At 60.8% G+C, this 66,058-nt stretch overlaps 1 protein-coding gene across 3 annotated transcripts; it reads right to left on the bottom strand.

The window, feature by feature from the left end:
• Window positions 1–1,467: 1,467 nt before the first annotated feature.
• CTNNBIP1 (catenin beta interacting protein 1) lies at window positions 1,468–31,195 on the bottom strand. 3 transcript variants are annotated; one of them, XM_055139444.1, is made up of 6 exons: window positions 31,041–31,195; window positions 13,258–13,304; window positions 13,012–13,061; window positions 10,851–11,003; window positions 10,689–10,779; window positions 1,468–1,948 (listed from the first exon to the last, which is right to left on the bottom strand). In XM_055139444.1, exons 4-6 carry the CDS (start codon window positions 10,944–10,946, stop codon window positions 1,890–1,892), a joined length of 246 nt encoding a protein of 81 aa, XP_054995419.1. In that variant the 5' UTR covers window positions 10,947–11,003; window positions 13,012–13,061; window positions 13,258–13,304; window positions 31,041–31,195; the 3' UTR covers window positions 1,468–1,889. The 3 variants fall into 3 exon arrangements, with proteins under 3 accessions (XP_054995419.1, XP_054995417.1, XP_054995416.1); XM_055139442.1 differs by having other exon boundaries at window positions 10,851–10,968; window positions 31,041–31,194; XM_055139441.1 differs by lacking the exon at window positions 31,041–31,195 and adding an exon at window positions 21,375–21,599 and having other exon boundaries at window positions 10,851–10,968.
• Between the last annotated feature and the right edge of the window lie 34,863 nt (window positions 31,196–66,058).

Genomic DNA, 66,058 nt, shown 5'->3' on the forward strand with positions numbered 1-66,058 from the left:
CGCCCCCTGGAGAAGCTGACCTCAGCCCCAGTGGACAATGCTCAGAACCTGGGGGTCCTCGGGAGACTCGGGGCTGGAACGTGGTTGAGGGTTAAGCTGGCATAAGGTGAGGCCTGGGCTCCACCCCCAGACTGAAGCAAAAGGGGAAATGAGGGGGGGCCCTCCTCCCAGCCCCCCAGGTCTGCCATGGGGCGGGAGGGGATCTGGAGAGTCTTCGGGGGCCCGAGCTGCCGTCCTGGTCACGGGGTCAAAGGAGGGAACCTGGAGCTTTTCTGTTTGGCTTTTGGGTCACACCCGGCGATGCTCAGGGCTGACTCCTGGCTCTGCACTCAGGAATTACTCCTGGCAGTGCCCAGGGGACCATATGGGATGCTGGGGATCGTACCTGGGTCAGCTACGTGCAAGGCCAGCACCCTCCCCGCTGTGCCATGACCCTAACCCGACAGTTATCCCGTGGACCTGCAAAGCCCCAGACCCGCTTCCAGCACCAGATGAGACCAGGGACTGTCACCCTAGGAGAAGGTGGAGACGCTGAGTGGGCAGGAAGAGGGGGCAGGGGCTTCGGGCAGCAAGGGAGAGTGTGCGCATGTGTGTACATGTGTGTGTGCGCGCACATATGCACATGTGTATGTGTGCACGCATGTATGTGTACATACATGCATGTATGCATGTGTGCGTATGTGCATACATGTGTGCACATGTGCATACATGTGCATGTGTGCATGCGTGTGCTCCCCCCAGGATGAGGTGCTCACAGCTGCTGCCAGGTTCCCCCAGTTCGCACCCAGGGATGCACGACCTTTGTCGCAGGCCTGGCCGATCTGGCAGGTGGACATGGAGACTGGCGGGTCCTCCTGGGTCATCCTCAGGGCAGGGGCCTGGGTGCACCCCATGCCTACCAGGCTTTGGTACTGAGGGTGTTCTGGAGGGTCTGGAAGGGGGTTCGGCCACACCCTCGTCCTCCACGAGGCCTGTGTCTCTCTCTAGCTCCCACCCAGATCCTGTGAGAGGGTGGGGGGAGTGGGAAGACTTGGGGCCACCCCAGGGCTGAGGGCGACCCCGGGGCACCTCAGAAACAGCGAGGCTGACCTTCCAGGGGCGGGGAGGGGGCGAGCCGGTGGAGAGCAGGAGCCTTCTCTTTTCCTTGGTGTTTGGGCCACACGCGGCGATGCTCGGGGTAAGTCACACCTGGCGGGCTCAGGGGCCCCTACGGGATGCGGGGTGGGGCCGGGTCCGCGGTGTGCCCTGGCCGCTGTCCTGTGCGCTGGCCCCGACAGGGCCTTTCCGAGGCTGGTGCCCACCGTGGGAAAGCGCGAGCCCAGCTCCGGCTGCTCGGGGGTCCCCGTGCCGGGGGGGCCGGGCACGGTCAGTAGAGGCCAGGCCCCGCGGGCTGGACACTCGGGGCAGCCAGTGCGCCCCAACGCCCGCGGACAGCATCTCGGCGCAATGAACATGGCGAAGTGCACGTGGTTTCCTTCGTTTCTTTTTTTCACTCAAATATTACAACCAACGTCCCAGACCCTGTTTCCAGCCGAGCACCTGCAGCCAATCAGAGAAAACCGTTGCCACCAGCCATCCAATCAGAATCCTTCGCCCGCCCCGGCAGCCAATGGGACCTCTCCGCGTCCCTGCCTGAGCCCCGCCCCGCGGGCCGCGCCTGGGGCGGCCCTAGACCCAGGCGCACGGCTTTTATTTTTGTTTTTTTATTAAAAAGCAAGAGTCAGAAATAAAAATCAAAGGTTCCCGCTGGTCAAGATTTAAAAATAAAAAGGTTTCTTCCTGCAGCCAATCACGAGTCTGTCCCTGGGGGCCCATCGTCGGGGAGCCGGGGCCTCTCCGGGGCGCGGGTGGGGCGGGGTCCACGGGGCGGCGTGTCCACGCGTCCACGGCTACTGCCTGCGGTCCTCCGTCTCCGACCTGGAGAAGGCCATCACCACGTCCTCGGCGCCTGTAAGGGGAGACAGTGTCCATGGGCGGCACCTCTCTGGGCCTCCCGTCCAGCTCAGGGGTCCGCGGGTCGCAGGGGGCTGTGGGGAGGGGCTGTGCCAGGGCCCCAGGGATGCCCTTCTTGGGCCCCTGCCCTCCCTGGAGGCTCTTGCTCCTCCCGGTGCTCAGAGTCCTCTCCTTCGCCCCAACCCGGCATCTGCTCCGAGGCCGGCGCGAGGCCAGGCGGGGAACAGGCAGGAGCTGGCCATGGCTCTGTTGTGGTTATTTTTAATCCTGGATTGGAGATTCTGTCCAGGCACCCATGAGATCACTTCCTTTGTCTTGTTGTCCCTAAGACAGGCTGGGACGTGCAGCCAGCAGAGCTGGAGGGCGGGGAGCGGGTGCTGCTGACCTGCGTGCCCACCCATGGGCCTGCAGTCCCTGCGGGGGTGGCCGTGGGCAGCGCTGTGGTCTTCCTGGCATCCCTCCCTGCTGCCCCACGGGAGGAACTGGGGTGTGTGGGAGCAGACACAGGGAGGGCGGGGGGGCGGGTAGGCTGCGTGACGGAGCTTCTGGCATGTGGAAGTCGGGGTGAGTGAGGGCAAGCGTCCACCCCTGCGTCTGCTGCGTCGCAGACTGTGGAATCCCCCCCGCCCTGGCTGCCCCCCCCCGGCCACTAGCAGGAGGCAGCCGAGGCTCGGGCTTCGGGGGGCTTGGGAGGGCCGGGCACCCTGCCGCCTGCAGCCCCTCCGCGCCACACGCCTGCCCCCCGCGATGCGGCTTCCTCGTCTTCTCGGGAACATTCTGTTCTCGCCTCAGCCGGGACCACGCACTCGCACGGCGCGGAGTTTTCCTAGCAACGGCGGGATCCAGGGTGACGTCACGCCCGCACAGATGCCGCTCCTGCTTCCCGCTGGCCCCCTCTTGTCGGGTGACTGCTCGGGTGCGAGAACAGCATGGGGGCGGGGGGGGGGGAGGCTGGTCCCCGCAGGGACCACAGGACTCACACGTGTGAGGCAGGTGAGCTCCTCAAGGTCACACAGGGACAACTGCCGAACAGGAGGCCACAGGTTTTTTGGGTTTCTTTGGGGGGTATTTTTTGCTTTCTGGGTCACACCCAGCGATGCTCAGGGCTGACTCCTGGCTCTGCACTCGGGAATTACTCCTGGCGGTGCTCGGGGGAGTATATGAGATGCCAGGGATTGAACCCGGGTTGGCCGTGTGCAAGGCAAACGCCCTCCTTGCCGGACTATCACCCCAGCCCCGAGGTTGCCAGAGTTGAGGACTGACCTGCTGGGGTGCCCCGGCTGGCCAGGGAGGCTGGGACTGTCCAGGGGCCCCACTCGGCCCCTCACGGACTCGCTGTTTTCTGGCTCACCGGGCTCTGCCTTCGGGGGCCGTGAAGGCGCGGCCCCTCCCGCTCTGTGCTCCCGCCCCTGCCGGACTGCACCGGCCCTGGACAGGGCTGCCCCGGAACTGCACGGCCACCAGAAGTCGGCCTGCCCTTCCCTCCCCCCCCTGCAGCCAGGCCGGTCTTCACCCCTGCATGGTCCCCAGCCCTGCGTGGCTGCGAGTGGCCCCTGCGGTACCCGGTGCCAGGATGGCCCCTGCCTCACCCGTGGCACCACCTCTCGGACCCAAACTCCCGGTGTTTCTCCTGCCACTCGAACCCGCCCGCTCCAGACTGGGGAGCAGGGATGTCCTCACGGCTCCTCAGCACTGTGTTCCCGCCAGCGCAAAGGACGGCAAAGTTAGACCGAGGGAGACACAGAGCAGCAGGCGGGAGCTAAACCCCCGGGCGGCAGCGCACGGCCCGGCTGTGTGAGCCCAACTCTGGGCCAGGCACCTCGAGGCCCTGAGCACCCGGCCCTGAGGGTGTGGCCCCAAAACAAAAGCACAAACACAGGAGTGGCTCTTCAGTCCTGGGGTGAGGAAATGGCTTAGCCATGACACGGACACAAAAGGCAGGGAAACAAGGGCCGGGGATGGGCAGGGGCCAGGTTCAAACACGGGCACTGTATCGGGACCCCTGAGCCCCACCACGAGGGACCCCTGATCACACAGCCAGGAACAGCCCCTGAGCACGCTACTGTGATCCCACCACCTCCCAATGGGGAAAAAAATTGGTTTTGAATACTACAAAATTGTATTACTATTGTTTTGTTCGGAGGCCGTACCCTGCAGTACACAGGGCTTAGTCCCGGCCCTGCGCTCAGGGGTCATTACGGGCGCCCAGGGGACCACATGAGGTGTCAGGGAATCAAACCCAGTCGTGTGCGGGGCCAACCTGCTGTACTATCACTCTGACCCCGGAATAATAAAAAAATTAAATAATAAAAAATAAGCTGGAGGGGCTGGAGCGATAGCACAGCGGGGAGGGAGTTTGCCTTGCACGCGGCCAATCCGGGTTCAATTCCCAGCATCCCATAGGGTCCCCTGAGCACTGCCAGGAGTGATTCCTGAGTGCAGAGCCAGGAGTAAGCCCTGAGCATCACCGGGTGTGACCCAAAAAGCCAAAAAAGAGAAAGGAAAAAAGCCGGAGCGCTATTACAGTGGGTAGGGCATCTGCTTTGCATGCAGCTGACTCGGGTTCGATCCCTGGCGCCCCTTTTGGTCCCCTTTGAGCACTCCCAGGAATAATTCTTGAGTGCTGCCCCCTCACTCTCAGCGTCCCTCGGTGTGAGGCCCCGCAGCCCAGTGCTGGGTGCCTGTGGGGTCCCAGGGCTGATCTCTGACCACCCCCACCCCCTAAAGGGTCCGAGCTTCCTCTGGGGCTGAGGAGATGCTCAGAGAACAGGGCCCGGGCCTGGTGCCCTCAGTCTCCTGGGCCCCGCAGCTGCCCGCCCGCGCAGGAGGGGACAACTGGGCGCCTGGCCCAGGCCCCCGCGTTCCAGGGCTTCCTACTCCTACCAGGAAGGAAGCGGCTCCCAGGCCTGACGAGCGAAGCGGTCTGGGGCATCTGGATGCGCCGAGTCCAACCCGGCCAGAGTCCCGTGGGCGCCCCCCCCCACCCCGCTGACGGGCTGGGCTGGGCTCTCTGGTGGCCTTAGGGCTGGGTTTGCTTTCTGCGGTGCCGGGGATGGAACCTCGGTCCTGCGTGAGCCGGGAGTGTCTGCCGTGGGGCCCCTCGGCCGGCTCTGCCCCTTTAACAGAGCCAGGCGGGCAGGAGAGGGGGAGGGAAGAATGCCAAACACGCGGGTCAGAGGGGGGGGGCCCAGCGGCGGACAATGGGTGAGGGGGCAGTGGGCAGGCTCAGGGCACTAGCCGGCTCCAGGCCCCGCTTCCCGCTGGGGCTACGGTACAGGGTCAGTGGGCAGTGGGGGTCAGAGAAGGCCCCCGGGCACTGGGCGCCCTGATGGATGCCGGGTGCAAACAGGCCACCGCCCACCCCAGGGTCACTCGGGGCTCCAGAGGGCTGAGCCGTGTGGGGTGCTGGCCGGGGTGCTGACCGCGCACTGCCGCTGCCTCCCCCGCTCTGGGCACAGCTGGCCGTGGGGCCCTTCCGCCCAGCTCTGCCAAGTCCCCAGGGGCTGGGGCAGACCCTCCCCGAGACACCGGCGGGGGCGGGGGGCTTGCTGCCCCCTGGGCTGGGCCGGGTCACTCAGCGCCTTCCCAGGCAGGCAGCCCAGAACCACAGCGCCGGGGCCCAGGGTCATGCTGCCATGGTGGCAGTGCCAGCCCCCAAGTTGCCGGGCGCCAACCGTGCAGCCTAGGGGTGGAGGGGCCGCGAGCACCCTGCAAAGAGCCTCCTGGCCACCTCCAGGCCTCCAGCTTGGGTCCTTCCTCCTCCCCTCGCAGGCCGCGGGGAGTCCCAGTGCTCTCTGCGCCCTGACTCCCACCCGCACCCACTCAGCGGCCAGGGCTGCCACACGCCCGGCTTGACCCCGAGACAGAGCAGGGGCTGCCGAGGGACTCAGGAACAAGTGCTCTTGGAGACTCTGGCGGAGGCCGCCCCGGTGAGGCGAGAGAGTCTGGGTGAGACTAATGGGCTCGCTGCCCCTCTGTGACAGGCCGCTCGGCGGTTACGCCAATGGAGTCCCGGCTACCTCCTCACCCCCTGCAGTGCTCCTGGCCTGTGTCAAACCTCCCCTTGGTGCTGCGCGTCCCTGCCGTGTCCCAGGCTGTCACCGCCCACCCCCGGGGGCTGCGCTCCCCGTGCCTGCTCTGTGGAACTGGGAATGACGGTTGTTGACTATTGTCTGGTCTTGCGTCTGCAACCACCGGGGAACGTCTATGGGCCCGAACGCACCAGGGGCCCCCAGGGTCACCGCGGGACAGTGACTGAGTTTAGACACCCACTCAGCCCCGGGTACACCCCCGAGCCCACCGGCGCCCCTCCCCCACCACCCCGAGTCCAGCGCCCACTGGCCAGCTGTGTCTGCACTCCTACTCTTGGCCCAGAGAGACCTTCCTGAGGCCAGACACCAGGACAGAGCCGGGCCCCGCGCCTCTGCCCAGCGCCCACCGCACCCGGTCCTCTGAGGGACGCTTCTCTGCGCCACCCGGGGGCGTGGCCCGTCAGCGCTGCCCTCCCGGCCGCACCTGAGCCAGCGGCTGCCCGCGGGATGGGGTCTCTAGGTTAGTGACTGTCCGTGGTTACATCCGAGATGTCCCCTCGTCCCCTCCCGTCTCCGAGTGCCCCAGGGGATTTCATGCCAGTGTGTTATCTCCGAGAGGGAGGGACACCCAGCAGGCAGGGCCGTCCACACAGGACACGCCTCCCCCAGACAGGAGGCCCCAGCTCAGGGTACGCCTGGAGCAACAGATATGGAGCAACAGATACTTGGAACTGGGACACGGGCTGCCCTGGGACCTGACCCAGAGATAAGGGCAAGCCAGAGGTTAAAGGGCATGGGAGAAGGTTCTGGAAAATGGCACACACGAAGCAGAGACACGGAGCACACGGTGCTCTGCTGTGCGGGGTGAGGGAGGTGACGCCAGGGGAAGTGAGTGCAGGTCATGGGGGACAACTGTGCCATTGTGTGTGAGCATCGGCCTGAGCACACACGTGTCTCTGTACATGTGTGTCTGAGTTTTAGTATGTGAGTCTGAGTGTCTGTGTGGTAGTCTGGGAGTTTGAGTTTGTGCATGAGAACATGAGTTTGTGTACTTGTGTGTGTCTGTGCGTCTGTGGTGAGTCTATGAACATAGTTGAATGTCTGCGTTAGCATGTGTGTCTGTGTGTGAGTGCATGTCTGTGAGCATGTGAGCATATGTAAGACTATGTATGTGTAAGAGTGTGTGTCCTGTGGATCTGTACAAACATGTGAGACTGTGTACATGTCTTTAAGACTGTATGAATGTGTGAGAGCATGCAGTATGTGTGAGTCTGTGGGCATGCGTGTGAGTCTGCATCTATGTGGGAGCATGCAGTATGCCTGAGTCTGTGGGTGTGCATGTGAATCTGCATGTGTGGAAGCATGTAGCATGCATGAGTCTGTGGGCATGCTTGTGAATCTGCATCTGTGTAGAAACATGTAGCATGCGCGAGTGCGGGCGTGAGTGTGAATCTGAATGTGTGGAAGCATGTAGCATGTGTGGGTGTGAGTGTGAGTCTGTATCTGTGTGGAAACATGTAGCATGCGTGAGTGCGGGCGTGAGTGTGAGTCTGCATCTGTGTGGAAGCATGTAGCATGTGTGAGTGTGGGTGTGAGTGTGAGTCTGAATATGTGGAAGCATGTAGCATGCGTGAGTGTGGGCGTGACTGTGAGTCTGCATCTGTGTGGAAAAATGTAGCATGCGCGAGTGCGGGCGTGAGTGTGAATCTAAATGTGTGGAAGCATGTAGCATGTGTGGGTGTGAGTGTGAGTCTGTATCTGTGTGGAAACATGTAGCATGCGTGAGTGCGGGCGTGAGTGTGAGTCTGCATCTGTGTGGAAGCATGTAGCATGTGTGAGTGTGGGTGTGAGTGTGAGTCTGAATATGTGGAAACATGTAGCATGCGTGAGTGCGGGCATGAGTGTGTCTGCATCTGTGTGGAAACATGTAGCATACGTGAATGTGGGCGTGAGTGTGAGTCTGCGTCTGTGTGGGAGCATGTAGCATGAATGAGTTGGGTGTGCATGTGAATCTGCATCTGTGTGGGAGCATGCAGTATCTGTGAGTCTGTGGGCATGTGTCTCCATATGTATGGGAGCATGTAGCATGTGGAGTGGGGGCGGCTCTGCCCTGTCAGTTCCAGGTAGCCGGGAAGCAGGTCACCTGCCCAGCGGCCACCACAGCAGCCCGCCCTGAGCCCTGTGATCTGGCTTCCGGGGGTCCCGGCAGGTGGGAGCAAGGCCAGCTGGCCCACGTGCAGACGGGGACTGGGGGGATGAGGGCGGGAGGCAGGGCGTGCTGGCGGGGCCCAGGGCCCCTGAACTCACTGGGTGGAGCCTCCCGAAAGCAGAGTTTGGTGCCAGAGAGGGCTCGGTGGGTTTGATCCTGTCCCCGGGCACTGCAAGAGTGACCCCAGCACAGCCCCCCACGCGCCCCAGAGGGCACCGAGTGGGCGGTCAGAGGCCCCTCCACAGCGGCCTTGCTCTCCTGGCCCCCCAGTCCCGCGGGGAGCCCTGTGGCTCTCGGGTGACCGGGACCCGGCCTGCTCGGGGAGTGCTTTCCCACAGGTCCGCCGGCACCAACAGGGCAGAGAGGCCCAGCCAGAGGCGGCAGGCGGCACAGCGGCGTGATGCTGCACGGAAAGCGCCTGAGAACAGAGAGGTCACGGGAGAGAGATGCCCGTTAGTGCAGCCAGGAAGGAAAGGCCACGGGGCCTTGGCGGGAAGGGCCCGTGTCCACGCTCGAGGCCACGAGTCGACCTCCGATGTTGCCCACCTGGGCCAAGGGCTGTCCAGGAAACTGTCCTCTGGGCTCCGTCCCGGCCCCGTGACAATGCAGCCCCGGAGCCCGGGCAGGCGGGTGGGATGGGAGGAGGGAGGAAGGCGGCACAGGGCGGGTCTCGGGGACCCCACGGTCGCCTCCTTCCCACTCCCACAGACTCGGGTCTGCACATGGACACAGAGCACTGACCCCTGCGCGTCTCACACGTGCACTGAGCCCCCCGGCCGCTCGGGGAGGCCCTCGCACACCTGTCCTTACTGGGGTCCCGGCGACGTCGGGCCGCTCTGCTCTGTGCTGCTGGGGTGCTCAGGGGGCCAGACGGTGCCGGGGACTGACCCCTGGTCAGCTAGCCCCCGGCCCACCTCTCCGGCCCACACGTCTCACTCCAGGAGGAGAAACTGAGTGACCAGCACCGGGCCGAGGCTCCGTCCTCAGTGCTGCACGTGACCTCCCAGAGGGAGACACCGGCGATGCTCGGGGGCCACACAGGGTGCCTGTAAGGCCGGCCCTTTCAGCAGGTCAGATGCAGCCCCGGGGTCAGGCCTGAGCCGGGGCAAGCCCCCAGATGCCCTCTGGCCTCTCTGGTGTGGCACAGGAGAGGGGCTGGGAGGGGCCACACGTCGGGGTGGCACCAGCTCAGTGACCGAGGACAGAGGCGGAAGGACAGGTGGTGGGCGGTGTCACACCTGGGGCAAGGTGAGCACTAGCTCTGGGGGCCACACCTGGGGCGCCAGCCCATTCTGCTCCCTGGACCGCGGGGAGGCCAGTGGCCCCCTCCCCCCCCATCAGGCACTTCCGGCCTAAGAGGCAGCGTGTGCGCAGGTGTGAAGGGCCCAAGGGAGCGGCAGGGACCACACGTTTGCTGCGCGACAGCGCCACCTGCTGGCGACAGGCTATCACGGCAGGCGTCTGCGCCCCTTCCCAACTGGGGCTCTCCGGGGACAACTGCAATCCAGCCCTGCTGCTGACGGCAGCGAGTCCTGAGAGACGCCGGCAGCTCTGGGCAGACACCGGCAGTGAGGGGGCTGGGGGGGGGCCTGCTTGGAGGCCGGCGCTGGGCCTAGGCCAGCTGCAACCCAGGGTGGCTTGTCTGGGCACCTCTGGGCTCAGAGAGAAAGCTGCCGGCCGCTTGCAGATGCCCAGCAGGCCTCAGTGCCCAGCCCCCACGCAGAGAGCGCAGCACACTCCAGCTCTCGGGGGGCCCGGTCGGCCCTGGCCAGGAGGGAGCCTCGGGGGCCCACGGCGCAGGGCAGTTTCTGACCACGCACTTCTCGAGCACCGGCGGAGAGACCGGACACACGGTGAAGCCATGGGGCAGCGGGCAGGGACTCGCCTTGCACGTGGCTGAGCTGACACGGCTCCACTCCCCGGCATCCCAAAGGGTCCCCGAGCCCCGCCAGGAGAGATCCCTGAGCGCAGGGGAGGTGGCCCGGGCCTCACGTCCCCTGAAGTCCTGTCTGGGGCTGTGGACGGCTCAGTGGGCAGGGCGCTTGCCGTGCACACGGTCAGCCTGGGCTCAACCTCCAGACCCCGTCTGGTCCCGAGCCCTCGGAGTAACGCCCGCGAGCAGGGCGCAGACCCTGAGCACCGCCGGGTGTGGCCCAAATTCCACAAGAGAGGAGGTCACAGAAAGCGTGACTCAGAAGGCAGAAGTTCTCCGCCGTCACCATCGGGCTCCGAGAGTCATGTGGTCTGTGCGTACCGCACCCGAGGGGCTCACACGGACAGGGGCACCTGACACCGCGGCCTACACACGACACAGAAACTGGCTCCCCGCAGCGGACGGCAAGGCTGCACAGCGACTGACTCGGGCCCGGCCCGAGCACCCGGGAGAACGGGCTGCGCGTCCACCATGGACAGGAGCCCGGTACCGCCCGCTCCGTCGGCAGGAGCGACCATGCCTGGCCGGGCGCCCGCCCCCATCCCCCCTGCGGCAGACTCACCCTGGTCGATGGCGTGCGGCGGCAGCTGGCTCAGCTGGGTGCTCACGACGCCCGCGTACGTCCGCAGGAACTCCTCCTCGCTGGCCGTGAGCTGCGGGCAGACAGGGCGGTGAGGGCCAGCGGGCCTGGCCACAACCCCCCGCGCCCCGGCCCGGCACTCACGTTGGAGCCCATCTTCCTCAGCATGAGCAGGACGCGCACCTTCTGCTGGATGTACATCTCCTCGGGGCTCCGCCCGGGCGGCCCCTCGCGCTCCATCCCCCGGCCAGCGCAGGGCGCCCTGCGGAGGGGCAGCGGGAGGGGGACGGGAGCGGGCTTTGGGCGAGTCAGAAATACCGCAGCAGCTGGCGGGGCGGAGCCGCCGGGCGACCCGCCTGGGCCCGGCCTGGGAGCCGCGGGTCCCAACACGCCGCGGCCACCGTCGGCCCAGCCCTGGGGCCCGGCCAGTCCCGGCCCAGGCGGCAGGGCTGGGGTGGGCCCAGGGACACTGGGAGAGCCCGTCACACTGGTCCCCAGGGACTCGGGGGACCCGAGACACACTCGAGGATGAGCCGGGCCTCGGGGTGTACGGGCACCTCCTCCTGCAGGTCAGCACAGGGCACGGCCCGCACCCTGTTTCTGGGCCGTGAAGGCACCCTGTGCCCTATGACCAGGGTCCGGGCCCTGGGTCACTGGGGAAGGGCGGGGCGTTGGGACCACACCGGGGGATGCTCGGGGCCTACTCCCAGCTCAGTGCTCGGGGGCCCAGGTGCCGGGGCTGGAGCCTGGGCCTCCCACACACAGAGCCTGGCTCTGCCCGCTGGGCCATCTCCCCTGAGCCTCCGAACCTCATCCCCCACCCCTGCAGATGCCCCCGCCCCTACCCACCCCCTGCCGGCCTTTTCTGACCTGTGAGTCAAGCTGCTTCTGAGCCTCCAGTCAACTGGCGACTGGTCAGCCTGGCTGTCCCACGCGCTCAGAACTGACACACACACACTCTCACAGACCCTTACAAACTCACACACACACTCACTCATATACACGCACACACACCCCCTCTCACACACATACCCTCACAAACACACACACTCATATACACGCACATACACCCTCACACACTCATACATGCGCACTCTCACACCCTCACACACACACGCACACACATTCACAAACTCTCACATACACTCACTTATATACACGCACAAACTCACACAAATTCTTACATACAAACTTTCACACACACAAACTCACATACACACAAACTCATAGTCATATACACACTCTCCCACATGCACGCTCATATACACGCACACTCACAAAGTCATATACACACAAATCTTTACATACAAATTCACATATGCACACGCAAACTCACACACACATGCATGCACACACAAACTCACACATGCACATACAAACACACAAGTGCACACATGTAGATTCGCACGCATGCATGCAGTAACGTGCACCCACACACACCCTGTGCAGCCCTGTGCTGTCACCTCCCAGGTCCACGGCGGCCAGCGCCGGGCAGCAGAGCGCTCACAGGGCACAGGGGGTGGGCTGGGCGGCCCCTCTGAGCAGCGCCCTCGGGAACAAGGTGCCGGGCAGGGCAAGAAGTGCGCGGGCGGCCACTAGGTGTCGCCACACTCACGACTTGTGCTCCTGCGGGTGTCCCCCGGGACTGAGCCCAGAAACACACAGCCCAGTGCCGGCCTGAGCCGCGACTGACCCGTTCCGCCTGTGATCCCTGAACCCTGGGGTCCCGTCCCCTCCTCAGTCCCCTCCTCACCGTCCACCTGCTAACAGGGGAAGTGGAGGTGGAGATGGTTGGGGGAGGACAGGGGCTTGGAGCAGGCAGGAAGGAAGGCCGGAGGGGCTTAGCACGGGCCAGGGGCACGGCCTAGGAAGGCCAGAGTTACCGCCTTGGGGTCCCTCGGACACACGGGCCCCCAGTGCCCGCGGTCACCTCCCCTTGTCCCTCAGACACACGGCCTCCCCCACTGCTTGCAGATTCCAGCTCCTGCCTTTGGTCCATGCAGGGGTGAAGGCCCCGGCCTTGCACGCAGCTGACCTGGGGTTGCTTCCCACCACCACAGTCCCCCGAGCACCACCGGGCTCCCTGCACCCCAAGTGTGACCGTGCAATGCAGCACCCCCAGGCCCTGATGGATGGTGCAGGGCTAAGGCCCTCGCCTTGCTCGTGGCCAACTTGGCTCCATCCGTGCCAGAGTCCCCGCAGTACCACCGGGAGGGACCCCTGAGCACCCCGGCTTGGCCCCCGAACAAAACTAACCCCCAAGATTGTGCTGCATTTTAAAGACGGGAGGAAAATGTCCCCTTACCTGTGGACAGTGCACCAATCGTGCGACTCGGAGCCCAGAGAAAACGGAACCTAAGGGCCAAGGAGACAGTCCCGGGGTCAGACCGGAGGCCCTGTCCTGTCCCCAGCGGGAGCGACCTCCCCAGCACCACCAGTGTGACCCCACAACAGAAGGCGAAGCGGAGCGAACCCAGAGCCGCGGGCCCCGCAGCCGTCACCACACCCCCCGGGTCCCCCCACCAAGGGCACAGCCCACCCCGGCCCTTACCTGCTGCTGGACACGCACGGTGGGCCGCGAGCGCGTGCGGGCGGGCCCTGCGGGAGAGGCGGGTCAGGACCGGCCGGAAAGGCCTGCGCGTCTGTACCCGGAGCCGCGCCGAGCAGCTGTGCCGGGGCAACCGTGCGGCATCGCCCGTGTTCCCGGCCAAAGCAGGTCACACGCGTCCGCCTGGGCTTAGTCACCAGGAACGCTGGGCCCCGCCCGCCAGGTGACGTGTGCTGGCTCGGGGTCCCGACTGCGTGACACACGTGCCCACGCAGGCTGGTCCCTCCCGCCCGCTGCCCACCCGGCTCCTGCCCAGGCCCTCCTTGGGGCTCGGTGTCCGTCGTGGGCACGCGGCGGGAGCTGGGGGCGGCGCGGGCCGTCCTGCCCACCCGCGCCGGCTGCCCCGAGCTGCAGGGCCAGGTAGGGGCCCCTCGAGCGCCTGGTCGGGGTGGCCTCTAGGTGGTGGTGTTATGTCACCCACATAAGAACTAAGGGGGGGCAGCGCCGCACCGGCCCATGGGCGCCCGGCGACCGGGGCTGGCCAGCGAGAAGCTGACCCGAGCGGGCTGCAGGCGCTCTGGGCTGTCACTCGCTCACTCACTTGTCCCCCGGCAGCTGCTTCCCCCACAAGGCGACTTTCAAAGCCCCTGATGGCGGGGGGCCCCACCTGCTCCCACCCGCACCCCAGCCTGGGGACCGGCCACGAGAGCAATTAGCTGCTCTCCCGCCCTGCGGGGATCAGAGCACCGGAACCCCACGGCCCGGAGCTGCCCTGCCAGCAACCCCAGGGATGAAAGCGCTGCCCGAGGGGGCCGGGGGCGGGGGGGGGGGGGGTTCCGGCCGCTCCCCCTCCTGCAGCGAGGCCCAGAGGGACCCTGGGGTCTTCCTGGGCCGTCAGGGCACCCAGGAGGGTCTCTGGCCTTCCTGGGGGCCCCCTAGGGTTTCCCGGCCAGCTGGTCCATTTGCCCTGACAGAGGAGGCGGCCGAGGCACGGGCGGGGCCCCGAGCCAGCGGGCTCGCTCTGCTCACGGCTCCCGGGTGCGAGGAGGAGGCCCCGGGCCTGGAGCCGTGGAGTCACGCGGAGGGCGCTGGCCTTGGATGCGGCAGCCCTGGGTTTGGTCCCTGTATGTCCCACAGGGGCCCCCGAGCCCAGGAGTGACGCCTGGGTGCAGAGTCGCGAGTCAGCCCTGAGCACCGCCGGGTGTGGCCCACGGACACGAAAGGGGAAGAACCCAGGAGAGGCTGATCCCCCCACGCCCACCTGGCGGCCCCCACCCTCCACTGACTCGGGAAAGGCTTTCCAGGACAACAGGTCGGCTCAGGGGACCAGGAGGGGCAATGGGCACTGGGGGAACACCCAGACAGAGGGCACACCCCACAGAGGGCACACCCCACAGAGGGCGCACCCCACAAACAGGGCGTACCCCACAAACAAGAGAAACACCCACAAGCAGGAACACCCACAAACAGGAAACACCCGCAAGCAGGAATCACCTGCAAACAGGAAACACCCCCCCAGGGGCCCCGCCAGCACCGTGGGGTGGGCATGGGGCCACGGGGGACGGGAAGGCCCCTCTCTGCTGCCCGCCAGGCTCGGAGCCAGGAACACCCCCGAGACGGGCACCGGCAAGCAGGAGGGGGTGCCAGGCCTTAGGACGGGGGCGCGGCTGGGACGCAGGGCCCTGGGCTGCGGCCTGAGGACAGGGCAGGCGTGGAGACGTGCGGGGGGTCCAGGGGCTCCGGGGGCATGAGGAGGAGGAGGGGCTGGGGCGAAGGCCCAGGCACCGCCCAGCATCCGCACGTGGTCCCCCGAGTGACGCCCATGAGCAGAGTCAGGGTAAGTCCCGTGCCCTGGCTGGTGTGACCGGCCTCCCCGCCCCCCCCACCCTGCGGGACCCCTGTAGGTGTGCAAGGCAGCGCTGGCCCAGGGTCAGCAGCGCCTCTTCTCTGCCGGCACAGCAGGAGCCCTAGAAGGTTCTGGAAACCAAGACCCAAGATGCAGGAAGCAGCTTGTCCGTTCATCCAGCCTGCCCCCCAGCCTGGTGAGGAAGGGGGCGGGGCAAGGGCACACCCAGGGCTGGGGGGCTGCAGCCAGGCAGCAGAGAGCCCCACCCTGGCTGTCTGGGCCCGGGACACCGTGCGGGGCGCCAGGGTCTGCCGGCTTACAAGGCACGTGCCTTGCCCACAGGGTCACCTCTCTGCCCCCAGATGAATCCAACCCACCACCCTCCTCTGGTCAACAGGTCACTCACACCCTCCCGCAGGCCAGCAACAGAGTGGCCCCCAGTGGCGTGGAACATCCCAGGGTGCCCCCCGCCCGGGTGGGCTGACGTCACCGGCTCAGGGAACACTGCTCTGGTGACATGAAAGATGGAGCCCACAGCGGCCCCGTAAGTGACCACGGCCAGTGCCCAGTGACTCAGGCCTGCGAGCTGCCCTGCTTCGTGGGTCTCCGGCAGAGAAGCAGCCCTAATGACAGCTCTGGGCCCCAGGACGCCACGCCAGGCTGCAAGGGGACCTGTCCCGAGGCCAGAAGCCCAGAGCTCCTTCCTGCTCTCAGGAGCTGGGACCGTCCATCAGAGTACAGGTCAGGGGTCAGAGTCCCAGAGGACCGTCCATCAGAGTACAGGTCAGGGGTCAGAGTTCCAGAGGACCGTCCATCAGAGTACAGGTCAGGGGTCAGAGTCCCAGAGGACCGTCCATCAGAGTACAGGTCAGAGGTCAGTCTCAGAGGGACCGTCCATCAGAGTAGAGGTCAGGGGTCAGAGTCCCAGAGGACCATCCATCAGAGTACAGGTCAGAGGTCAGAGTTCCAGAGGACTGTCCATCAGAGTACAGGTCAGGGGTCAGAGTCCCAGAGGACCATCCATCAGAGTACAGGTCAGAGGTCAGTCTCAGAGGGACCGTCCATCAGAGTAGAGGTCAGGGGTCAGAGTCCCAGAGGACCATCCATCAGAGTACAGGTCAGAGGTCAGAGTTCCAGAGGACTGTCCATCAGAGTACAGGTCAGGGGTCAGAGTCCCAGAGGACTGTCCATCAGAGTACAGGTCAGAGGTCAGAGTTCCAGAGGGACTGTCCATCAGAGTACAGGTCAGAGGTCAGAGTCTCAGAGGGACCGTCCATCAGAGTAGAGGTCAGGGGCCAGAGTCCCAGAGGACCGTCCATCAGAGTACAGGTCAGAGGTCAGTCTCAGAGGGACCATCCCTCAGAGTACAGGTCAGGGGTCAGAGTCTAGGAGGAACCGTCCATCAGAGTACAGGTCAGGGGTCAGAGTCCCAGAGGACTGTCCATCAGAGTAGAGGTCAGGGGTCAGAGTCCCAGAGGACTGTCCATCAGAGTAGAGGTCAGGGGCTGGAGCCCCAGAGAGACCGTCCATGGTCGACTCAGTCCCACGGGAGGCCCTGAGCAGCACCAGGAGTGGCCCACCCTGTTCCAGCACAGCTTCTGGAGAGCCGGGGGAGGGGTCACCCCTGGGACCCTCGACCGGGACAAGCCTGCTGCCCATGAACGACCCTCCTGGCGCTGCAGGGGGTCCAGGCGGTGTATTTCGGGGTTGACGCGCCTGGGCACCGGGCGGCTCCCCCCGGGCTAAGGCTGAGGCCGGAGGAAGGGACAGGGCTCAGGGAACTCACTCGGGTCCCCTACAGCTGAAACGGAATCCGAGAGCCAGGTCCCTGGGTTCGGGCCACACAACTGCACAGTCCCCGGGGCACCGAGCACTGCAGGGTTGAGCACTGGATTCTCAGGTCTACACTAGCAGACGGAGCCATGCCCCAAGTGACCCCAGGGGCCGGAGTGATGGCACAGCGGGGAGGGCGCCGGCCTGCACGCAGCCAGCCTGGGTTCCGTCCCGGGACCCCAAACGGCCCCCTGAGGACTGCCAGGAGTGATCCCTGAGTGCGGCTGGGCGTGGCCCCGAAACAGAAAGCAAACTAAAAAACAGTGCCCCCGGCCCTTCACCCACCTCTGCTGGGGGCCCCTAGGAATAAACACGCGAGCCAGAGGCCGGGACACCTTGGGGAGACGCCGGGAAGGGAAGCCGACCGGGTCGCTGGGGCAGCCTGGGGGCTGGACAAAGGCACCTTCCTGCAGCCACGCCAGAGCCGGCAAACAGGAAGGAGCGTGGGCTGGGGAAGCCGCCAGCGGCGGGGGGAGAGGCAGGTGGCCGCGGCCCACCCAGCGGGGGGACCCGGACAGTGGAGAAGGGCGCCTCTGACCTCACTCCAGGAGATTCCGCTTTGGCTCCCCCGGGGACAGCGCCTGGGCCCGCTCCTGCCCCGGTCCCGCCTGCCCGGCACCTTCAGCCCCTGGCGGGTGGGGGGGAGGCGCGGTGGGGGGGCGAGCTCTGTCCAGCACAGGGTGAGGGGAAGGGCAGGGATCTCTTGGGGGGCTGCAGGGCCCCCCGCCCCAGCCCTCGTCTCCAGCTGGGCCGAGCGCTGGCCGTGTCGGCTCACGGAGCCTTGGCCACGTCTGAACTCTCTTCACCTGTGAGTCTGTTTGGCGTGGGCCACACCTGGCAGTGCTCGGGATCACTCCGGGATGGCACCAGGTGCCCGGCCCGCCGGGATATCACTGGGGTCCTTGGCTGGGAAAGTTTTACATGACACCGGGCAAATAAAATAGGTTACACAATTCATTTACTGATAAAAGAAAACTTGACTTTAATTTGGGGGTCAGTCTGGGGGGGTCACACTGGTGCTGCTCAGGGCTTGGGGGTCTGTCCTGCTGCAGTCCCAAGCTGGCTCTCGGGCCCAGAGTTGAAGGAAGGAGGTTCTAGATCAACCCCAGAGACTTCCTGCAACGTGGACAGTCCCCCACGCTGCCCCCCTCAAAGCTCTCCAGCACCCACTCCCAGCGGGGCTCAGAGACAGTGCTCCAGGGCACAGCTCCACGCCACGGCCCGAGGGGGCCTGCTCTGGTCAGCCAGGAGGCCCCGGGGGCACCTCCCTGAGGCCAAATGGAAATGTCAAACCACAGGCTCTCAAGCCGCTGCCCACACACAGCTCTGCCCACTCCCGCAGGCCCGTCCCCGGAGTTCCGAGTAGGAGGAGACGGGCCCACGGCTTGTCCGGCTCCGGAGCCCAGCCCGGTCCCTCCCTCGGGGCCCGAGGACGCTGGGCGCCCGCACAGAGCCAGCTTTGTTCTTGGGCAGGCCCGCGTGTGGGCAGCTCCTGTCGGGGCGAGGCCCTCTCGGGGGACCGGGACGGCCAGAGAGGGAGTTTGGGGGCGACACTGAGGGGCGCTCAGGGCTCACCCCTGGTGGGGTCGGCCACGTGCAAGGCCCATGCCTCCCCGAAGTGCTCTCGCTCCACTCCCGCCAGAGGCGAGCTCTGAGCACAGAGCCAGGAGCAAGCCCCGAGCACAGCTGGGCAGGACTTTCCCCGCACCTCAAAAACTGAAAGACAGGGGGCTGGAGCGATAGCACAGCGGGGAGGGCGTTTGCCTTGCACTCGGTCGACCCGGGTTCGAATCCCAGCATCCCATATGGTCCCCTGAGCACCGCCAGGGGTAATTCCTGAGTGCAGAGCCAGGAATGACCACTGTGCATCGTCGGGTGTGACCCAAAAAGCAAAAAAAAAAAAGGAAAGAAAAAGAAAAACTGAAAGACAGGAATATGTGTCTCGGGGTTCCAGCCTCACCAGCCCAAGCCGACCCTCGGCCTCTTCTCTGCACGGCGACTCAGGTGCCCGTCTGCCGCCACCCGCCCGGCCCTGCCCACGGGCCCACTCGGGCTCCCTCCGCCGGGGCCGCCCCGACAATCCCAATAATGCTAGGAAGGAGGAAACCTCTCCCCGAGGAGCCGCAGGCGCCCGCTTCCTTCCTCCCCACAGGTTGAGCAGGCTGACAGTCACAACCCAAACGGGTCTGGGACAGAGACAGTCCGGCTGCCCACGTGCTGATCTCATCAGCTGGCCGGGGCACTGGCAGGAGGACGCAGACCCTGGGTCCGAGACAAGGCATCCCACACGTCCCGAGCAGAGCGCAGATGACAAGGCAAGGCTGGCGCTGGGGAGGTGGCCAGCCGGTCACCTGGAGGGCGGGCTCGGGCCTGGGGCCAGCAGCAGAAAGAGCAGAGACGACTCAGTGGACAGGGCCGCTGGGAGGCCCCGAGTGAGACACTGTCCCCATTCCCCACGGGTGAGGGCAGATGCCCCCCCGGCACGCCCAGATAATCCAGTTCCAAAGCCGGAGCCTCGTCACCCACTCGGAATGACATGCCCGTTCCCAGAGCCGCGAAGCCATTAGTCAGGGAGCCCCAGGTCGGGAGCGGTCCCGGGCGGGCCTCGGCCGGGCGTGACTCGGCAGGTCCTCACGCTGCACTCAAGGAAGTCGGGCTGGGCCGGGCCGGGCCAGCCCCACGGAGATGTCAGGTCGGGCCCGCCAAGCTGGCCCGGCAGAGGGGAGAGAGCTTCCCGGGCGGGTCCGAGAGGGGAGCTCAAGCCCCAACTCCCACCGACGGTGAAGACTAAACTCCTCACAGACCCACCGGAGGCACACGGCACGCCTGAACGCGGAGAAACACAGGAGCTGCCCTCCCCGATTCTCGAGTCTTGGGCAGGACACGCCCAGGCCGGGGAGGTCACAGCGAGGGGTGTTCGCCCTGGCCCCAGCCCTGCAGGGACCACTGCACGGTGGGTGCAGCGGGAAACGCAGCCCTCTCCCCCGCAGAAACATACACGGGGGGCCGGAGCGATACCACAGTGGGTAGCACATTTGCCTTGCACATAGCCGACCTGGGTTCGATCCCCAGCATCCCATACGGTCCCCCGAGCACTGCCAGGAGTAACTCCTGAGTGCAGAGCCAGGAGTAACCCCTGAGCATTGCTGGGTGTGACCCAAAAAGAAAAAAATGAAAATAAAAATAAACAGAAAAACCCAGACATCCCAGTACAGGAAGTCAGAGACTCGCTGGCCTGAGACTTCCTCAGCTTCCATCCCTGCACCTGGACCCCAGCACCTGCGGGGGACCCCCAAAGCACTCCCGGGAGTGGCTCCAAAACCAACAGAAAGAAACGCAGCCAGGGGCCAGCGCTGAGTGTGTGCTGGGGGCTGGCTTTCCGCCCCCGCACCGCAGGGACCCCCGCCCCCAGGCCCGGTGGGGACAGAGGCGGCAGAGAATAACCTGGCCCCAAAGGAAGCTGAAAGAGGGACAGAAACGGGGACTGCAACGAGCACAGCGACGGGGCCTGGCCTTGCACCGCCAGCTGGCTCGATCCCTGGCACCCGGCACGGTCACCCCGAGCCAGGAGGGACTCCTGAGCACAGCGCCAGGAGTTAGCGCCTCAGCAAAGCCAGGTGCCCCCTCCCCCCCCAAACAGAAGGCAAGAACTGTGCTGCTGAGGAATGGAGAGCAGGCACCCTGGGGCAGCCCCCGGACTCAGGGCCGGCGGCTCCCACTGGCCGACAGGCCCCCTGCGCGCGGCGCCCGCCTCCCGGGTGTGTCCAGGAGGTGTCTGCTTCTTGGTTTCTGGGACCGTCACTATGGCAGGGCTGGGGGCGTGGTGCAGAGCGGGAGTGCGGGCCCCGCCCCCGTGGCCACAGCCGGCACTGACCAGGTGGCCCTCCGCCTGAGCTCTGCCTCGCCCTGGCCTGCCAACCCGCGGCCCGCGGTGGTTCCAGCGTCCGCACGGCCGGGCCCACACAGGGCCCCCAGCCCCCAGCACTGCAGGGCGAGGCCGGGGACCGAAGATAATCAACAAGTGGATGAGACTGAGGCTGAATATCTGGGGGAGGGAGGATGGCGGAACCAGGAAGAGAAAATAATGGGAGAAAACAATAAACAAAACCTGGAAGCGACTTCACCTCTGACTGGGGCCAACGGAACTGCACGAAGGACGGCCTCGCCTGGGGCAGCGAGGGCAGTGCGTGGAGAGGGACGGGGAGAAGCCCCACAGGGGCCCAGAGGCTGCACAGCGGGCAGGCGCTGGCCGCACCTGGCCTATGGTGCGTGATCCCTGCCGGAGGGTCCCCAGAGCCCCGAGCACTGAGGCCGGAGTAAGCCCTGGGCGCTGCCTGCAGTGGCCAGAATCCCAACTGATCGATGGACTAATTAAATAAAATGAGTGCAGTGTAGGAACAGGCTCAGCCGGCTGCTGGCTCACGGGCCTCGGTCTACTCACAAGCACGGTGGCCAGTGCTCGGCAGGGCGCAGGCGGCCCAGGAGGGCAGGGGCGGCGGTGCTGGCGAGGTCGGGGCAGTCCGGCGGGCTGAGTCCCGGCTCTCACTGCCCGGTGAGTGACGGGCGAGAGCTGAGGCAGGCGCCGGCCCGAGCCGCGCCCCGGGGTCCCACGGCCCTGCGCAGGGGTAGGGCAGATGCCCCAGGTCCCCGGGAAGGCCTCCCCGGGCCGGGCACCAGCAGGGCCAGCCCAGACACTGTGGCACTCTCTGGCCGGAACAGGACAGACCGTTCCTCTGGGGGCAGGGCGGGCCACGTGAAAGGGCTGCATTCAGGGCTGGCGACGGCACCGGGGGAGGGCGTGTGCCTGGCACACAGCTGATCTGGGTTTGGTCCCGGCATCCCCTGTGGCCCTCCGAGCCCGCCAGGAGTAACCTTTGAGCACAGTGCCGGGAGTAACCCCTGAACATCACCAGCTGTGGTCCCAACCCGAAATGGGGGGTGGGCTCCACTGGAAGCTTTTTTCTCTTCCAACAAGCTGGGAGGAGACAGGGGTGAGGGACAGACACCCAGGGCATCCGGGGTGGCAGAGGCCGTTGGGGTCCTGGCACGTAACCCCCCCGCCCCCCACCCCCGACTCCAGGGACGAGGTGGAAGCCCAGGTGTCCCGCACGCGGGATCGAGTCACCCTGGGGTGCCTGTGCAGCTTTCCTGCCTCCCTTCGTCTGTGCCGCCAGTGACGCCCAGGGCTCTCCTGCTGGGTGCCCCCCAGAGTCACTCCCAAGGGAGCCCGGAGGCCCCGGGGGGGTGGGGGGGGAGGAACCGGGCCCCGCCTGCCCTGGCTGCAGCTCCCGCGCGGTCAGCAAGCAGTGCTCCTCGGGCCTGAGTTTAACTGGACCCCCCTGCCCCCCTCGGGAAACATGAAATGAAAGAGCGGGAGACCCTCCCCAGAAGGAGGGAACCCGAGAGGCCAGAGGCGAGGAGCCCACGCGTGGCAGCAGGCCCTGCAGCACGGGCTCGGGGGCACCAGGCCGGGTGGCCCCTCTCCTTGAACCCAGGGCTCTGCCTTGCCCAGAGCCTCCACAGGCCCCCCAGGCCGGGAGGAGGAAGGACACGGGGCAGGTCACAGCACAGAGGCCTCCGGACCTGCCCTGAAGCGCCAGAGAGGCTGGGAACCAGGCGCCTCAGCACCCTTCCTCCACTGCCCGCGCCTCCGGGCACCAGCCCGGCGCTGTCCACTGCCCGCTGCCCGGGGCTGGGCAGACAGAGGCTCTAGAGGGACCAGATCCAGCGACGGCTTCGCAGCACGCCAGGAAGAGCCACCAAGCCCGTCTCCAGGTCCCGGCGGGAAGCTCTCCCTCGACCCGGCTGCCGGCGGCCAACACTCGCCTGGGAGATGCCGGACAGCGCCCCAGGGCAGATGCCCAGCGCCCCCGGATCCCCGTCCCGGGACCAGCTCTCAGGAGAGAGCACAGGGGGGCAGGGGGGCGGCTCCGTGACTCGGCTCTGTGTCCCGGCTTCTGCGGCCCACGCCACTGCCCGGGCAGACAGCTCAGACCCAGGCCAGAGGGCAGGGGCCAGCACTGCCCGATCCCCCCCGGAGAAAGCGTGACAGGACCCACCCGGGGCGCTCGCCTCGCTGGCACCATCCCGGCCAGTCCCCAGCACCCCCCACGGCTCTCTGGCCCTGCCGGCAACGCAACCTGCCCGACCCCCAAGCAAGGCACCACGGCCTGGACGAGAGAGCGACGACCCCGCCTCACCCTTTCCGCCCAGCCCCCTGCAGTGCTGGGTCCAGGCCGGCTCCCGGGTGCGGGAAGATGAAGGAGACACACGTGACCTCCAACCCACGCAGGCTGTAGAGTCAGTCTACAGGGATCAGAGATCACAGACAGCCAGGACCGGGGCCGGGGCGATACACCGCGGAGGGCATCTGCCTTGCATGCAGCCCACCTGGGTTCCATCCGCGGCATCCCATAGGGTCCCTCAAGCACCACCAGGAGTAACTCCTGAGTGCAGAGCCAGGAGTGACCCCTGAGCATCGCCAGGAGTGACCCCCCCCCCAAACTGTGAGAGGCAGTACAGCGGGTACGGCAGGAGCTCTGCACGCGGCCAGCTCTGTTCTGACCCCTGGCATCCCAGGTGGTCCCTGAGTCCCGAAAGGAGGGACCCCTGAGTGCAGAGCCGGGAACTGAGTCCTGAGCCCCAGCAGGCGTGGCCCGAACCCTCCCTCCCTAAAACCACTGCAGGGCCCAGAGCCGGCGTGGTGAAACAGGAAGCGCGGTGCCTGGGTTCGACCTCTAGCATCCGTACGGTCCCCAAGCCCTGCCAAGAGCGATCCCTGAGCCAAGAGTGAGTCCCGACCCTGCCGGGCGTGGCCCGGACACCAAACCCACCACAGGGCCCCCCAAAAAGCAAGAGGAACCTGGGCCAGGGAGAAGCTGCTGGGTCCGGCTCCGCCCCGGGCTGCCGTCTCCCCGTTAACGAGCCCGCAGCGGACCGGCCGTGACAGGCCTGTAATAACCCGCAGCGCAGTGGCGGGCAGCGCCCTTTCATGAGGGAGTTCAAAAGCATCTGGCTCCAGCGGCACCGGCGCCATTATCCCACTTACAGTTGGGTAAAGTGAGGCAGAGGGCGGCTAATGAGCCCGCCCAGGTCAGGCGCGATGGGGGGAGGAGGGTCCTAGCCCAGCAGAGGCCCCGGGGAACGCGCTCCTCCCTGCCCCCGCCGAGACTCGTGCAGCGGTGCTCAGAGCCTGCCCCCAAGGGCTGATGGCACACAAGGCTCTTCACCGTCCTGGGCTCGGCACCAACGGGCCACAGCTCCGAGCAGACGGCGGGGGGAGGGCGGCCGACGCGGACGGGCAGCCGGGCCCCAGCGCTCCCCTGGGCTCCCTCGGGCAGGCGCCTCCTGGCCCGGCCCCATGGGAAACAGGCGCCCATCTCGGCCTTGTCTTTACGAGGCGACGGTGACTTCTGGTGACTGGCACTTCCCGCCCCACCATAAAATGCCCCGGAAGCGACTTGCGTCACCAGGTCCTGCCGACCCCCAGGGACCACATTGGGCCCGTGGGAGGCCTGAGCCATTCCCCTGGGTGCTCCGCGGAGCCCCTGAGTCCGCCCAGCCCAGCCCAGAGGCCGCTTGCTCGGGCCACAGTGCTCCAGGCCGCAGAAGGCACAGGGGGCTGAGTGTGGCCGAGCGCCCAGCCTCAATGCAGACCCCCAGAGGAGGGGGCCGTGCCGCATGGCTGGGGGCCCCACGATGCCACCTGGGGGCAGCAGGGCCAAGGCCCCGAGGCACATCCCCCACCACCCCGGCGTCTCTGGAAGCTGCCCCTGAGAAGGGACGACCACAAGGGCCAGGCCGGAAGCGCCTGAGCTTCCTCCCTTCCTCGGCCACTAGAGCCGAGACTGGGTCTGTCACGGCCAGCAGACGGACAGACGAGCAGACGCGGACCCACAGCGACCCGCGCCACACAGAAGCCCCTCAGGGACCGGCAGGGCATCGCTGCCCTCTCCCGGGGTGCGGACGGCGGCGCGGATGCCACACGGGGTCTAGCAGTGCGGAGGGGAAAGAGGAGGCCGAGGGGACCCGCAGGGCCTCCTCCTGGCCCCCACAGGCCTGTCCCTGCTACACGGCCCCGCTGTCAGCCAGCCACGCCCGAGGGTCAGCGAGGGACCCCCGCGCCCGGGCTGCCAGCCCCCGGGTGCGTCCCTGTCACCGGCTGGGACCGAGGCCCGAGCCCCCTCCCGACCCCATCACAGGGACCAGCCAGCCTCGGCCCTGCCTGGTCTGTGTCGCTGCTTCTGGACAGCAGCTCGGTGGCTCTGGGCACTGGCGACCTTGGCGACCTTGGCGACCTTGAGGCCCGGCACTGCCCACAGGCCTGCTCAATCGTGACTCACGGGTGGCCCCAGGAACTGATGACCGTGCACCCTTGCTCGCTGCCCAGACCTGCCCGGACCTGGTGGCACTGCGGGAGTCGGGCCCGTGGGACGAGACCAAGACATCCGGGTCACCCCCAGGTCAGGCTTCGAGGGGGAGCCCCGGGCCGTGACGGGCTCCCGCTACGAGACGCCCCAGGCCTGGGAAATGACCAAGTAGCAAGAGTGCCAGTGGGGCCGCCTGCAGTGTGCGCGGGGGCCGACGGTCAGCAGCTATCAACAAGGACAGGGGAGCGGGGGGACGTTTGAGAAAACCCAAACAGAAATCAGACCGTGGAGCATGCGTGAGCCCCCGCGTGACAGGGACTCGGAAGGGGCTGAAACGGGATGGGGAGCTTACAGGTAAAGTGGTGGAAACCGGGTGAATGTGTGTGATGCCCTGGGTTCGATTCCTGGGGCCACAGAAAAATCAAAATAAATTTAAAAAGACATCGCTCCTCAACACCAGCAAGAAGACAGAATCGGAAGCAGCAAAAAGTGGGGCTGGGCCGTCAAAGAGAGCGGCAGGAAGCAGGGGCAGAGCACAGCTGCGAGGGGGACAAGCTCTCAGCAGGGGCCCGGGCGAGAGGCAGGGCTCTAGCGCGAAGAAGTCACAGCCAGGGCCACAGCGCAGGGCGCAGGGCACACGTCCGACACACGTGTCCCGTCGAGTTTGATCCCCACGCAGGGCCAGGCCTCGAGTCCCCTCGGCCTCCTCTTTCCCCTCCGCACTGCTAGACCCCGTGTGGCATCCGCGCCGCCGTCCACACCCCGGGAGAGGGCAGCGATGCCCTGCCGGTCCCTGAGGGGCTTCCGTGTGGCTCGGGTCGCTGTGGGTCCGCGTCTGCTCGTCTGTCCGTCTGCTGGCTGTGACAGACCCAGTCTCGGCTCTAGTGGCCGAGGAAGGGAGGAAGCTCAGGCGCTTCCGGCCTGGCCCTTGTGGTCGTCCCTTCTCAGCGGCAGCACCGCGCCAAGGGTGGCCCAGTTATGAAAGTCAGAGAAATAGAGCGCGGAGAGACAGCACAGCAGGAAGGGCGTTTGCCTTGCACGCTGCCAACCCAAGTTGGGTCCCCGGCATCCCGTAAGCTCCCCCAAGCACTGCCAGGAGTGATCCCTGAGCATTGCCGAGTATGGCCCCAAAACAAAAACAAATAAACACACCCCCCAAAACTGCCAGAGCAATAGTACAGCGGGTAGGGCGTTTGCCTTGCACGCAGTCAGCCTGGGTTTGATCCCCGCATCCCACAGGGTCCCCCGGTCACCGAAAATCCTGGGTGTGATCCAAAAGGCAAAAATAAATAAAGAAAAATAAAGAAAAAAAAAAGGAAAAACTAGAGAAGTAAGAGCCAGGGGCCAGGGCGATGGCTCGAGGGCGGGGGTGCAGGCCTGGCACAGGGGCGCCGGGTCAATCCCTGGCACACCCTAAGCACCACCAACTGGGATTCCCCCAAAACACAATTCTTAAATGGTTAAAATAATAATAAAAGGAAAAGAAAAGAAAAGAAAGCAGCTGAAAATTCCCCAAAGCTGGGACATCGGCGAGACAGAGACACTGAGAGCAGAGAAGGCAGGACCCCAGGAGGCGTCCGGCAGGCCACACGCGCCCAGCTTGGGGGCTGCTGAGCCAAGTGACCGGTACAAGGGCGGGCAGAAAAGACTGAAGAGCCAGGAACCCTCCACCCGGCCAGGCCATCACTCAGATCTGCAGAAGAATAAAGGACTTTCAGACGCACGGCGGCTAAGAGCACCCACCGCCACCCAACCAGTCAGCACGACACACGTAAAAGGACTTCCACAGGGCATCAGAGAAGACACGCAGGGGACACCTGGCAGCGCTCTTAGAAGCTCCGTGAGCACCACCCAGGGTCACTCCCGGGCACAGAGCCAGGACTGCCGCTGAGCACCATCAGGTCCGGTCCCCAAAGCGAGACCTTTTAGGACTCGAGAGTCTCCGGGTTCTGCCTCATTTGGGGTAAACTGTGCCTGTGGTCGCTGGAGAATAGGTTCATTCCCCCAGCTGCTGGGTCAACGTCACGGAAGGTCCTGTGACCCGTCCAATGTGGGGACGGGGTTGGCCCACGCGAGAGCTGGTTCACTTCTGATGCCCAGACTTCCCTCGGTCCCCTCGTTTCCTTTCCCAATCTCGCCAAGGGCCTTATCGATTTTACTGACCTTTCAAAAACCTTTTGGCGTCACTAATTCTCCTCATCACTTTTCTATGTTCAATCATGTTGACCGAAGCTCTAAAATTTCCTATAAAAAGGTTCCCCCTAAGTGGGTTCATGGTGCTCTTCCTTTTCTAGCTTCTTGGGGGAAAACATAGATTCTTTGATTTGAGAATGCCGATTGTTGATTTGAGGATGCCGCTTTCAGAACCAGGGAGAGCTGGGGCATGTAGGAGCCCTGGGTTTTACCAGCAGCACCTCACAGTCTCCCGAGGACCGAATCAAAAGTTACCTTAAAGGACCCCCTGGGGGATTCTCCAAACCCCCCAGTATTGCTGGGGAGGCCCCAATTTTTTTTTTTTAAATGGGGGAGGAGATACGGCTCCAAAATAAACCAAGGGAGGCGGGAAAAGAAGAGATGATTCCTAGTGACCCACAGACTACGCAGGGGCAAGCTCTGTGGCCTGAGCAGGACACACACACACACACACACACACACACACACACACACACACGCACGCACGCATGCACACCCAGACAGTCCCAGGCCGCCTGGGGGCCTGAGAAGGGTGGGGGCCGACAGCTGCTGCCCCAGGCACTTCCCACCCGGGGAGGACCCCCACTCCCAACCTGGCACCCTGCTCTCCCCCGAGGTGGCACCCGGGAAAAGTGTGCACGCTCTCCCACTGTCTGGACTCGAGGGGCAAAACAGACCCCCCCACCCCATGCCAGGGGGCTGCACTGCCACCCCGAGTCACTGTCCATCACCCTGCTGTCCCCTGGCGCTCTGCACTGACCTATGTCCTTCTGCCCACTCAGTTACCTGCCACCTCTCCCCCTAGTACAAAAACTTCGCCCAGACACGCCTGCCGCCCCAGGGCCACCGTGCTCTCGACTCCATCCCCAGTGCTCAGTCGGGACTAAGAGAGCAGGCGGTTGGCATCATTTACTGAGCACCTACAAAGCTTGTTTGTTTGGGCTCTGGACAAGAGTCAGAACCAAGCCCGGGTCAGCGCCGTGCAGGGTAAGCGCCCTCCCCGATGCACTAGTGCCTATCGCTCCAGTCCCAGACTCACTTGTCTTAAAGACCCCTTACCACTCCACGAAGAAAGCAGATGGGGAAACTGAGGCATAGAGAGGCTAAGATTCTTGCAGAAGGCCACACAGCTCAAATTGGCAGAGACCCCAGCCCAGGGCTTGGTCTGAAGGCCAAATGCTGGCCGACACCCCCGTTTCTAACCTACGAGTGTCTGATCCCGCTCGGCGCCTGCTGGGCGGTCAGGGAACGGGAGCCCAGAGGTGCCGCGCGCGTGTGTGTGTGTGTGTGTGCGTGTGTGTGTGTGTGTTGGGGGGGGCAGCCTGCTGTAGCCCCAAGGAGGCGGTACGGGACAGTGGGGGACCAAGAAAGGACCAGGACGAGGTGGTCGGAGCCGGGACGCCGCTCGGGGCGCTGACTCGCACTGCTGGGGTGGGCGAGCGTCCAGCAGGGCCGGCCCCGGCAGCCCTCAGCCCTGCGCCCACTCCAGCACCGGGAGGAGACCTATCACCCAGTGCCGTGGGACTTCAAAGGCGTTACTCAGCCTCCGGGCCCTAGAGGTGCCCGGCCAGGAAGGAGGGGGGCAGCCCCGGAACCCCCTGGTGCCTCCAGCCCTGACATGTTCTGACAGCGTGAGCGGGGGGAGGCCGGAGAGCAAGCCGGAGTCTGGCTAGTGGTTCAAGTTCACGGCCACAGCGAACAGGCCCGGCCTCTGTGGACGAGAAGGCGGCCGGCACTCATGGCCGGGCTGTTCTGCCCTTGCCTGTTCTGCCCTTGCCCTCCTCGTAAGCCCCCGGAGCCTCTGCCGGAGGGGGTGATCCCTCTGGGAGCCTGGTGTTCCCGCTCCCTGGTCCCCATGTGGGTGGCTGCACCCCGCCGGCCTAACAGTCCCGGGCTTACAACCACCGGCTCGAGGTTGGCCACCAAACCCACACACAACCCGCTCACACGCAGTCGGCGTCAGAAATGAACAGCCGGGTGCAGGAGACAGGACGGCGGGCAGGGCACCTGCTTACACACGCCCAACCCGGGTTCAAGCCCGGGCAGCCCCTATGTGATCCGGCCAGGAGTGACCCCTGAGTGCAGAGCCGGGAGTAAGTAAGCCACTGAGCACCACTGAGTGTGACCCAAAACCAAAGAAAGCAAAACAGAAATGAAAAGGAAGAAATAAATAGCCTGTGTCTATAAACGAACCAGCGGTCAGCTTTAGAAATGAGCGAGCTGGGACCAGAGCGGTAACACAGCAAGTAGGGCATCCGCGTCGCAGGCGGCCGACCAGGGTTCAATCTTTGGCATCCCATGTGGTCCCCTGAGCCCACCAGAAGTGATCCCTGAGTCCTGAGTCAGGAGTAAGTCCCGTGCCCTGCCAGGTGTGAGGCAAAAACAAAAACAGACAGACAAGCAAAAAGAAATGAACAACCACACAAGGTCTGGTCTAGAAACTCGCTGCCAGACTATTAGACACCGCCCTGGATGCTGTCCCCTGAAGTCGAACTTTCCGGCTCTCAGCTGCCTCTACCCCACTCCCCTAGCCCCCCGACCCACCAGCACTCTCCAAACTGGTATCCAGGCTTCTCCCCTTGCTCTGGGGAATCCAGCGGCTGCAGCCCCACCAGAGAGGTGAAGGGACAACTCAGATGAGGCCCAGGGATGGGCTCGTGGGCTGGAGCACTCGATTTACCTACGGCAGGCAGGCAGGTGGAGGCTCCACCCTGCGCAGTGGCCAGGTGTGCCCCCCCCCAACCACAAACAAATTTAAATGAGCTCTCCCCATCCTGCTTTCAATCTCAAAGGCTCCTTGGGATGTACCCGGGCACTAGTTCTCCCCACTCCCCAGCCCCGGGCAGACAGAGGTGGCCTAACCCCTGCGGCCCCAGGCCTGGTGCCAGGCGCCACCCAAGCGCCGGCCCTTGCCCCTGCAGAGGACCACTCGGCCAGGAAACCGCGGTTGACACCTCGGGCGCGGATGCCGCCAAGTCCCGCTGTAACTCGGAGGGCACCCGGCGGCCGGGCGGCCGGAGCGACCGGTACCCCGGGCCGCGGAGCCAGGAAGCCACAGCGGGGCGGTCAGCGCGGGGCCCGAGGGTCAAGGCCCGGGCGGCAGGACCTCGGGACAGCCTCCGGGCCGCCTCCCCGGCGCGCCGCCCCCACCGGGCCTCAGTGTCCCCGGCGGCGGGGCGGGCGCGCGTCCCCGCCGGGCAGGGCGGGGTGAGCGACCGCCCCGGCCCACCGGGACCCCCGCACCCGAGGGGCCGCGCCGCCCGCCTCGGCCGGGCGCCACGTCCCGCCGGGCCTCCCGGAGGGCGCGGGCAGGTGGGTGGCCCCGCGGGGGGAGGGGCGGCCACGCCTGCAGGTGAGGCGCGCGCGGCCAGGCGCGGGGTCCCGGGCGGCCGAGGGGCGACCCGGTGACAAGCTCGGCGACACCTGCGGGGCGGCCGGCCCGGGCGGGGGTGGCCGGGGCAGGCGCCCCGCGCGGCCCCTCCCCGGGAGACAAAGGGCCGGCGGCGCGGGGCGGCCGGCGGGCGGGGGCGGCGCCGCGCGCTTACCTGGGCCGCCCGAGCCGGCCGGGCCGGCGGGGCTGCGGGTCGGTGCGCGGCGGCCTGTTCCGCGGCGGCAGCAGCCTCAGCCTCCGCCTCCCGCTCCGTGAGTCACCGCGGCGGGCCGGGAGGGAGGCGCCAGGCCGCCGGGGGAGGGACCGGCCGAGGGGGCGGCATCGGGCTCCGCGCGGGCGGCGGGGGCGCGGCCGCGGCTCCGCCCCGGCGGGGGCGGGGCAGTATGGGGCGGGGCCCGGTGCCGGCGAGGGCGCGCATTGGTCGGCTCCGAGCCATGGGGCGTGGCCAAGCGCTCCGGGGCGGGGCCTCAGGAGACGCGGAGGAAGGGGTCGAGCGGTGGCGGCGCGCCGGGAGCCGAGGGGAGGGCCGGGGCGGGGTGGGGGTAGGGAGGGGCGTGGCCAGTCCCGGGAGGGAGGGGCTGGACCTGGCTGGGGGCGGGGCCCGGATGGGGGCGGGCCGGCGGGCGCCGCGGTGCAACAGCCCTGCACGCCGCTGGAGCGTTGAGATCCCGTAAAAATAATGGCCTTGCGCAAAGTCTAGCCCACACGCGGGTCCTGGCTCCAGACACGGCACGGCCAGACTGAGCGGAGTCTTCCAGGACCCCTGGAAAATCTGAATTGGACCAGGTTGCACAACGTTTAGAGGCGTGGTCTTCCCGGGTCGGGCTGGGACCTCTGCTGCCTTTCCAAGCAGTGAGGCCCGGGGTCTCCTCCCCGCACCCCCGGCTTAGGCCATCACGTGTAGGGCCGTGCCTGTATTTTTCTGGGAGAAGGGCGTGATTAAAAGGTTTCCGTATAAAATCTCTCTTACGGTTCCAATCTGCTGGAAGTGAGACCATCATTAGGGAAAGGACAATTGCTCTCTGCTGAGCACTTTTAAGGAACCATGTATTATTTTGTTTTTGTTTTTGTTTTTGCTTTTTGGGTCACACCCAGCGATGCTCAGGGGTTACTCCTGGCTTTGCACTCAGGAATTACTCCTGACGGTGCTTGGGGGACCATATGGGATGCCGGGGATCGAACCCGGGTTGGCCGCATGCAAGGCAAACGCCCTACCCATTGTGCTATCGCTCCGGCCCCACCATGTATTATTTTGGAGGGGTCTCACGGGATGCCCCGGGGATCATAGGGTGCCAGGAATGGAACCTCAGTCTCACGCATGCAGAGGTCGTGCTTTACCACTGAGCCACAACCAGGACCCTAAATGAACGATGTATTTTATCTTATTTATTTTATATTTTTAGTTCTGGGGCCACCCACCCAGTGATGCTCAGAGATTCTTCCTGGCTCTTCACTCCGGAGTTACTTCAGGCAGTGTCTGTGGGCCTTAGGGGACTATATGGGATGCCCAGGATTGAGTTCCCATCAGTCCAGTGCAAGGCAAGCGCCCTACCCCTTGTCCTATCGCTCTGCCCCCAGGGACTCTATCTTTAAGTGTGGTCTCATTTCCAACATTTTTGTTTTGTTTTGTTTTCTTTTCGGGTCACACCCAGCGATGCTCAGGAGTTACTCCTGGCTCTGCAATCAGGAATTACTCCTAGTGGTGCTCAGGGGACCATATGGGATGCTGGGAATTGAACCCAAGTTGGCAGCGTGCAAGGCAAACACCCTCCCCGCTGTGCTATTGCTCCAGCCACTCATTTCCAACATTTTAACTGAAGTTACAAAGCCTGGCCCCGACCCCAGTCAGACCTCCCACTCAGACTTCTCGCCTCTCATTCAGCCCTTTCCTGCCCCTTTCTCTCCACTCTCCCAACAGTCAGGTTCCTTTCCAAGGCAAGGACACAGCCACTGCATTTATGTTCCATGATACACAGACTATCTTTTCCCTCTTGGTTAGTGACTAGTTACAATCTAGGATTTGGGAAGGGAGAAGGGGCTCACCTAGCCTGGCTCTTGGTGGTGTCTGGGGACCCTGCGCCCTGCAGTGGATGGAATCAGAGCAGAGAGCAGGCCTGTGCAAAGCAACTGCTTTTACCCGGCCCTCTTGAGGATTTTTTAATTTGCTTAAAATTATCACTGTATTACTGTCATCCCGTTGATCATCGATTTGCTCGAGCGGGCCCAGTAACGTCTCCATTCATCCTAGCCCTGAGATTTTAGCAGCCTCTCTTTACTCGTCCTTCCCAACGGTGCCGCATTAGAGGCTCTTCAGGGTCAGGGGAATGAGACCCATCATGGTTACTGTATTTGGCATACAAATACACCATGGGGAGCTTTCCAGGTTCCCCCCTCACACCCCCCACCCCACCCGCCCCCTGTGGGCAGTAAACTCTCAGTAGCTTGCCAGGTTCTCCAAGAAGGAGAACTAGGCTATCAGATGTCATACCCCCTGCGCCATGTAACCCTATCAATGGCTTAGAATCATCCTGTTGATCGTCGAATTTCTCGAGCAGTCTCAGTAACATCTTCATTTGTCCTAGCCCTGAGATTTTAGAAGCCTCTTTTTACACATCCTTCCCAATGGTGCCACATTGGAGGCTCTTTCAGGGTCAGGGGAATGAGACCCATCATTGTTACTGTTTTTGGCATATGAATACGCCATGAGGAGTTTGCAAGGCTCTCCCATGTGGGCAGGAAACTCTTGGTAGCTTGCCATGTTCTCCCAGAGGGAGAACTAGGCTAAAAGATGTCACGCGGCCACTGTGTGGCCACGCGCTTCCAGGGGCTTGGTGTTATAGTCTCTGGATGTTGGCCCTTGGTGGGATTACATGGCGCCAGGGGCAGACCCTGGGTGTGACCGCCTCGCTACTGGAAAATGGGGAATCTGAGCGGAAAAGGTCAAGTTCCAATCCAAGTAGGCTCAGAGATCTCGGCCCCGGGTCCCACACACCTGGGTTCCTCTGCTGGTACCTTCATGCGTGAGGCTCATCCGAACGTGTGGAGAGGGGCCTTGAGCATGGCTGTGGCTAGGCAGAGTCTCTTGCCCCCATGCCTGGCTGTCTTCCCCAGGGCCCCTCAGAGGGGGTGGGCCTCAGTTTCCCTCCCCGAACAGAGCTCCCATGGCCAAAGAGCTCTGGAGCCTAGCCACAGCCATGCTCAAGGCCCCTCTCCACACAATTGGATGAGCCTCATGCATGAAGGTACCGGCAGAGGAACCCAGGTGTGTGGGACCCGGGGCTGAGACCTCCAGGCCTGCTCGGATCAGGACTCGGCCTCTTCCGCCCAGATTCCCCATTTTCCAGAAGCTAGGTAGTCACTTAAAATTATGAACTATGAAAATTATGAACTTTTGGGGGGATCAGGTGGGTGTTTTGGGGGGAAGGGCATACCCAGCGGTGCTTACTCTCAGGGATCACTCCTGGCGTATACAGGATGCTGGGGTCCAACCGGGTCAGCGCAGGCAAGCCACGCGCCCTCCCGCCATGCTGTTGCCGAGCCCTGCTTTGTTGGAAGCGTGCAGCTGTGGTTGTAGGGCTCGCCCAGGGTTCCTGCGCCGCCACACCCAAGTAGGTGGGGGTTGCAGCCCCTCCTGGCGCCTGCACGTTCCAGGTTGGCTGCTGGAGACATTCCTTGCAGCCCTGGACAGCACTGGGCATCGCCGCCAGCTGAACTTCCGGGAAACAGCACCGCCCTCTACCCGCTGCTCACCCCGGAGCTAATCATTTAAAAATATTTACTTATGGGGCCGGAGAGATAGTACAGTGGGTAAGGTGCTTGTCTTATATGTGGCCGACCCAGGTAAGATCCCGGGCATCCCATATGGTTCCCTGAGCACCACCAGGAGTGACTCCTGAGCGCAGAGCCAGAAATAAGCCTTGGGTACAGCCAGATGTGGCCCCCAAATCAAATATTTATATACTTGAGGGGAGTGGGGTGTTTGAGCCATGTCTGGAGTGCACAAGAGCTATTGCTTTGCGTTTATTTGTTTATTTATTTATTTATTTATTTTTGGCTTTTTGGGTCACACCTGGTGATGCTCAGGGCTTATTCCTGGCTCTGCACTCAGGAATTACTCCTGGTTGGTGCTTGGGGGACTATATGGGGTGCCAGGGATGGTCGGCCTCGTGCAAGGCTAACACTGTCCCCGCTGTACTATGGCTCCAACTCTGCTATTGCTATTTCTGGCTCTGTGCTCGGGGAACCATATGTGGTGCTGGGGATTTGAACCAGGGTCACAGCTGACGTGGCTGCATAAAAGGCAAGTGTCTTCCCTCCTGTCCTCTCTCCCCAGCTCTCCCGCTCCTTCCACCAGTAATTTAAAGGAGTATTTTAGTGCCAGTCAGGGTAAAATCAGGCTTACACCTGGGCAAACAGCCCCATCACAGAGGTCAGTGATATGCAATCCAGAAATTAAAAAAAGTTTAGGCATTTTTGGCTGGAGCGATAGCACAGCGGGTAGGGCATTTGCCTTGCATATGGCCGACCCAGGTTCGATTCCTCCATCCCTCTCAGAGAGCCTGGCAAGCTACTGAGAGCATCCCGCCTGCACAGCAGAGCCTGGCAAGCTACCCCTGGCGTATTCGATATGCCAAAAACAGTAACAACAAGTCTCACAATGGAAATGTTACTGGTGCTCGCTCGAGCAAATCGATGAACAACGGGATGACAGTGATACAGTGATACAGTGACTTTAGTGCCGGAGAGATCATACAGTGAGGAGGGGTTTTGCCTTGCACACGTCCCACCTGGGTTTAATCCCTGCTACCCCAAAGGGTGTCCTGAGCGCTGCTAGGAGTGAGCACAATACCAGGAATAAGCCCTGAGCACCACCAGGTGTGACCCCCCCAAAAAATAAACAGACAAAACTAACAGCATCCTTTTGCTGGCGGGGGGCACACCTGGTGGTGCTCAGGGCTTACTCTTAACTCTGTGCTCCGAGATAAGTCCTGGTGGTGCTGGGAAGACCATGTAGGGTGCCGGGAATCAAACCTGGGTGGGCTGCATATAAGGCAAGTGCCTTACCATTCCAGCCCCCAAAAATAATAAAGGTGTAATTTCCCCAATCTCTCTCTTATCGCCCAGGTCCCGCCCCTCATATCCCCACTTCCTCCACCTCCTCACCCTCGCCTGCCTCCACCAATAACAAGCTTTCGAGTTATCTCCCCTGCTTTCCCCGCCTTCCCCAGCACCCAAACGCCCTGGTCAGATGGGGCTAGAGAGCGCAGGTTGGCGGCCTGAGGCCCAGCCCCCAGCACCACTGGGTGGGACCCGGAGCACAGAGGTGGGGGAGCACTGGGCGTGGTTCCCAGGCGCACTGCAGAACTTCTGTGCCCACGGGGTCAAAGCTCCGTCCCAGGTGCTGGGCTACGGCGTGGTGCCCACCTGGGCACTCTGCCCACTCTGGAGACCCGGCCTCTCCCTGCCGCTGCTGTGCAGCCTCTTCCGAAGCTCAGCCTGAGACTCGGGCATCTTTTTTTTTTTTTTTTGCTTTTTGGGTCACACCCAGTGATGCTCAGGGGTCACTCCTGGCTCTGCACTCAGGAATTACTCCTGGCGGTGCTCAGGGGACCCTATGGGATGCTGGGAATCGAACTCAGTTCGGCCTAGTGCAAGGCAAACGCCCTCCCCGCTGTGCTATCACTCCAGCCCCAGCCCCTCTTTTCTTTTTTGAGACGTGGTCATCTTGACTCACCTTCAGGGTCACCTTCCTTTGCTGTGCCTGGCCTGTCCCTGCAGACGGGGGGGCGGGGAGAGGGGGGACGCTGGCAGTCTTGTCCACCATCACAGCAGCTGGTACCCGCTACAATCTGCAAGCGTTCCTGAAGAAACAAAGGTCTGGGGGCCGGGCTGTGCTGTGTGGTCGGTGTGAGGCCCTGGGTTAGACCCCCGGAACGGGGGGAGAGGTGGGGGGAGAGGGGAGGGAGGGCGGGGGAGGGGAGAGGGGTGGAGAAGGGAGAGAAAGGGGAGGAACGGTGCAGAAGAGGGAGAGGAAAGGAGGAGGAGGGGAGAGTCCAGTATCCACCCCAGAACATTCCATCCATGACCAGCCTCTCCTGCTCCCCCTGCCTCCCCCACCTCCTCTGCTGTCAACTTCCCACTTTCATTCGCTCAGTAAAGTGATTCCCTGTTTCACCTCTTCGTGTCACACCTTTAAGTGGCTGCCACCAGGGCCCAGAGCAGAGTCCCCCTCGGTGGAGGGCCCTTGCCTGGCCCACGGCTGCTCCGGCTTGATCCCCGGTATCTCGTATGGTCCCTCGAGCACTGCCAGGAGAGTAAGCCCTGAGCACTGCCAGGTGTGACTCCAAAACAAGCCAAAAGCCCAGTGCAAAACGTTGTCGCTGTCTAGGGCAAAAAGCCTCTATTCTCTATACCAGGGGGATGACCAAAGGGGAAACATTTTAGGGGAAGCATCAAACAACACAGGCACGTCGCAGGCGGCGGGGAAGAAGGTCCATGAGGGAGCATGACGCCGATGGGGGCTTCATATTTCACCCCAGGAGAGGATCATCCCGGGCCTGGAAGGAGGCTCAGTGGGTGGGGCGGGGGGCAGCCCCTGGCTGGCATAGTCCCCTGAGTAGATCCTGAGCACTGCTGGGTGAGGCCCCCAAACAACAAAACCCAGCACCTCCTTACTGGCCAATGGAACCGGCACACGGTGAAACGAGAGAGAAAGGAAGACAGATTTTTGTGAAGCAAGGTGGGATTTTTAGTTAAGGAAGAATGAGAACAATTTTACTTTTGGCGTTTTAAGAATCAACTTTCTTGGTGGGGCTCCCCTCACATCCAGCAGTGCTCAGGGGTCACTCCCGATGGGGCTGGGGGTGGCCATATGGGGATGGTGGGGATCGAACCTGCTACAGCCACGTGCCATTCTCCCTACCCCCTGTACTATTGCTCCCGTCCTGAGAACCGACATTTACAGAATAATTTCCAGGAATGGGGGGCTGGGGATGTGTCTCAGGTTCATACTGGCTTGGCACGTGCAAGGCCCTGGGTTCGACCCCTGGCTCCATGGTCAAATCAGAACAGTATATCACAGCATGTAGGGTGCTGCTGGTTTTGCACAGGGCTGATCCAAGCACCGCCAGGAGTGATACCTGAGTACAGAGCCGGGAGAAAAGCCCGGAGCATCACCAGGTGTGGCCCCAAAAGGAAAATAAATAAATACATAAATAAATAAACCATTTCTGGGTGCCTCCTGCTCCGGCCCGGCTTGTCATTCTACCTGCATCCAGGCTAGCGCCTCTCCTCTGGGGACAGCCAGAGACAAGGCAGCCACATGCTGCTCCCCGGGGTCTCCCCTTGGCTGACGCTAGCCAGCTAATTTGACTTTGGAGATGATAAGGAATTATTAAACACAGCGATGAAAGCATTTTGTAGATGAGCGAATAAACAGATCTGTCGTGAGCGGGTCTGTGCAGCTCCGGGCATCTGGCTCTCTGCCACCCTGTCCCCAGGGCCTGACGGTGGGCCCCCCTCCCCCACCCTCCAGCCCCCAGTCTCGCTGGCACTGCGGGCGGACACCGGGTACAGGACCCGTGTTTCTTTGATTGTTCGCATTTTATCTGGCAGTCTCCAAGATTCTAATCGGACAGTAAAGACAAACCAGCACAAGGCCTCAATTTGGAACCCAGTACTCAGCCTCTCGGGTCAGAGCCCTGGAGTCTGTCTAATCTCTGTTCCCTGTTGGCTCTTGTCCAACAAAACATAAAAAAAAAAAAAAATCTGTCACCTGGGCCCAGAGAGCGAGGACAGCAGGAGGGCGCTTGCCCTGCATATGGTTGACTGCCGGGTGTGGCCCAAACACAAAAACAAACGAAAAGCCCTAAATCAGCAGATGGCCTCTGTTCTCCGGAACACGCGGGAGAGGAGTGCTTGACCAGGGCCCGAGACCTGGCACAGCGGGCTGGGCGTCAGCCTCGCACGCAGCTGACTCGGATTCGATCCTCGGCATCTCGTGTGGTCCCCTGAGCACCGCCAGGAGTAATTCCTGGGTGCAGAGCCAGGAGTCAGCCCCGAGCATAGGCAGGTATAACCCGAAAGCAAACAAACAGAGAATGGTCTCCCCTCCTACCCATAATGCATTTCAGCTCGGTGGACTTTAGAATGTTTTCAGTGTATTCAGGCGAGAACAGAGTTTAAATGCTACGACCAGGGGACTAAAGAGAGCACAGGAGAGGTGCTTGTCTTGCATGCTTCAGTTTCTGTACCCCGTAGGGTCCCCAAGCCCAGCAGGAGGAATCCCTGAGTGTGGAGCCAGGAGTAAGCCCTAAGCACCACTGGTTGTGACCTCTCAAAAAAAAAAAAATTAATTAAAGAGGAAAAAAGCACTGTGGACTGTAGGATAGCATTGGTTTGTCCTTTCTCCCTTACCACAGGGAGCTTAGGTTTATGGGTTATACCCGTCACAGTGCTCCCAAGTCACTCCCGTTCCTCTACTCTTCTCTGTGCTCTCCTCCCCAACCAGTTAATGACCTTTTTCCCTAATCAGATTCTGTTAACTTGAAAGATCAGGTCCTTCTAGGACATTGAACTTGTATTGTAAGTTAGATATTGCTTTTCTCTGTCTTTTGCATAATTTACTTTAAGGCAATGTCCTTTTTGTATGGACACAGGAAGACAGTGAATGTTATGCTTTTGTAACTTGGGAGTTAATTGGCTCCGAATAATATTCACTCCTAGACATCGGTTTTCTCGACTTAAGCCTCAGTTGCCCTTAGTTCCTAGCATTCCAAGAGCAGGGTCCCCGATGAGGGACTGGATGGACCCAGGGCAAGCTGTGAGCTACCCTGGCATCGAAATGGGCCAGGCCAAAGAGCCACAATACTCAGCTATGTCAATAGCACAGTCATGGACAAATTCTCATGACCCAAAAGAGGTAACTGAATAAGGACCCTGCTGGGGTTAGGATACTAACCTGGCCTGAGGACTGTGGTCTGGAATATGTAGTGAACGTCCTCAGGAAGAACCAAACTTTAAGCTTGATATATCTCTTACTATGCCCACACAAAATGACACTGCTAGAAATATTAGAAGTAAATTTACTACAACTATTTAAGTGGATTACAACTGGGGAAAGAAGAAAGCGACACACCCTGAGTGGAATCCCTCCCGTGAGCGGATCTCCTAGTAATCTGCAGTAATCTCTTTAGATGAGATTTTGTCCTTGAGTTAATCTGCTGGAGGCGCGGCCTCACCTCTCTTTGCTGATTTGTTAGTGTACAGCCCCACCACTGTATCCCCGCCCTCCATGATTTCTCTATAACTGGGCTGCAAGAGTGGGTGGGGGACCCAGAGAGAGAAGCAGGGGGCTGGAGCAATAGCACAGCAGGTAGGGCATTTGCCTTGCTTGTGGCCGACCCGGGTTCAATTCCCAGCATCCCATATGGTCCCCTGAGCACGGCCAGGAGTAATTCCTGAGTGAAGAGCCAGGAGTAACCCCTGTGCATTGCTGGGTGTGACGCAAAACGCAAAAAAGAAAAAAAAATAAACCAGAGAGAGAAGCAGAAGGGGAGTCAGAGGGAATGGGGAGGAGATTGGAATAAACCGCAATTGATACCGACCGGCCTGGCCCTCGTTCCTTCCTTCGCCTGCCCATCGCCATCAGCCTCCCCAGGGTGGGGGAAGCGGCCGAGACCACCGAACACCGAACGCAAGTGGCGAGAGAGATAGAGCGCCACTGCCCTTTGGCTAATACACAGTGGGCAGGTAGCAGGCCGTTACTGTCACGGGCCTGTAGCTTTGCTCCAGTCCTTTTTTCTGTGTGTGTGTGTGTGTGTGTGTGTTTAATGTTTTGGGGGCCACGCCGGTGGCGCAGAGGACTTACCTCTTGCTCTGCATGCAAGGATCACTCCTGGCAGGCCAGACGGACCATATGAGGTGCCAGGGATCAAGCCTGGGCTGGCCACGTGCAAGGCCAGTGTCCTCCCCACTGCCCCCTCACTCCACTCTCAGCTCTGCTCCTTTCTTTCTTTCTTTCTTTCTTTCTTTCTTTCTTTCTTTCTTTCTTTCTTTCTTTCTTTCTTTCTTTCTTTCTTTCTTTCTTTCTTTCTTTCTTTCTTTTCCTTTTTGGGAAAAAAGGAAACAGTGCTCAGATGCACTCGGGAATTATTCCTGGTGGTGCTTGGGGGACATGTGGAGGATGCTGAGATTCGAACCCTGGTCGGCCACCTGCAAGGTCAATGCCCTCCCTGCTGTGCTATGGCTCTGGCCCCTGATCATTTTCTTGTGTTTCATGTGAAACAGTAGAAACTTTTCAAACCTGAGACAGCAAGTCCTGCGGCTCACATTTGTCCAGATTAAGAGACTCTTTTTTTCTTTTAGTGACGCAAGGAAAGTTTTATTGAAACTTACTTAGAAACATGTGAGAAGAGAAAGAGAAAGGAAGGAGGCAGGGAGAGAGAGAAGAAGAGAGAGAGAAGGGAGGGCCTTTCTGTTTGGGGGCCATATCTGGCGATACTCAAGGGTGGGTTCCTCCTGGCTCTGCACTCAGGGCTCACTCCTGGCGGTGCTCGGGGACCATACGGGATGCCGGGATTGTACCCACGATGGCTACATGCGAGGCAAGTGTAGGGAGCCATCTTACAGAGCTTGGCTCTTATCGTCTAGTCAAGCGGAGGCTGCTTGGGATTCCTGTGATCTTATCATTTCACCACTTGTCTCACTAGCCAACGGCCACGCCTGATCAACATTTTACTATTGTTCCTGCGGGGGTCCAAGCATGCATACTGCCCCCTCCCACCAAGAGGTATAAGTATTGTAACTGCAGTAGAATAAACTCTCTCTCTCTCCTCCTCCTCCTTCTGGCTCTGCTTCTGTTCATTCGGTTGTGTCCCCTCCTTAGCCCCACGAAGGGTCCTCCCTGCGGGAGGCAAGCGCCCTCCCCGCTGTGCTATCTGTCTGGTCCTGAGAGATACACATTTGAGAGTGGACATCGGCTTCTCTACAGCGGAAACAGCACGCAAAGGGACACCAAGACGAGCAAGTGAGCGTGTGTTCTAGGGAGACGCGACCGGAAGTGCCAGCCCACAGCGAGAGGCGTCCGGCACCCTTCGCCAGGTGTAATGCGGGAGTCTGGTCGCTCGAGGTGGTGCCTGCGGTGATGCTCAACCTCAGGGACCTCTGGCCTGGACAGAACTTCCCTTCCGCGGCACCTGCGCCCAGCTGGCGGGTCCTACGGGGCTCTCTGGCAGGGAAATCACAGCGAAAGGCAGAGGAAGCAGCCTGGCATGAAAGCCTGGGCAGGGGCCGGGCATGTGGCGAAGGCGCAGCCATCCCAGAGGCCACACGCGGCAGCACAGACGGCGACGGCCATCAATTATTTAAGCAGAGATGTGAGAGCCCAGACGGACAGCAGGAGAGAGAAGCGCTCGGGATCTTCTGCTGAGCTCACTTTAATTGGCACGAAGGTAGAGCCAAGTGAAATAACCGCGCTTCGTAGCTAAAGATTTTGCTTTCATTCTTTTTTTTTTTTTTTTTGCTTTTTGGGTAACACCCACTCCTGGCTCTGCACTCAGGAATTACTCCTGGCGGTGCTTGGAGGACCATATGGGATGCTGGGAATCAAACCCGGGTCGGCCACGTGCAAGGCAAACGCCCTACCCGCTGTGCTATCGCTCCGGCCCCTTGCTTTCATTCTTGATCATTTTTTTTTTTCCTTTTTGGGCCACACTCAGCGATGCTCAAGGGGTTCCTCCTGGCTCTGCACTCAGGAATTACTCCTGGCGGTGCTCCGGGGACCATGTGGGACGCCGGGGATCGAACCCAGGTTGGCTGCATGTAAGGCAAAACGCCCTCCCCGAGGTGTGCTGTGAGCTCCAGCCCTCCTTTTCATTCATTTCCCTTAAAAATATACGGGCTGTGCCATAGCCATGCCACCAGGACTGCGCCAGGCTGTTCCACTCGGGGCGCCCCAGAGGGGGCAGGTGAGAGCCCTCCCCCCACTGAGGGACCCAGCCCTGGCAGCCGAAAACCTCCAGAACCCGACTGCCGCCACACTCAAGGCCTCGCCCCATATGCTCGGGCCAAGCCTCACTCACGAGTGAAGTCCTCATGCATGAGAACGTATTCCTGGACCGCACGGCCGCGACACCTCATAAGACATCCCTTACCCTTTCTCTATGTGTACCACGCCACATCTGATGTGGTGCATATAGTAGGCAACAAGTCATAGAGGGAAATATATATGCATATATACATATTTTCATAGATCACTGTATCACTGCCATCCCATTACTCATCGATTTGCTCGAGCGGGCACCAGTAACATCTCCATTGTGAGACTTGTTACTGTTTTGGCATATTGAATACGCCACGGGTAGCTTGCCAGGCTCTGCTGTGTGGGCGGGATACTCTCAGTAGCTTGCCGGGCTCTCCGAGAGGGACGGAGGAATCGAACCAGGGTCGGCCATGTGCAAGGCAAATGCCTTACCTGCTGTGCTATCGCTCCAGCCCATTTTCATGTATATATATATATATATGTATGTATGTATGTAAAAGCTCACATTACTCAATCTTTAACAACACGTTAGTGCTATCCTAAAGAATGTCTTAATGGCTCCTGAAAAATAGAACAATCTTCACACTGTTTCCTCTATGGATACTTTTTTGGAGCATTTTTAGTGGTTTTTCATAACAGACAATACAAAATATGTTATTTTGCTTGTGCTTTGGGACAGGGATTGGGGTTTGGATGGAAACATCCCAAATTTGGTGGTGAGAAGGTGTAATGGTAGTGGGATTGGTGTTTGACTATTAAATGTAATCAAGTATTGTGAACTATCTTATAAAATTTTTTTAAAAATTAAAATATATATATATAGGGATCAGGGAGCTAGTACAGTGCTTGCCTGTAAACTGCCAACACAGGTTCGACCCCCAGCACCTCACGGGATCCCCTGTACGCGCCAGGAGTGAGCCCCAAACAGAGTCGGGAGTAAGTCCTGAGCACTGCCAGGAGGGGCCCCAAAACAAAAGGAAAAGTTATAGTCCTGGATCAAGGAGACAGTTCAACGGGCTGAGCGCACCCCTGGCATGCTGGAGTCTCAGGTTTGGTCCCCTGAACCGCACCATCACCCAAGCCTGGCTGGGGCCGACCCCGGAGCACAGAGCCTGGAGCAACCCTGAGAACCTCTGGGTGCAGCCCCAAACTCCCTCCCTCCCAAAGAAAGCGAAAGTTCTGGGGCTGGGACGTGGCTCAGGGGCAAAGTGTCGGCCTTGCTGAGCGTGAGGCTCCAAGTCTGAGCCCTGGTTGGGGTCAGGGTGGCATCCCGGCAGCCACGGTGGTGCCTGCCACCCGGGCGATGGGCATCTGCAGCCAGATGGCAGCCAGGAGTGCGAGCACGGCAAGCCAAGAGCCGTGGGTGCCAAGGGCACGAGCCCAGCTGAGTGGGTCCAGCAGCGCCACCGTTTCCTGACCCCCTGCAGCAAGCAGCCACACCCAGAGGTGCCGAGGGAGCAGGTCTGCAGTCTGGGGCCACACAGGGGGCCGGGGGTTGACCCTGGGCCGGACATGTGCAAGAAAAGTGTCCCAACACTCTACTGTCTATCGGGTGCCCCACCCGTCCCAAAGCCTTGAATAGATTTGGTATAAAACTGGCATAATATTCCCAGCATTGGGGCTGGAGCAATAGCACAGCGGGTAGGGTGAGCATCACTGGGTGTGACCCAAAAAGAAAAAAAATATATTACCAGCATAAAAGACCTTGATTGTTGCACTAAGGCTCGGTTAGGCGGTCTAAGGTTAGAGAGAAAGAAATAAATGGGAAAAAGAGAACAAAGAAAAGAAAAGACTTTTCTTTCAGAAAGAAATAATTGACGGAGATCACAAACTATCCCTGGCATTGTGACCCAGAGCAGCCTGTTCAGCCCCTTTTCATGAACTAGCTTAACATCCTACCCAGTGATATTCAGCCGCATAGGCAGAATATGCAAATTAACTTAGTCAACAGAAACAGAATCAAAGTCAGTTACATAGAGGGAAACATAGTCAGTTACAGTAGCCGAAGAACAATGTTGACATCCAAGCCCAGCTAGGCCTGAGTTCTGTGAGATGTTGTACACCAGCACTTGATTATTTACAGGGAAGCTTCAAGTCCTAAAACCCAAATTTTGTTTTAGTTTTGGCAGTGCTCAGGGATTACTCCTGGCTCTGCACTCAGGAATTACTCCTGGTGGTGCTTGGGGGACCAAATGGGGTGAATGGGATTGAACTCGGCTCAACGGCATCAAGGCAAATGCCCTCCCTGCTGCACTGTCGCTCCGGCCCCTATGGCCCAACTATTAATTGAGGTGGATGCTGCAGTACATGTACCCTGGCGGGGGAGGGGTCAGAAGCACAGGCTCTTTCCAGGAATGATTCAAGTTTTCTTTTCTTTTTTTTTCTTTTTTGTTTTTTGGGTCACACCCGGCGATGCACAGGGGTTACTCCTGACTCTGCACTCAGGAATCACTCCTGGCGGTGCTCAGGGGACCATATGGGATGCTGGGAATCGAACTCGGGTCGGCCGCGTGCAAGGTGCAAGGCAAACGCCCTCCCCGCTGTGCTATCGCTCCAGCCCGAATGTTTCAAGTTTTCAGAAACAAACCAATCCCCCTTTATTCTATATACACATATAACTTGAGACGAGTGGGGTGGCACCTGGTGACGTGCCACGCGGGAGATCCTTAATTTCCATGAAAGTTTCAATTACTGGAGTAACGGGGCTAGGAGACAGGATAGACTGTGCCGGGCAAGGGGGTGCGACTCACACACAGCAGGGACCGGCCGACTGGGGGCCTCGATGCCGGGAGCCTTTGCTAGCGGGTCTTTGGTCAGCAACTCCCAGAATGAAAGGGAAGGCATGGTTTGTGGGTCCGAATAAAGGCACAGCCTGAAAGCCGGCAAAGAGAAGAGGGGCTGGAGCGATAGCACAGCGGGGAGGGCCCTTGCCTTCCATGCGGCTGATTGGGGTTCGATTCCTGCCATTGCATATGGTCCCCAGAGCACCGCCAGCAGTAATTTCTTTTTCTTTTTTCTTTTTTTTTTTTTGCTTTTTGGGTCACACCCGGCGATGCTCAGGGGTCACTCCTGGCTCTGCACTCAGGAATTACCCCTGGCGGTGCTCAGGGGACCATATGGGATGCTGGGATTCGAACCCGGGTCAGCCGTGTACAAGGTGTTTGCCCTACCCGCCATGCTATTGCTCCAGCCCCTCGCCAGGAGTAAATTCTGAGTGTAGAGCCAGGAGTGACCCCTGAGCATCGCTGGGTGTGACCCCCCAAAAAAAAGAAGAGGAAGAGGAGGAGGAGGAAGGAGGAAGGAGGGAGGAGGAGGAGGAGGTCTGCACTCTGCCCAGGAAAGCCGAGTTTAGGTTTGTTGCTCCGAATCTACCAGAGCACTGAGGAATTCCAAATGGACAGGACAGGGAAGAGGTGGGAGCGCAGGTGTCCTCTGTGGGGGACCTGGGTCTATACCTGGCACTGCACGGTCCCCTGAGCACTAAGCCAGGAGTAGCCCCCAGGTGTGGTCAGAGACAGAAGGAAAGACACTCAGCTCAAGATGGCGGGAATATGTACTTGCACCTGTATCTATCTAGGGCTTGGGGGCCACACCTGGAGATGCTCAGGGGTTACTCCTCGTTCTGAGCCCAGGAAACACTCCTGGCTATGCTCAGGGACCATGTGGGGAGCCCGGAGTCAGACCCACGTCGGCACATGCAAGGCAAGCGCTGTACTAGCACGCCAGCCCCTTCGTATTCATCGTTCATAAATATTAAGTCCTGGGCTGGAGCAATAGCACCATGGGTAGGGCGTTTGCCTTGCACGCGGCCAACCCGAGCTCGATTCCCAGCATCCGATATGGTCCCCTGAGCACTGCCAGGGGTAACTCCTGAGTGCAGAGCCAGGAGGAACCCTTGAGCATCGCCAGGTATGACCCTCTCCCCCCAAAAAAAAATTAAAAAAAAAGAAACATATTAAGTCCTGATTTGCGGGGAGGATTGGGCCACAACCAGTGGTGGGGCCACTCCTGGCTAGATGCTTGGGGGACTGTGTGGTGACAGGAACCAACGTCTCAGTCCTGATCCTTCTGCTTGTCTGTGAAGTTCATCCTTTTTTTTCCTTCCTGAACCGCATCTGGCGCTTTGCTCAGGAGCGCCCCCTGGCGGTGCTCAGGGAATAGTACGCGGTGCGGTGCGGTGGGGGGGGGGGGTCCCCCGCGGTCCTCATTCCCACTCTGCTCCCTCCGCGGCTCCCTTCCCTGCCGTCAGGCGTGTGCTCGCGGCGTGTTTCCTGAGCCAGGCTTCCCGTGGACTCCATATTATGATGGTGCGCAGAACGGAACTAGTTTGGGCAGCCACACATCGCTCCTGGCAGGGCTTGGGGGGTCCACGCGCGGTGTGGGGGGTAGAACCTGAGGCAGCGGGTGCAGGCGAGAGCCTTCCTCACTGTGCATCTCTCTTGGCCCCAGAACTATTTTTTTGTTTTGGGGTCACTCCCTGCAGTGCTCAGAGGTCACTCCTGGCTCTGTACTCAGGAATCACTCTTGGCAGGGCTCAGGGGACCATATGGGATGCCGGGGATCAAACCCAGGTCTGACGTGTGCAAGGCAAGCGCCCTCCCCGCTGTACTAAACTATTTTTAGTCTCTCCTGTTTTTCCTCTGCCGGGGATCGGATCGGATCGGATCCAGGGCCTCACACTTGTCAGGCAAATCTCTGCCCTGGCTATATCCTGGGCCTGACACCATTTTATTTTATTTATTTATTTATCTTTGCCTTTTGGGTCACACCCAGCGATGCTCAGGGGTTACTCCTGGCTTTGCACTCAGGAATTACTCCTGGTGGTGCTCGGGGAACCATATGGGATGCCGGGGATCGAACCCGGGTCGGCCGCGTGCAAGGCAAATGCCCTACCCGCTATGCTATCTCTCCGGCCCCCCGACACCATTTTAATTTAACTTCAATGACCATGCACCTGGAACTGCATGCTTTACTTGCACTTTTCCACCAGGCAGAGCAGTAAGTTTGCATCCTTCCACAGACTTTCTCTTTTGGGCTTTGCTCCCTGGCAGTGCTCAGGGCTAGCTCCTAGCTGTGTGCTCAAGGATCACTGTTGGGGGAGCTCAGGGTAGAGCTGTGGGGTGCCAGGGACTAACCCGGGCCAGCTGCCTGCTTACATGTGCCATCTCCACTGTGACCAACTCTCAGCCGAGGGCTCGCGGGCTGCCGCCCTGTCACTGGGTTCGTGCACTCAGCTTCAGTGCTGCTGGGGGTCACGGCAGACGGGCCGGGACTGGGCTGCGTGCACGGGCCACCTTCCGGCCCCAGACTCAACGTGCAAATGGCGGTGACTCTTTAGAGGCTTAGCAAGATCTTTTTTTTTTTCTTTTTCTTTTTGGGTCACACCTGGCGATGCACAGGGGTTACTCCTGGCTCTGCACTCAGGAATTACTCCTGCTGGTGCTCAGGGGACCCTATGGGATGCTGGGAATCGAATCCGGGTTGGCCGTGTTCAAGGCAAACGCCCTCCCCGCTGTGCTATCGCTCCAGCCCCTTAGCAAGATCTTAAATAATTTGACAGGCCACACCTGGCAGTGCTCAGGGCTCACTTCAGGCTGAGCTCAAGGACCCCCAGCCAGACTCGGGAGACCTTTTGTGGTCGGCTGCACGAAAGGCCACGGCCCTCCCCGCTGCATTATGGCTCCTGTCCCTTAATTTTACATGTGTGTATGTGTGTGTGTGCATGCTCAGGCTCAGGAGAACTGTGGTGCACGGGATGAATCAGGATCTGCTGCACGAAGGCCAGGGTCTTCCCTGCTGTATTATGGCTCCAGTCCCTCAACTCTGTGTGTGTGTGTGTGTGTGTGTGTGTGTGTGTGTGTGTGTGTGTGTGTGTGTGTGTGTGTGTGTGTGTGTGCGCGCGCGTGCGCGCGCACGCCTGGGGCCTTAGTGGCAGCGTGGGGACCTAACGCCAGACCTCCTGCATGTACTGTGCACATCCAGTCCACTGAGCTTTCCCCACCCCTCAGATGTTTTCTGGTGGGGGGGCACACCTGGAGATGCTCAGGGGTCCTCCTACTGGTGCCAAGGACCCTAGAGCGTGCCAAGGACCAAACTCAGGGTGGCTGCGCACACGGTAAGCGCCCACCCCCCTGCGCTGTCCTCCAGCCCCCACCTCTTAGATTTTCCCCGGGAGGCTGAAGGAGCCCCAGGGCTCACACCAGCCTTGCACAGCAGCTTCTCTCCACCTTCGTCCGACCAGGCCCCCTCGAGGCGGCCCCCAGGTCCTACCAGCTGGCCCGAGCCTCTTGCGGTCGCCTCCCATCTACAAGACCGCCAGCTTGGGGCACGGAGTGGACACAGCGGGCCAGATGGTGCCCGGCTGACAGGCGCAGCTGTGCAGACCCCTGGCAATCAAAGGCGTCCCGGAGCAGGGCGGCCGTCTCCTGTGCCTGAGCACTGACCGGTGGCCAAGTCGGGGAGAACAGCGAGGGGCACTTTCTCGGATCCACAGACGCTAGTTCAGGAAGGAGCGGGCATCGGCGGGGTCACGGGACACCGGCACCTGCGCCTAAATTTAGGCCTCCGAGCAGACGCGCTCCCTTTCATTTCTTTTCAGAGGACAGACACAGCATGTGACGGGCGGCAGGGCCTGAAGATGAAGGTGCCGGGGGCCGGGCACATGCTGGGCGCTGAGGCTGGGATCTGGCCCCCAGCCCCTCTCCCGCCCCTTCTGTTCCGACCTTCAGAACTTAACGAGCCCCATTCCTGAGGCTGGTGACGCACGGACACTGTTCCCGTTTCTCAGCCACGCGGACGGCAGGGCCCCCTGCCGCGTGCACGCCGCGCTGGCCGGCCGGCATCACAGCCACTCCAGCCGCTGAGGCCCGGGGTGCTGCAGCCGAGAGCGGGGCCTTGCACTGCGCGGCGGGCAGCCTGACCACTGGATTCGGAACAGCTCGGCCAGCTGGCGGCCGTTGACCCAGCCCGTTGACCCAGCTCGCGGGCACTTCCCCATCGGCCACGTCACCAGCTCCAAACATCCTTTTTGGGTTTGATTTTGTTTCTGGGTCACACCCAGCAGTGCTCAGGGGACCCTCTGGGGTGCCTGGCTCAGCTGCATGCAAGGCCAGTGCCCTAAGCACTGGACACTCTCTGTGGCCTCTCCAAGCATCTCTATGCGTTTTGTTTTGGGGTCACCCCCCAGAGGGTGTGCAGGGTTTGCTCCCAGCAATGCCCGGGGACCCACATGGTGTTGGGGACTGGATCCGGGCATCTCGCAGGCTAAACATCAGCCGCTAACTCTTTTTTTTTTTTTTTTGGAAGTAAAACAGATTTTATTTGGAGGTTTTTAAGGGAAGGAGGAAAAGTGGGAGAGAGTGGAGAGTCTCGTGCTCCAGGGTGAACCCATGCTTCTCCAAGGGCGGAGGGTGCCTTACAAACACCCCAGCACAGACAGGAAAGCATGAGAGTCCACATCTCAAGAGGGGAGATGCGGGCGACACGTGTGCTCAGGCACCGCGTGTGCTCGGCCAGGTGGGGCACACGCAGCACATGGCTTGGGCAGCACGTGCGCGCCCCTCACGCTTTAAAATCCTTTTCCTTCTCTGGGAATGGGGGTCAGGGGTTGCCTCGCTTACTGCTGACCTGGTTGCATCTCTGCCGCACCGCTGGCGATGGGAGTGGCCCTGGACAAGGGGACACCCGCTGGGACAGCCCACAGCGCTGGGAGACCCGGGACGGCCCGCTCCCAGCAGCCTCGGGGAGGTCCGGCGTGAGGCGGAGGGGGGTAGGGGCTGGCCGGACACTGGCCCTGAGATCAAGGGGAGCCCTGGGCCGCCCCAGCACCTCTGTGCTCAGCTGCCAGTGAGAGGTGGTCTCGGCTTCTCGGCTCCGAGAGGGCTGGAGGCCGTTCACAGCCGCCCGCAGCTGCGCCCCGGGAGTCAGACATGCCCCACAGGGCCAGGTTCGACTGCTTTTCTACTTAGTGGTCTGTTTTTGGTCACACCTGGTGCTGCTCAGGCCTAACTCCCGGCAGGCTTAAGAGACCATGTAGGGGGCTGGGGGCTGGAGTGACAGCACAGCGGGGAGGGCGTTTGCCTTGCACGCAGCTGACCCGAGTTCGATTCCCAGCATCCCATAGGGTCCCCCGAGCACGGCCAGGAGTAATTCCTGAGTGCAGAGCCAGGAGTAACCCCTGTGCATCGCCGGGTGTGACCCAAAAAGAAAAAAAAAAAGGAGAGACCACGTAGGGTGCCGGGGATTGAACCTGGGTAGGTGCATGCAAGGCCAGCGCCTCACGTGCTGTCTGAACTCTCCGGTCCTGGGATTCTCTCTTCTTAATATCTTTTTTTTTTTTTTTTTGCTTTTTGGGTCACACCCAGCGATGCTCAGGGGTTACTCCTGGCTTTGCACTCAGGAGTTACTCCTGGCGGTGCTTGGGGACCATATGGGATGCCGGGGATCGAACCCGGGTCGGCCGCGTGCAAGGCAAACGCCCTACCCGCTGTGCTATCGCTCCGGCCCTCTTCTTAATATCTTATCTCGGAGTCCTGGTGTGGAACTTTAAAGGGTAAAAATATTCTGCCTCCCAGCCTGGAGTATTCTAGCTCTCAGCCCCTCAGATTTCTCTGAAGTTCAGGGTCTGGAGTGATAGCACAGCGGGGAGGGCGTTTGCCTTGCAGGCGGCCGACCTGGGTTCGATCCCCAGCATCCCATATGGCCCCTGAGCACCGTCAGGAGTAACTCCTGAGTGCAGAGCCAGGAGTCAGCCCTGAGCATCGCCGGGTGCGGCCTTGGAACCAAGCCCAGACAGGGGAGCCCTCCGACAACAGACGTGGGGACAGACGGTGGGCAGCCGTCTGCCGCGCAGGGCACTGCCTCCCCATCTCCGCAGGGCCCGGAAGGCCTTTCCGTGCTCGTGCTGGCTCCCAGGCCGCACTGTCAAGCCTGCGGCCCCCGCCCCGCCCCCTCCCATCTGGTCATGGCCTGCTGCATGAAGCCCGCTCTCTCAGGGGGCGCCCCTTGGGGGAGCTGTTCTCTGCTTCCGTCTCAGGCGGTTAGTCTCGCCAGCATTCTTTTCTTTAATTTTTAATTTTGGACATTTTTTTGGCCATACCCTATAATGCTCAGGAGTTACTCCTGACTCTGCCCTCAAGGATTACTCCTGGCATTGCTCAGGGGGCCATACGGGGTGCCGGGGATTGAACCTGGGTCGGCTGCGTGCAAGGCACACTCTCCCCACTGTACTCTCTCCAGCTCCTGGCCAGCATTCCTTTGGGGCCTGGTGATGCTCAGCGGTTCCTCCTGGCTCTGCACCCAGGAGTTACTCCCAGTGGGGTTCAGGGACCCATATGAGGTGCCGGGGATGGAGCCAGGCCGGCCTCGGGCAGGCCACCACCTTCCCTGCTGTGCTGAGTCTCTGGCCCCTGGCCACGCTCTGGGCCCCGAGTCACGGCAGATGAGGCTCCCGGTCGCGGCCTTGTGGCAATACAGATCCCTCACCACTGGTCACTGCTGGTCAACGCTGCGCTCCAAGGAGGGGCCTCGAGGGCCTTTCTGGAGAGAGAAGCCAGCGCACACGGGATGGGGCTGGAGCGAGAGTGGGCAGGCCATCTGCTGGCACACAGCCCACCTGGGATCGACCACCTGCGAGCGTTGAGGGGTCCAGAGTCGTCCTGTATTCACCACAGCAACCGGGCGGGGCTCGGCAGAACCAGAGCGGCGGCATGACGGCTTCTCGGGACGACCACGACGCTGGACGTGCCGACGGGCCGAGGTGGCCGGGATCGGGCAGGGCGCCCTGGAGGACCCCAGCATGGCGACTCCCTGGGGGAGACAGGAGAGAACAGTGGCTGGTGAGGCCCAGGGCTCAGCCCAATCAATGAGAGACGGTGGTGATGGGTCCAGGCCCCAAGCCAGAGCCGAAAGGTACCTGCAAAGCGGCGGCCCTGAGCACTGTCTCAAGAGTGCGGGCTACCATGACCTGGAGACGTGCGGACTCCGGCGGACTTGGGCAGGTTCCGACCATGTAAGGGGCTTCCGGACAAACTCAGCCCGGAACCCACCTGTCACTGGCCCCTGGCAGGCCCTGGTGAGACCTGCCCCTGGTCCCCAGACACCACCAGGAACCGTCCCTGAGGACTCTCGGGAATGACCCCCCTAAAAAAAGAAGGGGCGAGAGTGGTAGCACGGCGGGGAGTGCGTTTGCCTTGTACGCCGCTGAGTGGGCCTGATCCCCGGTCACAGAGCCAAGAGCAAGCGCTGAGCACCACAGCTGTGGCCCCAAACAAACGAACACTCTCCTCTAACAGTCACCTTAGAAAATTCAACAGGAGAGGCCAGAGAGACAGGGCGGTGGGTAGGAAGCTAGCCGCGCACGTGACCACCACAGGCTAGTCCCCCGCAACCCACACGGTCCTCCCGAGCCCCACCAGAAGTGATCAGAGTACATATCTCTGAGTACAGAGCCGGGAGAAAGCCCTGAGCATCACCAGGATGGCAAAAAACAAAAACAACAACCAAAAGAGAAAATTTAACTTGAGTCCAATATTTCGTCATATGTTAGCACACATTAGCGGTATCACAAAATTAAGAGAAAAGAAAAAGTTAAAAGAGAAGTCGTTGGAAAGCTCTAGCTCTGGGCTTATTTTTTTTTTTCTGTAACAATTTTCAACAATCTATAGTCACCATGATACTATCTCCCCGGTGAGGAAGAGTCTCAGTCGGCTAAAGATGGGCTGAGCTTCATCAATTGACGTGTCCAGCCCAAGCTGATGACCCCTGTGTCCACAACGCTGATTCTTCCCAAGAACACTCATCCCTCCTCGGTTTCCCCCTCTGCACCCACCTAGAATAACGACCTTACACTCAAAAGCGCATCAAAACCAGACACTGAGGGCCGGAGAGAGAACACAGGCTAAAGCACCTGCCTGCAGGTGGGGGGACCTGTTTGATCCCCAGCACTGCATCTGGCATCTGAGCACTGCCAGGAGTCATCCCTGAGCACCACGGGGGTGGCCCCAAACCAAAACATAGACACAAAAACCCAGAACACTTGGGGCTGGAGAGATAGCACAGCGGGTAGGGTGTTTGCCTTGCATGCGGCCGACCCGGGTTCAAATCCCAGCATCCCATATGGTCCCCTGAGCATGGCCAGGGGTAATTCCTGAGTGCAGAGCCAGGAGTAACTCCTGTGCATCGCCAGGTGTGACCCCAAAAAAAAAAAAATCCAGAACACTGAAATGCAGACAACTGTTTTAGATGATCAGATTTCATTAACAGTGGACATTTTCTCACTGGAATTTACTTCTGCTTCAAGCTGTTCTTTAAAAACTTCAGAATTTGGGGGCTGGAGCAATAGCAAAGTGTGTAGGGTGTTTGCCTTGCACACGGACAACCCGGGTTCGATTCCCAGCATCCCATGTGGTCCCCTGAGCACCGCTAGGAGTAATTCCTGAGTGCATGAGCCAGGAGTAACCCCTGTGTATCGCCGGGTGTGACCCAAAAACCAAAAAAAAAAAAATCAGAATTTTGTGGGGAGGGGGGTCATACCCGGTGATACTCAGGGGTTACTCCTGGCTCTGCACTCAGGAATCACTTCTCGAAATGCTCAGGGGACCCCATGGGATACTGGGGATTAACCCGGTTGACTGTGTGTAAGACGAGAGTCCTACCTGCTGTACTATATTGCTCTGGCCCCGAAACTGCAGTAAATTCTTTTACTGGAATATTAGCTTGGCCCAAGTCAGCTGAGTATTAGTTCTTGCAGTACCCAGAGGCCTAAGACGGAACAAGGCTGGATGCGGCCAAGTCTGAACAGGAAACAGACCGAGTCATTCGGTCACTTCTGTTTCGGAGAATCTACTCACTTCGCAAGTTCTTCCGAAGGAAATTCCAACTATCTGAAATATGTCCTGTGGCCCCTGCAGGGTCTGACTGTGAGGAGCTCCCGGGCAAGCCTCGTGCCTTCAGGGAGCACAGGAAGTACAGGGAGCGGGTGTGGGGAGCGGGCCCCATGTCACCGCACAGCAGAGGAAGAGGAGGCGGACAGGGATTAAACTAGTGTGGGCCACAGGCCGCCAGGGTAGGCACCGCAGCCTGGTCACCGTTATAGAAATTGAAGCTAAAATTTGACAGGCTCAGGAGACTCCTGGGACTATAGCCTGCAGCTGGCCGGTCCCATTCAACCCCTGACCATGCATATGGTACCCACCAGGAGCCCCTGCAGCTGTGGCCCACAACACACACACACACACACACACACACACACACACACACTGAGCAACTTATCACCCTCAGGGCCACAACCAAGTGAGACCTTGGGAGTCACTGTGACCAGAGTGTGTAGAAGCCGCTGGCTGAAAGGAGAGACGCTGGTAAGTGCCACAGCTGAGGTTGTGAACCACGGCTTGACTCCAGCTCAGGGCAACAAATGAAGGAAGGGAACGGGGGAAACTCATCCGGAGCTTGATAGATTAAAATGAAGAAAAACTGGGCCTGGAGCAATAGCACAGCGGGTAGGGCGTTTGCCTTGCACGCAGCCGACCAGGGTTCGAATCCCAGCATCCCATATGGTCCCCCGAGCACCAGGAGTAATTCCTGAGTGCAGAGCCAGGAGTAACCCCTGTGCATTGCCGGGTGTGACCCAAAAGGAAAAAAAAAGAAGAAAAATTTTAAAATCTTCCAATCAAGCACCTGATCTCTATCTATACGGGTCTTTTGTTTTCTTTGGGGGGGGGGGTTGTTTTTGTACTGGCAGTGCTTGCTCAGTGCTGGGGTCACTCCTAGCTGTGCAGGGAGCCACCTGGACCTCGTCCATGCTGCGTATCCGCTCCAGGCCGTCCTCACTCCTGCCCCTCCAGCCAGGTCACCCGTCACTCAAGCTCCAGCTCAACCCTGCTTCCGAGATGCTTTCCTTGGTTTCTTTTTTTTTGGGGGGGGTGGGGGGCCCAGAGAGAGATTTTTGCCTTTTGGCTCACACCTGGCGATGCTCAGGGGTTACTCCTGGCTCTGAGCTCAGAAATTACTCCTGGCGGTGCTTGGGGGACCATATGGGATGCTGGGAATTGAACCCAGGTCAGCCGCGTGCAAGGCAAATGCCCTACCCGCTGTGCTATCGCTCCAGCCGCTTTCCTTAATTTCTTCCGGTCTCCTGATTGTGAGTTCCTTCGAACCCAGAGGTCTTACTTTCTCTTTACGCACCAGCAATCTGTGCTGCTAGGAACCCTGGGCTGACAGAGGACAGGATCAAGGGTAGGAGAAACAGTGCGACGGTCAGGGCTCTGGCCTCGCACGTGACTGACCAAGTTAAATCCCTGGGACCCCATAGGGTACTCAGAGCACCTTCCCCTGCCCTGAAATCATGCCTGAGCACAGGGGGTGGGCCCCCCACCCAAAAATAGGCCGGAGTAATAATCAAGAGCTAAGTTGCGGGAGCCGACCCACCCCGTGGGCTGCCCTTAGCACGTTTCCGCGTGAGTCAGGGTCTCCACCCCGGCAGACGTCTGTCTCGCCACACTCTGAGCCCTGGGAAGGGAAAATGAGCGCGGGGGGTGGGAGCGGGAGTGCCGGCCCCGCACGCGGCTGACCTAGGCTTGCTCCCAGCCTGAGCACTACCAGCCTGTCCCCTCCCCTCTGAGCACTACCAGGACTCGGTCCTGCGTGCAGCGCAGGGGGCGGCCCCAAACAGAACACGACAAAACGAAAAGCAACAGGAAAGAAGAAAGCGAGGCCGAGGCCCCTCCTGACCTCGCACACTACTGAAAAGCCCCTCCAACGCTGGGGGCCGTCGGTGGAGGCACGACACCTAGGGAGGCCGAGTTACTCCAGCTTTCATCGGAGCCCGGAGGGTGCCCGGCACGCGGGCGTCCGGGGGACCCAGAACCGGGCTCGCGGCCCCTGAGCATGCCCCAAACAACAAAACAAACCGTCAATACACTTAAGACGGACAGTCAGAAGCCCAAGAACGCGCCCGTCAACGCCCTAGCACCTAGCACTCAGCACTCAGCGTTGGGGCTGCAGCCCTGGGTACCGAGCACCAGTACCGGGGCGGGTGCAGAAGCAGGAAGGCGCTCACGCCTCACGGGGCCACACCCCGCGGGGCTCAGGGCTCGGCTCGGCGGGGCCGCGGGGGCCCCTGGACGCTGTCCAGCCCCGCCCGCCAGCTCTGGACCGCGCAGAGCCCCGCACGCAGGGGCGTCACTCGCGCCCCCACGGGCCCCGCCCGTGCAAAGCCCTTCTCGGCCGCCGCTCACGGAACTCGGGGCTCCCGCTCGCAGAGCGCCGAGGCCCGCAGCCCCGACCCCGCCCGAGCCGGCCCGCCGCGCCCCCGGAGCCGGCAGCAGGGAGGGACCCGCCTACCTGAGGGCCGCGCTCTGGCGGGACGACGCGGGAGCACTTCCAGCCGGACCACTTCCGGCGCCCGCGAGCCAATGAGGGCGCGCGCCGGGTGCGCCCCCGATCGGCGTCCGGGCTGCGGCGCGCGCCCGCCAGCACTCGGGCCCGGTGAGCCCCGCTTCCCCGGCGGCCCCCAAATTCGGAGCCGTCTGTGGGTTCTCCTGCGGAGTCTATTCTTGCTTTTTGGGTCACACTCAGTGACGCTCAGGGCTTACTCCTGGCTGTGGTCAGGTGACCCTACGGGATGCCGGGGATCGAACCCGGGCCCACCGCGTGCAGGCAAACGCCCTACCCACTGTGCTCAAGACGGGCCCTTTGTCTGGAGGGCGGGTTTGCTCACACCTGAACGTGCTCGGGGCCCCTCTGCTCTGGATCACTCCTGGTGATGCTGGGGGCTGAGGTCCCCGGAACCAGCCCGGGTCTGCGAGGGCAGAGGCCGTAGCTCCGTGCGCTTCGGTACTGTTCAGTAACATGATCTACGAAAGTGCTCAGGATTCCTTAGAACGCTTCTGGTCTTCCCGCCCGCCTTCTCTGCCCACTTCCTCCACCCCTTCAATTCAGTTACTTTTTGGGTCTTTTTTTGTTTCGGGGCTACACCCGGTGGCGCACAGGGCTTACTCCTGGCTCTGTGTTAAGGGAACGCTGGCGGGCTCGAGGGACCCTATGGGGAGCCAGGGACGGAGCCCGGTCTGCCGCGTGCAGGGCAAGTGCGCTACCGCTGTACTAGCACTCCCGCCCCTGAGTGCTTTCTATGCCTTGGACTTGAGTCCTCGGCCAGATGGTTGGTGTGAGACTATTCTCCCCTTCAGGTGCTTGTCTTCTTAGTCGTAGTTTCTTTGGCCATGCAGAAACTTTCGCTCGATGGCCCATTCCTTTATTTTTGCCTTTGTTTACCAACAGACGTCACTCTGGCTGGAATCAGAGGGTTCAGGAGTGTTCAAGACGCTGGTTCTTCAGTGGAACAACAGTCCCCGAGAGCAGGGCGAGATTCAGGCTGGGCCAGAATCTTTTTGGTGGGGGGCATGGGGATAGGCGACACTGGGCTGTGCTTGGGGCTTACCCCCAGTTCTGTCCTCAGAGATCATTCCTGGAGGGGCTAGGAGAGATGGCCAGACCATATGGGGTGTCAGGGACCAAACCTGGGTCAGCCACATGCAAGGCAAGCGCCCTCCCTGTTGTACTGTCACTCTAGCCCTGGGACACAGTCTTGCCCTTTTTCTCTGAAATCAAAACCTGATAACTTTGTCTCCAGCCTCCCTGAGGTGGAAAAGACCAGCTCTCCAGCAGCACCCGGAGCTGGGCCGAGGGGCGCAGGCAGATGCTCTGCAGCCCTCCCTGGAAGACAGCATTTCCCAGAAGCAGTTGGACGATTCCTAGACTGGGAGCACTTTGGAAGTTTCTCAGAAACCTGGTGGGAACAGCATTCTGACCCCCGCCCGGTCCTGCAGCCAGGGACTCACAAGGCAATGCTGGGGCTTAGGATAAAACTATTTCAGGTGCGTTGTCTTTTTGCTTTGGCTTTTGGGTCGTACCCAGTGGCCAACACAGCTCCTGGCTTTATGCTCAGGAGTGACCCCTGGCGTCCCTGGGAGGACCACGGCAGTGCCAGCGATCCAGCCAGGTTTGTGGGGTACAAGGGTTGACTGTTTTGTTTTTGGGTCATACCTGGCTGTGCTCAGGGATCACTCCTGGTAGCTTCTGGAGGATCACAGGGGGTGGCAGGATCAACCCCGAGGTGGACATTTGCAAGGGAGTGCCTTCCCTGCAGTACTCTCTCTGTTCCCCTCACTTGCTGGTCTTAATAATGATCAGAATAAGAAATGGACAAGTAGTGGTTACCTTTTTTTTTTTTATTTGATTTTGGGCCATACCATGCACTGCTCCAGATTTACTCCTGGTTCTGCACACAGGGATCACTCCTGGCAGGCCCAAGATACCTTAGGGGGTGCTGGGGGTCAAACTCGGGTTCACTGCATGCCAGGCAAATGCTGTACTATTGCTCCAACCTCAGTAAGTGGTTGGTGGTTACCTCAGCTCCAACTCTGGGCTTCTTTTTCCAGAAACAACCTCAAACTACCCACAGTCACAGTAGTGCTGTCGTCATGGTGCAGTTACACAGCCGCAACTGGCTGAAGATGACTGGCCCCAGCTGAGCTGCATCAGTTAACGTCTGCAGTCAAGGCTGACGATCCCTGCGCCTACAATGCCGATTCTTTCCCAAGGACAGTTCATCCCATACTTGGTTTCTTCCTCTGCACCCACCCTAGAATAACTATCTTACACTTACTGCATCAAAACAAGACATTGAGGGATGGAGCGATAGAACAGATTCAAATGCTTGCCTGCAAGTGGGAGCCTCATTTGATCCTTAGCAGCGTATATGGTCATCCGAGCACTACCAGGAGTGACCCCTGAGCACAAAGTCAAGTGTAAACCCTGTGCACCACTGGGTATGCCCCCAAACTAAAACACAGAAACAAAAACCCCAAAACACTGCAACGTAGACCACTGTTTGAATGATCAGATTTCATTAACAGCTCCACTAGACACCTGCTCATTGGAATTTACGTCTGCTTCAACTTGTTTGTACACTGCAGAAAACTCTTTCCACTGAAATATTGGTTTGATCCAAGGATATTTATATTCTTATATGAAATTTAAGTTAGCTGTCTGAATATTAATTCTTACAATTCCAAGAGGCCTAACACGGAACAAGGCTGGACGCAGCCAACTATGAACAGGAAACAGACCGAGTCATTTAATTACTTTAGTTTTGGAGACTCTACTCACTTTGCAAGTTTTTTCTGAAGGAAATTCCAACAATCTGAAACACATCACATGGCCCTGGGAGGGTCGTTTCTCTTGATGGTGAGGAGCCCGGGCAAACCTTGTGCCTTCAGGAAGCGCAGGGAGCCTGAGTGGTGGGCAGGCCCCACCTCACCACACAGAAGAGGAAGAGGCGGCGGACAGGGATAAAACTACTGTGGGCCACATGCCACCAGGGCTCTGTCTGGGTAGGCACCGAGCTGGGTCACCCTTACAGAAAACTGAATACTAGTTAGTGTGTGAAAAATGAATACTACTTATGCCATTAAGGTGATTATGGAGAAAAATTTTCACTGATATTCCTATAATTTTATCTAGATATATAAAATTTAAGGAAAACCAAAATTTAGGACTCTTAATATTCATCCTGGGGCTGGAGCAATAGCACAGCGGGTAGGGTGTTTGCCTTGCATGCGGCTGACCCGAGTTCAAATCCCAGCATCCCATATGGTCCCTGAGCACCGCCAGGAGTAATTCCTGAGTGCATGAGCCAGGAGTAACCCCTGTGCATTGCCGGGTGTGACCCAAAAAGAAAAAAAACAGATTCATCCTAACTTCTTTAAAATAAAAAAATATTGTTAATTTTCTGGGCTATAGAGACAGTACGGGGGGAAGGGCCTTCTGGCCACCAACCTCTCTGCTCCCCGGAACTGCATCTCTCCAGCCTGGCCAGGGGTCACTCCAGAGCACGGGGCCAGGAAGAGGTGCTGAGCGCCGCTGGGGGGGTCTGTCCCCTCTCCCACCGGAAACACTGCCGATTTTCCTCATCGCTGATTCATGGGGAACGGGAGTATGACGTAGGCTAAGACCAAACAAATCCACCAATATGTCCAAAGCAGAAATATTCACTACAGCAGAAAAAGGAGGAGGGGGAAGTATGAGCAGTGTATACACAAATAACACAATCTGAGCCAGGGAATAAGATTCAGTCAACACAAGGAAAGAAGTACTGATGACACACGCCACAATGTGATCCGCCTAAAAAATACAACAACAAAGCACAAGAACAAAAGAACTGAACAAACTCATGAGCATACACTTAAAAGAGTGAATGTGTACCCCCGAGACACTAAGTTTATATCAGTAAAAAACATTACACTTAGTGAGAGAGACACGAAAGGTCACAATGTATGACTTCATGAGTGTCAATGTCCAGAGAGAAAGCAGGTTTCTGGTTTCTGGAGTCTGGGGGGAAGGGGGCGGGGAGTGAGTGCCCAGTGGGCCTGGGCTATCTGGGGGGACAGAAATGGAATGATCTAGCGTGTAGGGTTGCCCTACACGTTGGTTTGCCCTTCCTCCCTGGCCAGCCGCAGGAGCTGGGGTTTGCTGATTGCTCCCCCAACCTGCCAAATGCCTTTGCCTCCTGATCAGACTCTGTTGACTAGTAAATACTGTTTTTCTCTTCTCCTTAGTCCTTTGCACGGTTACTTACTTCAGAGCAATTACTTTTTGTGTGGACACAGAAAGACGGTTCAAAAGACATGCTTTTGTAACTCGGGAGCTAACTGACTCCAGGTAATATTACCTCCTGGACCTCTGCTCTCTTGACTTAAGCCTCAGCTGCCCTTCCTTCCTACATCCCCCGAAGCAGGGTTCCAACGAGGGCCTGGATGGGCCCAGGGCAAGCTGTGAGCTACCCTGGCATCGAAATGGGCCTGGCCAAGCGCATAATACTTAACTGTAAGTTAAGAGCATGGTCATGGACAAATTCTGTCATGATCCCAAAACTAACAACTCCATCTGGACCCTGCTGGGGTTAGGAATGATTAATCCGGCCTAAGCACTACAGTCTGAGTCTGTGGCGAGATGTCCCCAGGAGAGTCACCCTACAAGCCTAAATGTGTCTATTATTGTGTCCATACAGAATGGCAAATATTAGGAAGTAGAATTAAGATGTTACTCAAGTCGCTGGTCTAAGGAGAGGAGAAACACACCGTAAGTGCTGTTTTGCCCTGGTGGGCCGCAGGTGGCAGGGAGGCCTGATAAATATGCTGACTGCACTTCCTGGGGGCAGGCGTGGCGAGTGGAGAGTGCAGAGAGGGTTAGAGAGAGCTGCGAGTTGCGGGTTGGTGGCTGCAGCCAGAGTGGTGAATGGGGTGTGGGAGAGCGAGACAAGGCTGCGGGGAGGGCTGGGGAGAGGGAGAGACAAGGCTGCGGGAGGGCTGGGGAGAGGGAGACAGGGCTGCGGGGAGGGCTGGGGAGAGGGAGGGACAGGGCTGCGGGGAGGGCTGGGGAGAGGAGAGACAGGGCTGCGGGGAGGGCTGGGGAGAGGAGAGACAGGGCTGCAGGGAGGGCTGGGGAGAGGGAGGGACAGGGCTGCGGGGAGGGCTGGGGAGAGGGAGACAGGGCTGCGGGGAGGGCTGGGGAGAGGGAGAGACAGGGCTGCGGGGAGGGCTGGGGAGAGGGAGACAGGGCTGCAGGGAGGGCTGGGCAGAGGAGAGACAGGGCTGCGGGGAGGGCTGGGGAGAGGGAGACAGGGCTGCGGGGAGGGCTGGGCAGAGGGAGACAGGGCTGCGGGGAGGGCTGGGCAGAGGGAGACAGGGCTGCGGGGAGGGCTGGGCAGAGGGAGAGACAGGGCTGCGGGGAGGGCTGGGGAGAGGGAGACAGGGCTGCGGGGAGGGCTGGGCAGAGGAGAGACAGGGCTGCGGGGAGGGCTGGGGAGAGGGAGACAGGGCTGCGGGGAGGGCTGGGCAGAGGGAGAGACAGGGCTGCGGGGAGGGCTGGGGAGAGGGAGACAGGGCTGCGGGGAGGGCTGGGGAGAGGGAGACAGGGCTGCGGGGAGGGCTGGGGAGAGGAGAGACAGGGCTGCGGGGAGGGCTGGGGAGAGGAGAGACAGGGCTGCGGGGAGGGCTGGGGAGAGGGAGACAGGGCTGCGGGGAGGGCTGGGCAGAGGGAGACAGGGCTGCGGGGAGGGTTGGGGAGAGGAGAGACAGGGCTGCGGGGAGGGCTGGGCAGAGGGAGACAGGGCTGCGGGGAGGGCTGGGGAGAGGGAGGGACAGGGCTGCGGGGAGGGCTGGGCAGAGGGAGACAGGGCTGCGGGGAGGGCTGGGGAGAGGGAGACAGGGCTGCGGGGAGGGCTGGGCAGAGGGAGACAGGGCTGCGGGGAGGGCTGGGGAGAGGGAGACAGGGCTGCGGGGAGGGCTGGGGAGAGGGAGACAGGGCTGCGGGGAGGGCTGGGGAGAGGGAGACAGGGCTGCGGGGAGGGTTGGGGAGAGGAGAGACAGGGCTGCAGGGAGGGCTGGGGATAGAGAGACAGGGCTGCGGGGAGGGCTGGGGAGAGGGAGAGACAGGGCTGCGGGGAGGGCTGGGCAGAGGGAGAGACAGGGCTGCGGGGAGGGCTGGGGAGAGGGAGAGACAGGGCTGCGGGGAGGGCTGGGGAGAGGGAGAGACAGGGCTGCGGGGAGGGCTGGGGAGAGGGAGACAGGGCTGCGGGGAGGGCTGGGCAGAGGGAGAGACAGGGCTGCGGGGAGGACTGGGGAGAGGGAGACAGGGCTGCGGGGAGGGCTGGGCAGAGGGAGACAGGGCTGCGTGGAGGGCTGGGCAGAGGGAGACAGGGCTGCGGGGAGGGCTGCGGAGAGCACTGTGGAGAGTCAGAGGGTCGGAGAGGCTGAGAGAGAGCTGTGAGGCGGACAGACTTGTGGACAGTTTGGGAGACGAGAGATGGAATAAACGGCAACTGGTCACCAACCAGCTTGGGCCTCGTTCCTCCTCTGTCCACCCACTGCAACGGCCATCCCGAAGGAAGCGGTGCGAGAGCACCGAACGCGGGCGGCGAGAGAGCGTCCCGGAGAGCCCGCGGACACCTGTTAATGTGTAACTCCCAGAGCGTCACCCGACAAAGGGGTTCACCCGGCTCTGCGCTGAGGTGCTCACACACTAGAAAATGGTGACGCGGCCCTATCTGCCAGATGCAGCGACAAAGGCAACTCGGGCACAGTGTGTGAGGCCCTGGGGTCAGCCCCTGGTACCACAAAAATAATCCCAGGGCTGAGCGATGGCCAAGGGGCCGGAGGGCATACCCCGCACCCTGCTCACCTGGGCGGAATCCCCGGCACAACACGGCCCTGTGAGCACCAAGCTGAGAGCACATCCTGAGCACTGCCAGGCGTGGCTCCAAAGCAAAAAGGAAAAAAATTTAAACCCTAAATGTCATTGAATTACACTTTAAGATGGTGCTTGGGGGGGGGGGCTGGAGTGATAGCACAGCGGGTAGGGCATTTGCCTTGCATGCGGCAGACCCGGGTTCGGTTCCCAGCATCCCATATGGTCCCCTGAACACAGCCAGGGGTAACTGCTGAGTGCAGAGCCAGGAGTGACCCCTGAGCATCGCTGGGTGTGACCTAAAAAGCAAAAAAAAAAAAAAGATGGTGCTGGGGATCAAACCCAGAACCTCACAGACAAGGCAGGTGCTTAGTCACACCGGGTCTATGACAGCGAGATTCTTGGGGGAGGCTGGCCGTGCTCAGGGCTGACCCCTTACTCTTGGGCTCCGGGGCCAGAGGTGACTCCTGGTGGGCCCAGGGGACTATATGGGGTGTGAGGGACAGAAACCGGGTTAGCCCTAGAGTTGGGTAAGGGTAAGCATCTTACCCGCTATACCATCTCTCTGACCCCTAAGCTGGTGAATTTTATGTCAGATGAATTTTTCAGGTAAAAAAAATCAACACTATGGGGATGGAGATAACATACAGAGGGTAAGGCACTTGCCTTGCATGCGGCCAACCCGGGTTCAATCCCAGGCATCCGTATGGTCCCCGAGGAAGCCCCAGGAGTAATTCCTGAGTGCAGAGCCAGCAGGAGTCACCCTGTGCATCTCCGAGTGTGGCTAAAAAGAAAAAAAAAATTCAACAATAATGAAATGGTTATAAAATCATATTAGGGGTTCCCAAAGCTACTGGGCCTTCCAACTCAATTTCCAAAAAAGGGGGGAAATTACTCCGAATTCCACTGGAAATCTATCCTTGGCGTGAACACACAGCATCTCCCAAAGCCACAGAGTGACCACCATGCGCCAGGACGGTGCTGGCTCTTCTGGGGCAGTGCCCCTCAGGGAAGGACGGCCAGCTGACAAGCAGGTCACACGCTTCCTCTTGGTTCCTCACAACGTCAGAGACATCTGGGCCATCATAAACCAATATACGAAAGTCACCCGCTGAAGGTTCCACGTAAGACACAATGTGACTCAGGTCCCCGGGCTCTGTCCAGCCGGCGAGCACCAAGTCGAGCTTACAGTATAGGAGCGGCTGGGACAGTCTTCACCGGCACACGGGGCAGGGAAACGCAGCCTAGGAACCCAGGCAGGAAGAGTGCAAACACCGAGGAGAGGCCTGCGCTGCCCTAACCTCATGCTTCTCCAAAAGGGAAGCAGACATGCTCGCCCGTCCCCACCTGAGGGTCTCAGCTGCCAGTTCCACGAGACCCCAGCGAAACAGAGCAGGTGGGGCAGCTACGGGGCCGCAGGCTGGACCCTCCGAGATGCGATGAGCTGCATTTACTCAGCGCTTCCTGGCTGGCGAAGGTCCCTCGGTCGCAACTTTCTACTGGGAAACTACATTTTTATAAACAGAACTTGCACAGTATGTATTTAAACAAAAGAAAACCGAACAAAAAAGCAACGAGCACAGAAATAGGGCTGGAGAGAGGCACCAACAGGCTGAGCTCACGCTCGGGGGGCAGCAGGCTCGGGCCGGCCTGGCCACACCCCCGCAGAGCTGGGAGAAGCCCCTGAGCGCCGCCGAGGACAGCAAAACCAAAAGCCCAGAACAAGTGAAAACACGCCAAACCAAACCCCCCAGAGCACAGAATAAAGGAGCGAAGCTCCCTGGACATCAGACAGTCCCCGCAGCGGCTGCCCAGCTCTCCGAGGGATGGAGGTTTTCTGCTGTTTCCTCGTGCAACATGGGAACAACTGTTTTCCTTTCTCTTTTTTT

Source organism: Sorex araneus, chromosome 5 (assembly GCF_027595985.1).
Source record: "Sorex araneus isolate mSorAra2 chromosome 5, mSorAra2.pri, whole genome shotgun sequence".
Taxonomy (NCBI): domain Eukaryota; kingdom Metazoa; phylum Chordata; class Mammalia; order Eulipotyphla; family Soricidae; genus Sorex; species Sorex araneus.

What these genes read in the sequence shown, in the direction of transcription:
- CTNNBIP1 (XM_055139444.1), bottom strand. Translation starts at nt 10,946, where the DNA reads ATGGAGCGCGAGGGGCCGCCCGGGCGGAGCCCCGAGGAGATGTACATC. An exon ending in TGAGGAAGATGGGCTCCAAC is followed by an intron (nt 10,780 to 10,850) that starts GTGAGTGCCGGG and finishes GTCTGCCCGCAG; the next exon opens with CTCACGGCCAGCGAGGAGGA. An exon ending in GCCGCACGCCATCGACCAGG is followed by an intron (nt 1,949 to 10,688) that starts GTGAGTCTGCCG and finishes CTCCCCTTACAG; the next exon opens with GCGCCGAGGACGTGGTGATG.